General features: G+C 40.1%; 2 protein-coding genes across 2 annotated transcripts in view; one reads left to right on the forward strand and one right to left on the reverse strand.

The window, feature by feature from the left end:
- The window catches only part of LOC139749829 (uncharacterized), a 57,278-nt gene extending 44,901 nt beyond the window's left edge, over positions 1–12,377 (forward strand). The window contains exons 4-5 of the mRNA XM_071664125.1: positions 4,912–5,148; positions 10,110–12,377. Coding sequence (XP_071520226.1) covers positions 4,912–5,148; positions 10,110–10,168 — 296 coding nt within the window. The 3' untranslated portion in view covers positions 10,169–12,377. The remainder of the gene's footprint in view (positions 1–4,911; positions 5,149–10,109) is intronic.
- Positions 12,378–16,429: 4,052 nt separating this feature from the next.
- On the reverse strand, positions 16,430–39,744 carry LOC139749702 (uncharacterized). Its single transcript, XM_071663857.1, has 6 exons — positions 39,674–39,744; positions 38,943–39,031; positions 38,663–38,773; positions 33,947–34,039; positions 30,292–30,425; positions 16,430–16,621 (listed from the first exon to the last, which is right to left on the reverse strand). The coding sequence occupies exons 1-6, from the start codon at positions 39,742–39,744 to the stop codon at positions 16,580–16,582; spliced, it is 540 nt and encodes a 179-aa protein (XP_071519958.1). The 3' UTR covers positions 16,430–16,579.
- Between the last annotated feature and the right edge of the window lie 32,345 nt (positions 39,745–72,089).

Consider the following 72,089-nt stretch of genomic DNA (forward strand, 5'->3'; position numbering starts at 1 on the left):
CTGATGATACACTGCTGGTGGCTGATTCATGTGAGAAACTGCAGAAGCTGGTGACTGAGTTTGTTAAAGTGTGTGAAAGAAGAAAGTTAAGAGTAAATGTGAATAAGAGCAAGGTTATTAGGTACAGTAGGGTTGAGGGTCAAGTCAATTGGGAGGTAAGTTTGAATGGAGAAAAACTGGAGGAAGTAAAGTGTTTTAGATATCTGGGAGTGGATCTGGCAGCAGATGGAACCATGGAAGCGGAAGTGAATCATAGGGTGGGGCAGGGGGCGAAAATTCTGGGAGCCTTGAAGAATGTGTGGAAGTCGAGAACATTATCTCGGAAAGCAAAAATGGGTATGTTTGAAGGAATAGTGGTTCCAACAATGTTGTATGGTTGCGAGGTGTGGGCTATGGATAGAGTTGTGCGCAGGAGGGTGGATGTGCTGGAAATGAGATGTTTGAGGACAATGTGTGGTGTGAGGTGGTTTGATCGAGTAAGAGAGATGTGTGGAAATAAAAAGAGCGTGGTTGAGAGAGCAGAAGAGGGTGTTTTGAAATGGTTTGGGCACATGGAGAGAATGAGTGAGGAAAGATCAACCAAGAGGATATATGTGTCGGAGGTGGAGGGAACAAGGAGAAGTGGGAGACCAAATTGGAGGTGGAAAGTTGGAGTGAAAAAGATTTTGTGTGATCAGGGCCTGAGCATGCAGGAGGGTGAAAGGAGGGCAAGGAATAGAGTGAATTGGATCGATGTGGTATACCGGGATTGACGTGCTGTCAGTGGATTGAATCAGGGCATGTGAAGCGTCTGGGGTAAACCATGGAAAGTTGTGCAGGGCCTGGATGTGAAAAGGGAGCTGTGGTTTTGGGCATTATTGCATGACAGCCAGAGACTGAGTGTGAACGAATGGGGCCTTTGTTGTCTTTTCCTAGTGCTACCTCGCACACATGAGGGGGGAGGGGGATGGTATTCCATGTGTGGCAAGGTGGCGATGGGAATGAATAAAGGCAGACAGTATGAATTGTGTGCATGGGTATATATGTTTGTGTCTGTGTGTGTATATATATGTGTACATTGAGATGTATAGGTATGTATATTTGTGTGTGTGGACGTGTATGTATATACATTGTGTATGGGGGTGGGTTGGGCCATTTCTTTCGTCTGTTTCCTTGCGCTACCTCGCAAACGCGGGAGACAGCGACAAAACAAAATAAATAAATAATGAGAAAATAGGAAGGCATATGTGAGTTATCTATAGTGTATGATATAAGAATATGCCAGTAAAAGAGCATATTCCTAGATGTATCTTTCCCTTCTTTGCAAGAGCCCAGAATGCATGATTTCATTCATGCACTTTTATATTGATACCAGTTTTAAGAAATTTGGTTTGGGTTTCACTCATCTTCTATAAGTTCTTGAGTGGCTCAGTGGGTCAGCATGCATCAGGACAGTGGAGCACACTGGCTTATCCCAGAACTCATGACCATGGCCCAGGAGTAACATTTTTTGCCCTGGCGCAAGTTTTGATTCTGGGTCCCTTAATTATCCCCTTGCCTTTAAACCCCCCCTTCCCCATGATACCTACTTTTTTCTTCCAGTCAGGATATTCCAGTTGCTTGTCTTTGTTTTCACACTCTGTTTGCAGTGTGAACTTTGCTTAATATCTACTATACTGCCAAGGGTTACAGCAAGCTGAAGAAGGTTTTTCTTGTAATTAAACCTTCTGCATTTTGATGCCACAGTTACTCTTACCACTCTCTTCTCTCCAACAATCTTGCTTCCTTTTTGGAAACCTCTACAAATCATCACCTTTGCCTCCATAATATAGTGATCAGACATCCCATCTCAGCACATTAACATCCAAAGGTCTCTCTTTTGCATGCCTATCAATTAACACATAATCCAATAATGCTCTTTGACCATCTTTCCTACTCACATACATATACTTATGTATATCTCTCTTTAAACCAGGTATTCCCAATCGCCAGTCTTTTTCAGCACACAAATCCACAAGCTCTTCACCATTTTCATTCACAACTCTGAATACTCCATGTACACCAATGATACCCTCAACTGTCACATTACTCACCTTTGCATTTGAATCACCCATCACTAACACCCAGTCTCGTGCACAAAGCTGCTGATACACTCACTCAGCTGCTCCCAAAACAATTGGCTCTAATGATCTTTCTTCTCACAACCAGGTGCTTAAGCACCAATTATCATCCATCTCTCTCCATCCACTTTCAGTTTTACCCACATCAATCTAGAATTTACTTTCTTACACTATCACACACTCCCACAACTTCCTTAGCTCTTGTTCTCTCACCAACTTGTCTTAACTCGTAGGACATTTTCAAACCATTCTTCCCCTTCACCCTTGAGCTTTGTTTCACTCAGAGCCAGAACATCTAGGTTTCCCTCCTTAAATGTACTACTTATCTCTCCTTACTTCTCATTTTGGATACATCCACACACTTACAGACTGTCTTCAAGGAGGATGAGCACTCCATTTGACTCCTGTTTCCCTTTTTAGAAGTTGAAATACAAGGAGGGGAGGGTTTCCAGCCCCCCTTAGTTGCCTTCTATGACACACAGGTAATATGTGGGAAGTATTTTTTCTCTCCTATCCCCAGGGATAGCAGTGATGGCATGTGCAAAAGATGCATATGGCATGAGAAAGGTGGGAGGTGGGCAGATTAGAGAGTAGCAAGTGGTGGAATGAGGAAGTAAAGTTGCTAGTGAAAGAGAAAAGAGAGGTGTTTGGACAATACTTTTAAGGAAGGAGTGCAAATGACTGGGAGACATGTTAAAGAAAGTGGCAGGAGGTCAAGAGGAAGGTGTAAGGATTGAAAACGAGGGCAAATGAGAGTTGGGGTGAGAAGTATCATTAAACTTTAGGGAGAATAAAAAGATGTTTTGGAAGGAGGTAAATAATGTGCTAAAGACAAGGAAACAAATGAGAACATTGGTGAAGGGGAAAGTGATAACAGGTAGTGATGAAGTGAGGAGATGGAGTGAGTATTTTGAAGGTTTGTAGAATATGTTTGATGATAGAGTGGCAAATGTAGGGTGTTGTGGTTGGGATGGTGTGCAAAGTCAGAGAGTCAGGGAGAATGGTTTGTTTGAGAGAGAAAAGGTGGCGAAAGCCTTATGGAAGGTGAAATCTGGCTAGGTGGTGGGTTTGGATGGTATTGCAGTTGACTGTGTTCTTGATTTAATGATTGTATAAGAAATTGTATTATTTCTTATTGTGAACTTTATTCTACCTTTGATAACACAACATGTATGGGGAATGAGCTGGCAAGACGGTTTCATAGGGGTTCCCTTAGGGATCAGTTTCTGTTCAGCATTTTCTGTGGTCTTGTAATGGCCAGGTCCCAAGGTTGCCAGACAAAAGAAGTTCAAAATGTGTATCTTTTCCCAAATTTCAATCCATTCCCACTTAGATTTCAAAACACCTCAGTTAATCATTTCAGTATTGTACTCATGTTGGGCATAACTGTATCCTCTTTTCTATCATAAAAATAGCACATAACATTGCAGAATACATTTCCCTAAAGCTGCTTATTGTAGATTATGTATGAAGACAGCCACAAGAGGAGTGCAGAGGATAAAGAAAGGTGTTGATATATGGCATTCTTCATGCAGTTGGAATCACACTACCGCCTGAGCTTTGCTTCTCGCTGGCAGCAGTCACTAGAAAGTTAGGTCATAGGAGTATGTATACCATAAATTTGTAGGGGTCATAGGAAGGGCCATTGCTATGTTACCTGAGCCCTGCCTGTCATTGGCGGTGGTGTCACTGTCGGGGTTGACTGTGGTTTTGGTACATTACATGTGACAGCCAATGCTAATGTGATATGGTAAGCATTGCCTCTGGTATTTCACTGCAAGGAACCCTTTTACATTCTAGGATTGTCACAAATTCTTTATACATCAAATTGGGGAATAGTAAGTCAGGAAACAGTAATAACATTTCAGACAACATTCTCACATCCTTACCCATGTTTTCTCCTCTTGGCTGATCAGTATCCATCAAAATGTCAAAGAGGATCTCTCTCCTGCTGCTAGTTGGTTGAGCGAGATGTGGTTCATGTAGTTTAGTGCTTTACAACCAAGATTCAGTGACAGGTATGAAATGAGTGTTTAACTTTACTGCTGAGATTCAGTGACAGGTATGAAATGAGTGTTTAACTTTAAATTTAAAGGATTAAGATTGGTATAAGGAATGGGTTATGCAAGAAGCAAGACCTTCCACTTATCTCAGTGGTTCTTTGAGATGTGAGGGTTGACAACCATGCTAATCCTTGAACAGTATCGTTTTATAGTGAATACTGAGCCATGAACAATTGCTTTGTGATGCGTGTTAGTCCATGAGGAGCATTACTTTGTGACAGGTGTTGATCCATGAACATTAACTCTCACATTTCATGGTTCACCACCAAGTACTTTTGTGTGAACAAAATGTTTCAAAGTATTCTGTTACTTGGTGGAAACAATAGCTTCTTAATTTTTGGTTATAGCCAACCAAAAATGCAAGATTTTTCCTTATCAGGGATTTAGAAAAGTTAGAAATGGATATGTAGAGCAAAGCTGATTTGATACACAAATCCAACAGGCATTGATCATCCCATTTCTCCCCTCATCTCATCTTCCTGAAATGGCACTCTCTCCATTATGTCCTCACATTGGCATGTAGATTTCAGAGTTTTCACACCTTTCTACCTGTTGACATATATCCTATATTTTACATAATGTATTTTGCTTTGTGTCCTGCATTTTATTGTCATTTTCAACATACCATGAAAAATGTATAATTTCTTAGTATTCACACTGCCTCCTCACCATATGTTTCACCTTTGTTTTATTTTCTTATTTATTAATGCCTAATCTCAGTACGATTATATATTATTTTATTTCTACAGCTTCAGAAGCTCTCAATGTTGACCATCCATTTTTGAAGACCCGTTCATTGGCCTTGGCTACCAAGTCATCTAAGGCAAAGGCTATGCGCATTACTGATGCCCTTCTACCTTATAAGCCACGCCCTGCTACCTCCGCATCCCTAGCTCGTAGATTGGTGTCTGGAGCACTTGGGTTGAAGGTGAACATCTCGCAGGAGGTTCGTGAAGCAGAGAAACAGAAACTTAAGGATGCCAAAGGTAAGACACATTTTTGTATACTTAGGGGTAATCTTTTGACATATATAAAGTTTCCGTGTATAATTGTATTACATAGCTTTCTTTTAGAAAGTTGGATGATTGTGCAAAGGTGTGTTACCATGATATTTTAGGTACATCGTACTTCCATTCATGGAAAGTGGGATATTAAAAAAATAAGTACAGCATCTGCTTGAAAAAGATAAACCCCTTCTGCCCTTCCCCAGAGTTTTGCTACCATTGTAGGCATGGCTGTCTTAAGGCATGGGCTAATGGGTTACAGTTTCACACTAAGCAAGGAAGTGCCAGTGGGGTCTGGTTGTGGATAGGGGACTGTGGTTACCGTGCATTATACGTGACAGCAAGAGTGGATGTGAGCGAAAGAGAACATTTTCTTGTTTGTTTCAGATGCTACCTTGCTGATGTAGGAAATGATGAACAAGTATGAAAAAATATGATTTTATTCAGTATTGTCAAATGTACCAAAAAAGTGGTCATGTTCCTTATGTGACACGCATACACATCAAGTGAAGGTACTTTGTACCAACCTAGGATTAGCATATTTTCAAATGATCATTGAGAATGAAAGGGTTTCTAGGCTGGCTGTAGTCCCTACACCTTGTAGAGGTTAATCCAGCTCAGGTTGTAGGTGTTTATGTTTACTGTGTGCTTGGTAAGCTCAGCTCTAAGAAATTTGCTGCTTGTGTATTTTTGACTTATTAATATAACCATAAAAGATTTAGTGCATCTTTTGCTGTATGTTTCATTATTGAATAGAACAAAAGTATCTTGCTGACCTCTCACTCTTTCAAAGGGTAATCTAACGTGACAGTGACATCTCTGCACACTTCATTGTGGTTAATGCCCCCATGACCCTTGTTTTCACATGAGTTGTGAGTGCAAAGTTTACCACAGCACTTTGGTGCTCCTGTATTAATTCTTTGTCAATAATTGATTTACAGAGTTTGGATTAAGTACAGCTTTTCAGATAAAACTTTTATTTATAGTCCAGATTATTTTATGTTAAAAGAAGCTAGCAAAATTTGCAAGTACTTGCCATAATGTTGACTTGATTCAGACCCTCAGAAATATGGTTAATTTTACCTCCCCCCCCAAATTTAGTTGATCCCTTTAAATTAACTTTCTGGGATTCTTCTTTCAGTGATTTTGGCAAAATTTATCATAGTGCTTGATGTCTCCAATGCCTGTGACAAGGTGTGGTACAAGTCTTTGCCTTTTAAACTCTTCCCTCTGGCTTTCTGTTTCTCTCTGTTCCCTGCCACTTATTTTCATCTCTAGCCTTTCCATTGCAATAGTCATTGATACTGTGACTTCCTCCTATCCTGTCAACAGTTGGGTTCGTCAGGGTTCTATCTTATCGCTACTCACTTTCATATCTCAGTAAATGATCTTTCCTCACTTTTAACCCTATTTATTGTATGCTGATAATTCCACTTCATCTCGCATTCATTCCCCACTTTTTCCTCAGTTGAGGTGCAGCTTCTTAGATTAGGGAGGCAGTAAACTAGTCGTTTGATAGTGCTGAAATGGAGTTTCTCCCAATGTCTCAAAGAATTATTTGCTTCTCTCTGTTCAGCTTCAGAACCTCACAATTTAGCCCTGTTATAACATTATGATGGGTATAACCATATATCTTCCACTCTGTGCCCACATTATCAACTTCACAGTTTGCTTCCCAAAACCTTTGGGGTTGCTGTATTGGTGCCATAATTATTTCTGAGCAACTGCTTCATACTGCAGGGATTTCATTCTCTCTAGTCTGGAATGCTGCTCAAATATCTGGAGTGACTTTTCATCCCTCTCTCACTTAAGCCTTAAATTACACTGTAAGCACCCCAAATTTAGAGGTATCCAGTATGGTGAGTTATCAAGAAATTAAAAAATATTCTAGTCTTATCACTTGATAAGTTAGGAAAAAATCAAGTAAGCTTACCTTCTTTGGTGCTGCACGAACATGTAAAGTTCAGACACTCACTATGATATACCAGCTGTGTTATTACTGATGACAGAACAGAAGACACTCGCTATGATATACCAGCGCTGTTATCACTGATGACATAATAGAATATATCATATATTGACCAGCATGCCTAGTTTACTTAATTCACTCACATATTAGTGTATGTTTCATTGTCTTAACGTACTTCACACTTTTGGAGACTTTGTAACATGATACCTGGTGAATGATAGATAATGGTTAGGGTTTCTGCACATAGCTTATTTGTGTAATTTTCAGATATATCAATTATTCATTACATATTCTTTATATGATTTTCAGTTATATACATGAGTTGGTTTTGCAGTTTTATATTCTTTTCATGATGACCTAAGCCATCTAGTGCAGCTATGCTTGCCATCACCTTTCTTGTACTTATTTCCTCCATATCACTTTTACATTATGATAAAAATCACATTCAACATCTATATGTTTCACTCTTATTATTGCTTCAGAGAAATCAATAAATTTGGCAGGTCAAGCATGGTAAGTTGCTGATCAGAGTGAATATGTTTAGGAGGGACAAGCTGTTAGCACATGATCAGGGAAGTGCTTATTACAGTTCATTAATTCCCATTATATATTATTTGTGATATGTTTAGGTATTCACTTTGTATGTATGTACTTGCTTGATAAACAGTGCTTGTTTTGTTTATTGCCATAGCAACATTTTCACTCATTACCAAGTTTAATTTTCTTGCTTGCAAATCTGTCTCAGAAATTTCAAAGTGCAAGGTTCTCACCAGATGTATTCTTCTCATACAGGGATGGTTTATTTTAGTTATGATATTTAGGGTAAAACATCACCAGATATATATATATATCCCTGGGGATAGGGGAGAAAGAATACTTCCCATGTATTCCCTGCATGTCGTAGAATGCGACTAAAAGGGAAAGGAGCAGGGGCTGGAAATCCTTCCCTTTCGTTTTCAATTTTCCAAAAGAAGGAAGTGAGAAGGGGGCTAAGTGAGGATATTGCCTCAAAAGCTCAGTCCTGTGTTCTAAATGCTACCTCGCTAATGCGGGAAATGGTGAATAGTATGAAATATATATATATATATATATATATATATATATATTTTTCATACTAGTCACCATTTCCCGCAATAGCGAGGTAGCGTTAAGAACAGAGGACTGGGTCTTTGAGGGAATATCCTCACCTGGCCCCCTTCTCTGTTTCTTCTTTTCGAAAATTAGAAAAAAAAAACGAGAGGGGAGGATTTCCAGCCCCCCACTCCCATATATATATATATATATATATGTTGAAATTAGTTTGGAATGTTTTGGATCAAGTACTTATTGAAGTAATGTTTTTTTTTTTTAGAGTTCAGGTAGTGAACATTTTCAAGGATTCTAAAGGTTCAGCAAACAGTAAAGTCTGGAAAAGCAAGCTAATTTTATTATTTAGATGTCACTAATTCACAGCATCCATTTTGAAGAGAAAATACTGAAAAAAATTATTAGTCAACTCCTTTCCCTATTGTACTCAAGTTTATTCTTGCCAAGCATTTATTTTAAGAGAAAGTAAATTTTTATTGGTTTTCAGCAAAATATTTTATTTTGTCTTTATATTAAAAAAAATGGATATAAAAAGATATATCTTTTAGAGCACTTCAGTGCTGATATTCTGTCCACAAGCGTACAATCTTTCCTTGTCACAAATAACACTTTGCAACTCTAGATTTTCTTGCAGTGAGCACTTTGCACTAGCCCTGACCTTTGGGAAAATGGTAGGAGCAGTAGGTAGGAACATTGGACAGGAGTTTCAGGTAGAATTAGTATGTAGGAGCATTAGGTAGAATTAGTAAGTTGTAACATTAGGCTGGAATATTAGAAAGTAGTAGTAGAAAACTCTGCGCTGGAGTTACCCTCTTCCAGTGGCCTGTTAAGAGTGCACTAAACGCTAAGAAGCAGCTCTGGAGTTCAACAGTTATGGAGATATGTAATGGTTACCTCCTTGAGGGAGTTTCTAAAGGGAATGGGCATCAGAAATATAGTTAGATAACACTTCAGTGAAAAATTTGTAAGGAAAGGAGTTACTCTCTATAGTACTAAGATATACAGAAGTACAGTATTGTGATAAAACACTCTTCGAACAGTTAGAGTGGAGTATGTAGATAGGCAGATAGCTGATGTGGGAGTAACAGCTTCTTTGTCGATGATCCTGAGGCAGTGAGGAGCACAAGACATTATCTGCTGATGGGAAGCATAGGACAATTTTCATCTCTTACAGTACAGTATAGTATTGATTTTCTGTTGAAACACTTGATTCAGTGCAGTATATTAATAGCTGGATGAATGCATACCTGATTGGAGTTCCTTTCTGTTTAGAATTTTAATACTTTCTCCCATATCATAAGTCATAGATGGTGGGTGTACCAATACCATATCAGCACACTTTTTTCACCAAAGCTCATTTATCAAACCTCTGTATAATTGCTACTTTTTTGAAGACAGTAAGTGTAACTTGGTTACGTTTGGGAGGACTGAACTTGTCATGAGGGAGTTGTCTCATCTTGAAATATATAATGAGGGCTTTAAATAAAATAACTTGTCCGAATAGGAACGTTCACAGGCAAAATTAATGTTCAACCAAACAAAGATGCTGACCCCTTGAATATACTGTTTGGTTCTAAGGCTTTTGAATTTTGTATTATCTGAATGATATGTTGTTTGTTCATAGAGGATACTATATCAATTCTTTCAGTTATTACTCTTGTTCCATACCATTATGAATGGAATTGGACTTATGACACATTAGAATATAAATGTGTGACCAGTGATTTTGCTGAGGATTAAGAAAGTAATGATGAACAGGAGTAACTGGTCACGAAAAAATGTTTTGTGTGCCTAAACATATTTTGTATGGTATCTTTTGGGAATCCACAGTTAGTTGAAAAGTATCTTTGATGGTGTAGGCTTTACTTACTAACGTCTTATGTTTCAGCTCGAAAGAAGTTGGAAGCTAAGCAGAGAGTGGATGCTTGGGAAGGAACTTTGACGTGACATAGTGGATATACTGCTCTGACCTCCTGATTCATTGTGTTATAGGATGTTGCCAGTATTTTAATGTGAAAATAATTGGAGGATGATACTGAGGTTTTCCCGCCTCTTTAATGATATAATAACTCGTGGGGTTACAGTCATAGCAAATTATGAGATTTGCTTGGCACTGATGTCCTGAATTTTAGTAGGAACAACAGAAATGCATTTATCACTAAAATGAAGTGGAATATAACTACTGATAGTTGGTTTATGACTCGAGTTAATTATTAAACTGGAATGTCTAGAAAATGAAAAACTAGAAATGTATTATTTCAAAGTGTTACATTACTTGTTTAACTATAGTACATATAAGATGCTTGAAATTGATACCTTTTAGCCAAAGTAATGATTAAGAAGTTAATATTTAAAGGGACTTTTCAGGATTATAACTAGCTTTCGTCCAAACCCTCAGTGAATTGAGGAAAAATATAGCAAATAAAATCGTATATTTAAAGCCAATGTACTGTATTGTGGGAGAAAGCTTTTATAACATATTTTGTCAATAATCCTATTGAATATGAAGAAATCCATGTTTGGATGTCGGTAGGATTGTTCAAAATCAGAAGAAAAGTCCATGACTGCATGTCAGTTGGAGTATATTTACCTTATTAAGACTGGGGTGGTAAAAAAACAGAAGGGTTGTTGTATGGGACCTAAATGTGCTTGAGTCCTGGAAAATATATTATGAATCACATAGCTCACTGGGATCATCTTGGGAGCTTGATATATCAGCTAGTGGGAGATATGTTGATGGGCACCAAACTACCTCAGAAGCCTGAGGCGGACTTGAACCGCTGAGTGTGTACCTGCTACCTCAGTGCTCCACTAATGAGGACAATACTGCTCCCCTTTTGTAATTACTAAGATGTATAGAGTTAAGTGCCTGAGGTATTACTTCCAACAACCCTACATCTCAGGTCTGTTGTTTCATCTTTTTATTTTATTTGAAGGCAAACCAAGAAGTAATTGTACATATATGTATATGTATATATCTGTTATGGCATTTACTGTTTTTAATATTTGTATAAAGTGATAAGACATGTAAATAGGTTGCCAATATTGAGTAGAGTTTAATGCTTGACCAAACAGTGTGTATGTTTGAATCTATGTGAATTGACAGTTCGAGTACTACTTTTTAAATATGAAGTAGTTATTTTGATAATGAATTCTTGGCTATCATTATTTGTTTGAAGTTCATGACAAATCATGTATTTTGGTATACATTTTATTCATATGTAAATTTTAATGCTTTTTAAGTGAATTGGAATTATCCCTGAATATGAATACACGTAAGTACTTTCTAGTACTTTACTTTACATTTACCATATGTCTGTTGTCATCCTAAATTTTTACTTTAATGTATTTGTCATAACAGTTATCTTCATTAACTTTGAGAAATGACCTATTGACGGTACTTAGTCATTATTTATAATTTATTTATACATACGTATATATACATATATATCCTATCCCAAAAATGAGTGTTCACAAGAAACACCGATAGTCATATATACATACTTTGGGGCATTATAAAGTTCTAGTTCGAGATAGACTTGGTTGATAAATTGATTAGAAGTATACAGTACCACAGACTTTGTGGGATTTTTCCTGGTTCATATGAAGAACCAAGTCAAAGCAATGATACTGTGGATCAGGACCTGCAATCAGTTTGTGTAAAGAAATGAATAACTTTTTATGTTCTGCAGATGTGATACCTTCTTCAGCATTTGGATATGATACATGATGTAGTATTCATATGAGCAGGGGGATAGTGGAGCCATAGTGCAATATTATGTGAGGTTTTGACCCATGTATTATCTTGTATAGTAAGTGCTTGGCCATAAAGGGAGACAATTTTGTATGAGAGACTTGATAGTTTAACAAGCTGTTGCTGCTTGAAGGGTATTTTTGCAAATCGAGAGTTTTTAATGTAACAGTCGTGTAGAATTTTTATATATGAAATTAAGATAGTTTGAGAGCAGCCATATTTTACTTTGGCAATTTTTAGCCATTAATAAAGATATTAATCTTTATCTTAAAAGATAATTTTTTTTTTTACCCATATTGTTGTCAGTCAGTAATGTGAACGATGTTAATTTACTAGTATATATTTTTGTACATCTTTCACATACTCTTCTCCCTGAACTTTGTTAATAAATATGTGATTCCTTTTTGTCTCATGATTTACCTTGTACACTGACCTGTGACCTTTTAACCATGAGGTTAGGGAAGAAAAGATTACCTTTTAAGAGAGATTTCGAATAGAAAGCCTCTCTTCCAGTAGTAAAACTCTCAATAGTAGAACCCCAACATACCTTCCTCTTGACCTCCAGACACTTCTGTACATCAGCCAATCTTTTACACTCCTTCCCTGTAAATACTCTTTCATTAGTAACTTTACTTAGACATGCTCTGTGGAAGGTATTAAGAGTATATGGTGTGGAAGGCAGGTTGCTAGAAGCAGTGAAAAGTTTTTATCGAGGATGTAAGGCATGTGTACGAATAGGAAGAGAGCAAACTGACTGGTTCCCAGTCAATGTCGATTTGTGGCAGGGATGCGTGATATCTCCATGGTTGTTTCATGAGTTTTGGATAGAGGGACAAGTATGCTGTCTGGTGTGGATGAGAGAGCTTGGGAAATGAGTCAGTTGTTGTTCGCTGATGATACAGCGCTGGTGGCCGATTCGGGTGAGAAACTGCAGAAGTTGGTGACTGGGTTTGGTAAAGTGTGTGAAAGCTGAGAGTAAATGTGAATAAGAGCAAGGTTATTAGGTACAGTAGGGTTGAGGGCAAGTCATTTGGGAGGTAAGTTTGAATGGAGAAAACTGGAGGAAGTGAAGTGTTTTAGATACCTGGGAGTGGATTTGGCAGCGGATGGAAGCGGAGGTGAGTTACAGGGTGGGGGCAAAGGTTCTGGGAGCGTTGAATAATGTGTGGAAGGCGAGAACATTATCTCAGAAAGAAAAAAATGGGTGTTTGAAAGAATATTGGTTCCAACAATGTTATATGGTTGCAAGGTGTGGGCTATAGATAGGGTTGTGTGAAGGAGGGTGTATGTGTTGGAAATGAGATGTTTGAGGACAATATATGGTGTGAGGTGGTTTGGGTGTGAGGTGGTTTGATCAAGTAAGCAATATAAGGGTAAGAGAGATGTGTGGTAAAAAAAATAGTGTGGTTGAGAGAGCAGAAGAGGGTGTATTGAAATGGTTTGGTCACATGGAAAGATTTGACAAAGAGGATATAGGTTTGTGCGAAGGAGGGTGGATGTGTGGGAAATGAGATGTTTGAGGACAATTTGTGGTGTGAGGTGATTTGATCAAGTAAGCAAAGAAAGATGTGTGGTAATAATAAGAGTGTGGTTGAGAGAGCAGAAGATGGTGTACTGAAATGGTTTGGTCACATGGAGAGAATGCGTGAGGAAAAATTGACAAAGAGGATATATGTGTCAAAGGTGGAGGGAACACAGAGAAATGGGAAATTGAAGGTAAAAGGATGAAGTGAAAAGGATTTTGAGTGATTGGGGCCTGAAAACGCAAGAGGGTGTAAGGCATGCAAGGAAAAGAGTGAATTGGAACGATGTGGTACACTGGGGTTGACGTGCTGTCAATGGATTGAACCAGGGCATGTGAAGCGTCTCGGGTAAACCATGGAAAGTCTTGTGGGGCCTGGATGTGGAAAATGAGTTGTGGTTACGGTGCATCATACATGACAGCTAGAGACTGAGTGTGAATGAATGTGGCTTTTGTTGTCTTTTCCTAGCACTACCACGCATGCGTGCGGGGGGAGGGGGGTGTCATTTCATGTGTGGTGGGGTGGCAACAGGAATGAATAAAAGCAGCAAGTATGAATTATGTACATGTCTGTGTATGTATATATATATATATATATATATATATATATATATATATATATATATATATATATATATATGTATACATTGAAATATATAGGTATGTATATGTGCGTGTGTGGACGTGTATGTACATACATGTGTATGTGGGTGGAGTGGGCCATTCTTTCATCTGTTTCCTTGTGCTAACTTGCTAACGTGGGAGACAGCGACAAAGTATAATAAATAAAAAAATTATTTATTTATTGTGCTTTGTCACTGTCTCCTGCGTTAGCAAGGCAGTGCAAGGAAACAGACAAAAAAATGGCCCAACCCACCCACAAACACATGTATATACATACACATCCACACGCGCAATTATACATACCTATACATCTCAATGTATACATATATATATATACACACACAGACATATACATATACACATGTACATAATTCATACCGTCTGCCTTTATTCATTCCCATCGCCACCCCACCACACATGAAATAACAACCCCTCCCCCCACATGTGCACGAAGTAGCGCTAGGAAAAGACAACAAAGGCCACATTCGTTCACACTCAGTCTCTAGCTGTCATGTAATAATGAACTGAAACCACAGCTCCCTTTCCACATCCAGGCCCCACAGAACTTTCCATGGTTTACCCCAGACGCTTCACATGCCCTGGTTCAATCCATTGACAGCAAGTCGACCCCGGTATACCATATCGTTCCAATTCACTCTATTCCTTGCACGCCTTTCACCCTCCTGCATGTTTAGGTCCCGATCACTCAAAATTTTTTTCTCTCCATCTTTGCACCTCCAATTTGGCCTCCCGCTTCTCATTCCCTCCACCTCTGACACATATATCCTCTTGGTCAATTTTTCCTCACTCATTCTCTCCATGTGACCAAACCATTTCAAAACACCCTCTTCTGCTCTCTCACAACCACACACTTTTTAATACCACACATCTCTCTTACTCTATTATAACTTACTCGATCAAACCACCTCACACCACTTACTGTCCTTAAACATCTCATTTCCAGCACATCCACCCTCCTCCGCACAACTCTATCTATAGTCCACGCCTCGCAACCATATAACATTGTTGGAACCACTATTCCTTCAAACATACCCATTTTTGCTTTCCGAGATAATGTTCTCGACTTCCACACATTCTACAACGCTCCCAGAATTTTCCTCCCCTCCCCCACCCATTCACTTCCGCTTTTATGGTTCCATCCGCTGCCAAATCCACTCCCAGATATCTATAACACTTTACTTCCTCCAGTTTTTCTCCTTTCAAACTTACCTCCCACTTGACTTGTCCCTCAACCCTACTGAACCTAATAACCTTGCTTATTCATATTTACTCTCAGCTTTCTCCTTTCTCACAGTCAAATTCAGTCACCAGCTTCTGCAGTTTCTCACACGAATCAGCCACCAGCGCTGTATCATCAGCGAACAACAACTGACTCACTTCCCAAGCTCTCTCATCCACAACAGACTACATAATTGCCCCTCTTTCCAAAACTCTTGCATTCACCTCCCTAACAACCCCATCCATAAACAAATTAAACAACCATGGAGACATCACACACCCCTGCCGCAAACCTACATTCACTGAGAACCAATCACTTTCCTCTCTTCCTACACGTACACATGCCTTACATCCTCAATAAAAACTTTTCACTGCTTCTAACGTCTTGCCTCCCATACCATATATTCTTAATACCTTCCACAAAGCATCTCTATCAACTCTATCATATGCCTTCTCCAGATCCATAAATGCTACATACAAATCCATTTGCTTTTCTAAGTATTTCTCACATACATTCTTCAAAGCAAACACCTGATCCACACATCCTCTACCACTTCTGAAACCACACTGCTCTTCCCCAATCTGATGCTTTGTACATGTCTTCGCCCTCTCAATCAATACCCCCCCCCATATAATTTCCCAGGAATACTCGACAAACTTATACCTCTGTAATTTGAGCACTCACTCTTATCCCCTTTGCCTATGTACAATGGCACTATGCACGCATTCCGCCAATCCTCAGGCACCTCACCATGAGTCATACATACATTAAATAACCTTACCAACCAATTAACAATACAGTCAGCCCCCTTTTTAATAAATTCCATTGCAATAACATCCAAACTCGCTGCCTTGCCGCCTTTCATCTTCCACAAAGCTTTTACTACTACTATTTAATACATTATTCTTAAAGAGCTGTAAAGAATTTTGCACGATATGATGAGAGTTTACACAAACATCTTGCACAGGCCCATGACATCCTAGTTTTGACACTGGAGATTCTGTGAGGACTACTTGCATGGAATGGCAACTTAAGGATTGTTTTTTTAATATGGCATTAAAACAATGCTTGGTTTCACAACTTTATCATATTAAGTATACAGAATCTCCTAGTCATTTATATGCATCAAAAATATAAGACAGCATACATAACATCAATTCTTTGCAGTCCTTTATGAGGAGTTATGACTTACGAAATGCTCCTGGATAACCCGATTTATCATTTCTTTTCTTTATTCTCTGAAGGTTTCTCCTTCAGCAACTGTAAAAAATAAAGTATCATTAGAACCAGTACTAGCTACAACTGAAACAAATTCCTTAAAATTTACTTACTGGTTTACAAAAATGTTTTTAATAAAATATACGTGTAGGAAGAGAGGAGAGTGATTGGTTCTCAGTGAATGTAGGTTTGCGGCAGGGGTGTGTGATGTCTCCATGGTTGTTTAATTTGTTTATGGATGGGGTTGTTAGGGAGGTAAATGCAAGAGTTTTGGAAAGAGGTGCAAGTATGAAGTCTGTTGTGGATGAGAGAGCTTGGGAAGTGAGTCAGTTGTTGTTCGCTGATGATACAGCGCTGGTGGCTGATTCATGTGAGAAACTGCAGAAGCTGGTGACTGAGTTTCGGTAAAGTGTGTGGAAGAAGAAAGTTAAGAGTAAATGTGAATAAGAGCAAGGTTATTAGGTACAGTAGGGTTGAGGGTCAAGTCAATTGGGAGGTGAGTTTGAATGGAGAAAAACTGGAGGAAGTGAAGTGTTTTAGATATCTGGGAGTGGATCTGGCAGCGGATGGAACCATGGAAGCGGAAGTGGATCATAGGGTGGGGGAGGGGGCGAAAATTCTGGGAGCCTTGAAGAATGTGTGGAAGTCGAGAACATTATCTCGGAAAGCAAAAATGGGTATGTTTGAAGGAATAGTGGTTCCAACAATGTTGTATGGTTGCGAGGCGTGGGCTATGGATAGAGGTGTGCGCAGGAGGATGGATGTGCTGGAAATGAGATGTTTGAGGACAATGTGTGGTGTGAGGTGGTTTGATCGAGTGAGTAACGTAAGGGTAAGAGAGATGTGTGGAAATAAAAAGAGCGTGGTTGAGAGAGCAGAAGAGGGTGTTTTGAAGTGGTTTGGGCACATGGAGAGAATGAGTGAGGAAAGATTGACCAAGAGGATATATGTGTCGGAGGTGGAGGGAACGAGGAGAAGAGGGAGACCAAATTGGAGGTGGAAAGATGGAGTGAAAAAGATTTTGTGTGATCGGGGCCTGAACATGCAGGAGGGTGAAAGGAGGGCAAGGAATAGAGTGAATTGGAACGATGTGGTGTACCGGGGTTGACGTGCTGTCAGTGGATTGAATCAAGGCATGTGAAGCGTCTGGGGTAAACCATGGAAAGCTGTGTAGGTATGTATATTTGCGTGTGTGGACGTATGTATATACATGTGTATGGGGGGGGGGCCATTTCTTTCATCTGTTTCCTTGCGCTACCTCGCAAACGCGGGAGACAGCGACAAAGTATAATAAAAAATATACAATAAAATATAACATACAATAAACACCAGGTATAATAAGTCAGTGAACCATTTTTAATAACATTAAATAAAGGTACAAGTCAAAGTATGAAGGTCCTAGTATTACTAATCATCTAATATGTAATTCCACATTTGGTCATTCATGCAAAAATTCTGACATCGTGGCTAACATTTTCAGCCTGTTTCATAGAACTGAAAGTTTAACAACGACTAAGTAAAATGGAAACCATAGATGCTGGGACAAAGGACACCATAAAGGAACAAATGCTTATACACAAATATGAACACAAAGTGATTATATTGTATTAATATACTTTGTCACTGTCTCCTGCGTTAGCGAGGTAGCACAAAGAAACAGACAAAAGAATGGCCTGACCCACCCAAACCCAACCACATACACATGTATATACATATACGCCCACACACAGCACATATACATATATATACTCACACTGACATACATTTACCACATGTACACAATTCATAGTCTGCCCTGATTCATTCCCGTCACCACCCCGCCACACATGAAATGAAAACCCTCTCCCCCGCATGTGTGCAAGGTAGAGCTAGGAAAAGACAACAAAGGCCACATTCATTCACACTCAGTCTCTAGCTGGCACGTATAATGCACCAAAACCACAATGATATATGTATATAATACAAGAGTGCTTCAAAAGCCTTATAGAAGATGGATTGAGAATTTCTACTAATGCCTGGCACTTTGAATTTGGCCCCAAACTCAGGGTATGATCATACTTTTCAAGGCTATACATGTTTTTTCTTTTTTTAAAGTTATTTTTGTTAATGTTCCCATCTAATTATAAAAAACATGGATGGGAGGGTTTTGAGTCCTTCTCTCCTGCCCCCTTTGGTTACCTTCTACAACAATACATAGAAACTACTCTTACTCGCCTATCCCCTGGGATTATTACCCCCTTAATTTTTACTACACAGAGGGAATAAAAGGCACAGTTAGACAGTGAATTTGAGCAAATGAGGCCATTTCTTCATCTGTTCCAAGCATTGCATCTAAATCATAAATGGAAAACAAATTCTTCAAGCAGACTAAAATGGCAAAAGCAATTAAAGACCCCAATCGCTGCCATCAAAGCATAACTTACAATTTAAGATTTGAAGACTGTTGCTGTATAGTCCTACTTTACTAGTAAACAAACAACTTGAGATATACCTTTCTTGGTATAAAAGACAAATTCAAAAGAAAATTGAAAGGCAAATATCTATTTCACCTAGAAGTGCATGTCAGTACGAGTGCAGGGCATGCTTTAACCTATTCACTTAAATTGATCCTTTTTGAAATACATTAGACCTGCCCATTGTCATATATAATAAGTTACAAGGCCTGTTTAAAGTATTCATGTTATATCAAACTATGCATCATGATACTTCAAATACATTTCTTATTCTGGGAAAACTGATTGTCTTAGTTCACAATAGAAAATTTTTCACTTCATGCCTAAACAATCCAAATACAGCATCATCTTGTCATGGAAGAAAAAAAAAAAAAAATTCACCCATTTTCATTAAAAAGCTTTCCTGGGTGTGAATCACTGAATTCATAAAAGTTTTAATGTTAAAAGCAAGTATAATTTAACACGTGTCCCTTGAACAAGGTCAAGCTACAGGAATATTCAGTCTTTGAAAACGTGAGCAAGAACACTTTTCCCATGACCTTCAATATTAGTTAATTCAATGAATGAGGATGATAATCAAAACCCATAAAAATAGTTAAAAGCTCTAAACTGCACTTTCTTTTTAGGAATCCAAAAATTTACACTGAACCATTAACATAGGAAAATAAGAAGTCAGACTGAAAAACTAAAAACACCAGTATTATTATATTATCAACATTTATATTATTATAATATACTTTGTCGCCGTCTCCCGCGTTAGCAAGGTAGCGCAAGGAAACAGACGAAAGAATGGCCCAACCCACTCACATACACGTACACACACGCACATATACATACCTATACATCTCAACGTATACATATATATACACACACATATATACAAATGTACATAATTCATACTGTATGCCCTTATTCATTCCTGCCGCCACCCTGCCACACAAGAAATAAAAACCCCCTCCCCCTGCATGTGTGCGAGGTAGTGCTAGGAAAAGACAACAAAGGCCACATTCGTTCACACTCAGTCTCTAGCTGTCATGTATAATGCACCGAACCACAGCTCCCTTTCCACATCCAGGCCCCACAAAACTTTCCATGGTTTACTCCAGATGCTTCATATGCCCTGGTTCAATCCATTGACAGCACGTCGACCCTGGTATACCACATCGTTCCAATTTAATCTATTCCTTGCACACCTTTCACCCTCCTGCATGTTCAGGCCTCGATCACTAACATCTTTTTCACTCCATCCTTCCACCAGTACAATTTGATCTCCCACTTCTCGTTCCCTCCACCTCTGACACATATATCCTCTTTGTCAATCTTTCCTTGCTTATTCTCTCCATGTGACCAAAACATTTCAAAACACCCTCTTCTGCTCTCTCAACCACACTCTTTTTATTACCACACATCTCTCTTACTCTTTCACTACTTGCTCGATCAAACCACCTCATACCACATTTTGTCCTCAAACATCTCATTTCCAGCAAATCCACCTTTCTCCACACAACTCTATCTATAACCCATGCCTTGCAACCATGTAACACTGTTGGAACCACTAATTCTTCAAACATACCCATTTTTGCTTTCCAAGATGATGTTCTCGACTCCCACACATTTTTCAACACTCCCAGAACTTTTGCCCCCTCCCCCACACTATGATTCACTTCCGCTTTTATGGTTCCATCCGCTGCCAAACCCACTCCCAGATATCTAAAACACTTCACTTCCTCCAGTTTTTCTCCATTCAAACTTACCTCCATATTGAATTGTCCCTCAACCCTACTGTACCTAATAACCTTGCTCTTATTCACATTTACTCTTAACTTTCTTCTTTCACACACTTTACCAAACACAGTCACCAGCTTCTGCAGTTTCTCACACGAATCAGCCACCAGCTCTGTATCATCAGCAAACAACTGACTCACTTCCCAAGCTCTCTTATCCACAACAGACTGCGTACTTGCCCCTCTTTCCAAAACTCTTGCATTCACCTCCCTAACAACCCCACCCATAAACAAATTAAACAACCATGGAGACATCACGCACCCCTGCCGCAAACCAACATTCACTGAGAACCAATCACTTTCCTCTCTTCCTACACGTACACATGCCTTACATCCTCAATAAAAACTTTTCACTGCTTCTAACAACTTACCTCCAACACCATATATTCTTAATACCTTCCACAGGGCATCTCTATCAACTCTATCATACGCCTTCTCCAGATCCATAAATGCTACATACAAATCCATTTGCTTTTCTAAGTATTTCTCATATACATTTTCCAAAGCAAACACCTGATCCACACATCCTCTACCACTTATGAAGCCACACTGCTCTTCCCCAATCTGATGCTCTGTACATGCTTTCACCCTCTCAATCAATACCCTTCCATATAATTTTCCAGGAATACTCAACAAACTTATACCTCTGTAATTTGTGCACTCACTTTTATCCCCTTTGCCTTTGTACAATGGCACTATGCAAGCATTCCGCCAGTCCTCAAGCACCTCACCATGAGTCATACATACATTAAATAACCTTACCAACCAGTCAACAATACAGTCACCCTCCTTTTTTTTAATAAATTCCACTGCATTACCATCCAAACCCGCTGCCTTGGCAGCTTTCATCTTCCGAAAGGCTTTTACTACCCCTTCTCTGTTAACCAAATCAATCTCCCTAACCCTCTCACTTTGCACACTACTTCAACTAAAACACCCTATATCTGCCACTCTTATCATCAAACACATTCAACAAACGTTCAAAATACTCACTCCATCTCCTTCTCACATCACCACTACTTGTTATCACCTTCCCATTAGGCCCCTTCACTGATGTTCCCATTTGTTCCCTTGTCTTATGCACTTTATTTACCTCCTTCCAGAACATCTTTTTATTCTCCCTGAAATTTAATGATACTCTCTCACCCCAACTCTCATTTGCCCTCTTTTTTGCCGCTTGCACCTTTCTCTTGACCTCTTGCCTCTTTCTTTTATACATCGCCCAGTCATTTGCATTATTTCCCTGCAAAAATCTACCAAATGCCTCTCTCTTCTCTTTCGCTAATAATCTAACTTCTTCATCCCATCACTCACTACCCTTTCTAATCTGCCCACCTCCCACAAGCATCTTTTGCACACGCCATCACTGCTTCCCTAAATTCATCCCATTCCTCCCCCACTCCCCTTACGTCCTTTGTTCTCACCTTTTTCCATTCTTTACTCAGCCTCTCCTGGTACTTCCTCACACAAGTCTCCTTCCCAAGCTCACTTATTCTCACCACTCTCTTCACTCCAACATTCTCTCTTCTTTTCTGAAAACCTCTACAAATCTTCACCTTCGCCCCCACAAGATAATGATCAGACATCCCTCCAGTTGCATCTCTCAGCACATTAACATCCAAAAGTCTCTCTTTCACGTGCCTATCAATTAACACGTAATCCAATAATGCTCTCTGGCCATCTCTCCTACTTACATATGTATACTTATGTATATCTCTCTTTTTAGACCAGGTATTCCCAATCACCAGTCCTTTTTCAGCACATAAATCTACAAGCTCTTCACCATTTCCATTTACAACACTGAACACCCCATGTACACCAATTATTCCCTCAACTGCCACATTACTCACCTTTGCATTCCAATCACCCATCATTATAACCCGGTCTCCTGCATCAAAACTACTAACACACTCAGCTGCTCCCAAAACACTTGCCTCTCATGATCTTTCTTCTCATGCCCAGGTGCATATGCACCAATAAGCACCCATCTCTCTCCATCCACTTTCAGGTTTACCCATATTAATCTAGAGTTTACTTTCTTACACTCTATCACCTACTCCCACCACTCCTGTTTCACAAATAGTGCTACTCCTTCCCTTGCTCTTGTCCTTTCACTAACCCCTGACTTTACTCCCAAGACATTCCCAAACCACTCTTCCCCTTTACCCTGAAGCTTCATTTCACTCAGAGCCAAAACATCCAGGTTCCTTTCCTCAAACATACTACCTATCTCTCCTTTTTTCTCATCTTGGTTACATCCACACACATTTACACACCCCAATCTGAGCCTTCGAGGAGGATGAGCACTCCCCGCGTGACTCCTTCTTCTGTTTCCCCATTTAGAAAGTTAAAATACAAGGAGGGGAGGGTTTCTAGCCCCTGCTCCCGTCCCCTTTAGTCGCCTTCTACGACACGTGAGGAATGTGTGGGAAGTATTCTTTCTCCCCTATCCCCAGGGATATAACCCCAAAACCCCTTCTCCTAGGTCTCCTTAAGTTTCATGGCTGTGCTAGAATCAGTAGAAGTGGGAAGGATGGACTCATTTTGTGTAAGGTATTCAACAAGAATGTATCGTGATGATGCAACCTCATCTTACATAACCATATGCAGGAAAAGTATGCTAATGACTTAAACTATGGAAAAATTAATGGTTCCTCTTCAAAAAATTATACCATGAAGGGTTGCTTAGTCCTAATCTCTGTGCTGCAACTTAATTCCCTGCAACTGAAATACACACAAAGGACTCAAATATGCATGTATCCCAAAGGCTATATACAGAGAGTGTATGTGGTCAAAGAATTGCCTTTAAAACCAGAAGAATGGATTGAACGTTTTAAGACTGGAGGTTATAACTTTATGACAATGGCCTTAATGCTCCTGGGAGTCATTAGGACTAAAGTTCTACCAATCAACCATCCACACTTAACCTGTAAGTCTGGAGGGTTCGCAAAAAAATGTCAAAACTTCTCAAACTGCAATTCTATATGATTATGACTAAATACAGCCTTTGATTTACAAGAGGGTTATGTTCCTGAAAAAAGCATTCTCAAATCAAAATTTTCTAAACTGAAACCCATTTCTCTACTGACTTCCATTTTAAAATGGGAGATAAGTTCCCATTGGTGAAAAATTCTCCACAATGTTATAAGTCAAACCTATCTCTGTATATGGTATGGAAAGTCTCTGGCAGTTGACTGCAAGTGTATTGTATACGGGTTGGGTCATTTGAAATTCCCAGGCACTGTAAACATTAGTGTAGTGAGTAAGGAAACAATTACTGGCAAGTAAAACAATGTTTCCATATCCTTTGCCCTTATTTTTCCACTCGGATGGTCAGTAATCATCAAAGTACAGAGAACATAATTTTTGCACTAACCTGGTAGCAAAGACATATGCAAATAATGTATAAAGGTGTGTTAGAGAGAAAGCTTAGATGTAAATGTGCTGAGGTGCAGATGGTGGGATGTATGACTGCTTCTTGACAGAGGTGAGGGTGAAAGTTTGTAGAAGCTTCAGGAAAAGAGGAAATAATATGGGCGGAAAAAATGAGTAAATAATATGGGTGGAAAAAGTGAGTAAGCTTGGAAAAGAGGTTTGTGTGAGGACATAACTAAGAGAGACAGGGTGGGGAATGGCAAAAGATAAATTAAACGAGGGGAGTACATGAGGAATGGTAGGAATGGTAGGTTATTAGGCAAATTATGATTTCACGTGTGGCATGCAGAAGGTGGGACATGGGTGTTTGAGAAAGGGAAGTTTGTGGAGGAATGAGTAAGTTAAGGCATGGATGGAACACAGCTGAATGGGAGATGCACAAGAGGAAGTGGCAGGAGATCAACAGGAAGGTGACAGGGCTGAAAAATTGAGGTGAGAGAGTATTGACAAGCTTCAGGAAAATAAAAATGTTTTGGAAGGAGGTAAACAGTGTGGAGAACATGAGAATAAATGGAAGCATCAGAAATGTTAAAAGGTAAAGAAAAGATGAAGAGGAGGTGGAGTGAGTATTCTGAAGGACCTAAATGTATTGGAAGATAGGCTGGGAGATGTATAGTGTTTGGGATGTGAAGTTATGGCAAGTGGTTTGGTGAAGAATGGCAGTGAAAGACGTGCTTTATTTCTAGTGCAGCAAAGTGGCTGGATTGGATGGGATTACAGTTGAATTTATCAAGAAATGATGTGACAGTGTTGTTGATTATTTTGTTGACAAGAATTTTCAATTATATGTTGTTCAAGGTTAGGTTTCTCACTAGGCAGAAGACAGCAAAAGAGCACGATAAAAATAGAGTATATTTTTCATATCAATTTGCCATTGCCTGTGTTAGCAAAGTAGGAACATTTGTTCACACCCATTCCCTAGCAATCATGTATAATGGACCAAAACCACAGTCCTCCTGTCCACAACCAGGCCCTACCTACAAAAGCTTTCTGTGGTGTCTCCTAGCTGCTTCAAATAACCTGGCTCAGTCCTCTTGACAGCATATTGACCCCAATTTACTCTACCCCGTGTATGCCTTTCACCACCATGCATGTTCAGGCACTAAGTACTCAAAACCTTTGCTTCACTCCATCCTTCCATGTCCAATTTGGTCTCCCCCTTCTTATTGTTCACTACACTTCTGACAAGTATATCCTTTCTGTCAACCTCTCCTCCCATTTTCTCCACAGGTCTGAACCATGTCAGCACACCCTCCTCAGCTTTCTCCACAATGCACTTATTTTTTATATTTATCTTTTTTTTTTATCATACTTAATCGCTGTTCCCCGTGTCAGCGATGTAGCGCGAGGAAACAGATGAAGCATGGCCCAACCACTCATATACACATATATGTACGTAAACGCCCACACATATACGTACATATACATTCCAACGTATACATATATACACATGTACATATTCATACATGCTGCCTTCATCTATTCCCATCGCCATCCCACCACAGGAAATAGCACCCCCCCACTCCGGCAAGGAAGTGCCAGGATAAGACAAAAAGGCCACATTTGCTCACACTGTCTCTAGCTGTCATGTATAATGTACTGAAACCTCAGCTCTCTTTCCACATCCAGGCCCCACAAAACTTTCCATGGTTTACCCCAGACGCTTCACATGCCCTGGTTCAATCCATTGACAGCACATCGACCCCAGTATAACACATCGTCCCAATTCACTCTATTCCTTGCACTCCTTTCACCCTCCTGTGTGTTCAGGCCCCGATCGCTCAAAATCGTTTTCACTCCATCCTTCCACCTCCAGTTTGGTCTTCCGCTACTCCTTCTTCCCTCCACCTCTGACACATATATCCTCTTTGTCAATCTTTCCTCAATCACCTCTGACACATATATCCTCTTTGTCAATCTTTCCTCACTCATACTCTCCATGTGTCCAAACCATTTCAACACACCCTCTTCTGCTCTCTCAACCACATTCTTTTTATTACCACACATCTCTCTTACCTTTCCATTACTTACTCAATCAAACCACCTCACACCATATTTTGTCCTCAAAAATTTCATTTTGAACACATCCACCCTTCTCTGCACTACCCTATCTATAGCCCATGCTTCACAACCATATAACATTGTTGGAACTGCTATTCCTTCAAACATACCCATTTTTGCTCTTTGAGATAACATTCTCACCTTCCACACATTCTTGAATGCTCCCAGAGCCTTCACCCTCTCCCCCACCCTGTGACTCACTTCTGCTTACATGGTTCCATCTGCTGCTAAGTCCACTTCGAGATATCAAAACACTTCACTTCCTCCAGTTTTTCTCCATTCAAACTTACATCACAATTAACTTGCCCCTCAACCCTACTGAACCTTGCTCTTATTCACATTTACTATCAACTTTCTTCTTTCACACACTACCAAACTCAGTCACCAAACTCTGCAGTTTCTCATCCGAATCAGCCACTAGCACTGTATCATCAGTGAACAACAACCAACTCACTTCCCAATCCCTTTCATCTGCAACATGCTGCATACTTGCCCCTCTCTCCAAAACTCTTGCATTCACCTCCCTAACCACCCCATCAATAAACAAATCAAACAGCCATGGAGACATCACGCACCCCTGCTGCAATCCGACATTCACTGGGAACCAATCACTTTCCTCTCTTCCTACTCGTACACATCCCTTACATCTTTGGTAAAAACTTTTCACTGCTAATAGTGAGTCACCTCCCACACCATATACTCTTAAAACCTTCCACAAAGCATCTCTATTAACCCTATAATATGTCTTCTCCAGATCCATAAATGCTACATACAAATCCATCTGTTTTTCTAAGTATTTCTGTCTCCCATGTTAGCGAGGTAGAGCAAGGAAACAGACGAAAGAATGGCCCAACCCACCCACATACACATGTATATACAAACATGTCCACACACGCACATATAGAATTTAGATTATGAAATAAATGACAACAAACTCTTGATCCAAGATTAGAGGCATGCAAATTTTGAAAACGTTAGACAAAATTTGTAGTACCAATTGAACAAAGTAGAACACAGTAGAGGAAATGTCGACTATTTCTTAAAGAAACACTACTTGAGAGTGAAAATAAACATTCCATGAATTACAAAGAGAACTTGCAATATTTCAAAACGATCATGGATGAATAGAACAGGACTAATTTGCTAAAAGAAGAAAATATACAAGAAATTCAAATCAGAGGGAACTGATGAAAATCACCAGGAATTAACATACAAAAGAGTACACGAGAAAGGAAAAAAAAAATTCCTTGAAAGTTAAGAATAATCCTATGGATTTCTCCCAATATATAAAACAAAGGAAGACAGTAAAGGAAGGAACTGGACCATTCTGAAACAAACATGTCACAATAACTACTGACGACATGGAAATGGCTACCATACTAAACTATTCCTTTAACTTCATACCCACAACAGAAGAAACATCTCGAATACTGCAACCAATGAAAATGTTTCAAGGATCTGAAGGTTAGAAAAATAGAGCTCTGAAGTATTTCAATATCTGGACCAATTAAATCCTAACAAATCCAATGGCCCAGATAACTCAGCTCCAAGATTTTTAATACATCACGAGACAGCTGATATACCCCATAACAAAAATATTCAACAAATCTCTATCGGATGGTCATGTGTCAACTGACTGGAAGCTACGAAATGTTACTCCTATGTATATATATAAAAAAGGAGAAAAAAAGTGTGCCTTGAACTACAGCCCAATTAGCCTTATGTCAGTTAGGTAAAACAATGAAAAAAATTATAGATGATAAAACAGTCACATTTCTAAAAAGAACACAAAATCATATCAGACTACCAACCAAGTTTCCACAACAGAAGATCCTGGGTAATGAAAGTGCTAGATATTTTTAATGTCATCAGAACTGGGACAAAAAATTATCATCTATAGTAGTATATTCAGATTTCCAAAAGGCTTTCGATAAAGTACTTCACAAGAGACTTTTACATAAGCTCAAAGCACACAAAACTGGTGAAGAACTCTGTACATGTTTCAGAGACTGCCATACCGGAAAAAAGCAGCATGTAGTATTAAATGGTGAAGCCTCAGATTGGCTACTTGTAACGAGTGGTGTGCCACAGTCCTAGGCCCAATTCTTTTCATAATATACATTAATAACCTAGAACTCAATTTCATATCTAAGATCTCCAAATCTGCTGATGATATTAAACTAGGAGGTAGAGCTGTAAACAGGCAGGACTGTAAAAAAAAATCTTACTTAATAGCAGAGTGGTCAGAAAGACAGCAAATGAAGTTTAATGCTGACAAGTGTAAAGTTATGCACTTTGGAGACAAGAGGACATGTTACAACTACAAACTATTTAGAAACTCTCAAACTGTAAATGAAGAAAAGGACCTAGGAGTTGTCATGAGCAACAATCTGGAGTACACTAAACAGTGATAAGCAGCAAGTAAAAAAGTCAACCAAATGTTAGGTTTCATAGCCAGGAATATAGATTACAAGACACCAGATTCTCACACTTTACAATTCTCTAATAAGACCACTTCTTGAATATGCAGTCCAGTTTTGGTCCCCAAACTTTAAAAAAGATGAGGAAAAATTAGAGCAAGTACAAAGATGTGCAACAAAATTGATCCCATCCCTTAGAAATCTGGCATACGAACAGAGGCAAACGATTGGACCTCTTCTCCCTTAAAAAACAAAAACTTCAGAGCGACTATATCCGTGTTCAAAATTCTGAACAAGTTCGACAAAGTAAATCACAAACATCATTTCAAAATACAAGAAAATACAGTTACCAGGACAAATGGAATAAAATTTAAAGCTAAAAGATGTAGTATGGAATGGACAGGAATCAAAAACACTTAACTTCCTCCAATTTCTCTCCATTTACACTCAACATCCTAAAAAACCTGTCTCTGCACTGATAAACCTAATAACCATTTTTTTTCTTATTTACTCTCTACTCTCCTCTTTCACACACTCCCAAACTCAGGCCCTACATCTGTATTTCTCACCTTAATCTGCCACCAGCATTGTAACATCAACAAACAACAACTGACTCACTTTACTCAGTATGAGTATTATAAGTATTCTAACCAATCTTTGATGTTTTGCTAAGATGCAAGAAAAAATTCTGCTCTCCTCAGTACCTATACAACCACCAAGAAATGGGGTTTGTTATAATTTCAATCGACCTTTTATGAAAAAAGTCCAGCATCCAAAATACTTTTCAAAAGGAAAGTAAAGGCCAAAAACCATAAATGACTCATCTGTCAGTGTCACAATACACAAAGTTCCTCCTCAACCATTATTGTTCCACATCTCAGGCAAGGAATCACCATGGGCTTCTCTGTGACTCATATGAGATCAGTTCCTGCCTTGATCTGAATTCCCAGTTGACATACCCATCGATGTCTAACAATTTAACAATACTGCAGGAAAAAATCACACATCACAGTCACTCATAAGCATCAGAGTGTTAATGCATCATCATGGAGGGAAGCCAGATTTACATGCCAGCTATTGCAGTCAATTCTATGAAAAAAAAAATCACATCAGTGATTATACTTTTGATGAAAACAATTCTTTCATCTGTTCAGGTAAATAAAGTTGTGATGAAGGACATAAGGAATCTGATACATAAAAAATACATACATGTAAAAGATATGAATAGGATGTGAAAAACCATAAAGCTTATGGTGTGTTTAGGCGTAAGGACAATCACGTCATACTTGGAAAACGCCTATAATCATCCATGCCACCAAGCAGAGCCCTCCCCAATCCAATTTAACACCCTTCCACACTGATAAAGAAGAAAGTATCCTACTCTTTGGGGTATTTTCTTTAATAGCATAAGATATAAATAATCTGCAAGGGACTTTTTTCCACCCCTCTTTTGGTACCCTGGTTGAGCATCACCTCAGATGTAAAGCTTAGATTAATAGTTAATAATGATAAAAGTGATTACTACAATAAAGTAATATTACCCACATACGTGCACATACCTTAAATGATGTAATGTCCTTGGTTGCTCTCATTTTTATCTCTTGCTCAATGTGGGCATTAATAGCCCTTTGCAATTGTTTTTGTACTACCATGGTTTCTTGTGCCTTGGCCTTCTTGGGTGCAATTGTTCGAGCTGAAATGTAAATGTATTGCTGAGTGGATAGTTTCCTTGTGGTGCTGACTTTAATGATACAATTCATATTTCTAAACATGACACAATCTATAGTATACCACATTTCTCTCTCTGTTTTTGTAGGCTTTATGTTTTCATAAAATTCAGAAAGTAAGAATCACTCTTCAATTTACTAAAATAAGAACTACCTCGTCTAATGATAAAAGATGTTGAAAGTCAAGTAATTAGTAATATTTCACCTTTTCCCCAGTTTACATGTTAAGAAATTTGTTAAGAAAAGCAGTCTGAACATCAAACAGTAATACACAGGAGGAAAGCCATACTATACGCATCAATTGGCTTCTTCAGATGTTCCTGCACTGCAAAATTTGTATCAAATTCCCAATTGCATACAGATACATCCAGTTACATCAAACGTAGCCATATAAACAGGAAAACTTTTTCATGTGATCTTTCACAAAGGTTCATGAGCATTTTCTAATATTTTTTTCTAATGGCTTGTATCATTATATTCCCATAAATGTTGATGAATTTTTTTGGGGAAAGTTGTGCCAATCACTTGTGTAAATCTTTCCTTGTCTAACACCATTCAGTAACTCCATTCCTGTAAACATGATATGAATCACGTGCATGCGGTACAGAGCTCTTGTGGAAATCAATTTTGATCTTGGATCCACAACATTAACCCAGAAGGCTGGCAAGGCCACCCAAATTTCCTAAATGAGACCAGTTACCCCTGACGAGATTTAAAGTTTTCTGTTGTACATGTGTCACATACTTGGGGCCCAAGTCCTACACATACATATATGTACTCATATATCCCCTCTTAATTCCAAATCTACCAACAAAGCCATGAGATACATATCAAAATCCATATGCCACCAGCAGTAATTAATCACCTTTAGAAATTTCATAACTGTCTATAATCATATAACATTATGGTGGAAGATTCCTAATTTGTATGCATGTCTGGTAACTGTAAGAGTGATACCTATGTCTACAGCAGCTACATACACGAGGGATTCTGTCGGATTTTCACCGAGTTCACCTCTAGAATGTTTCGATGAATGGTGACATCCAGTAAAGTGAGGCAACTTTTCTTGTTTTGTTACAGGTCCATAACATTTTTGAATCAGTTCAAATATCAAACACAACTCTATAAGCTATGTTCAAGTGCCAAATGGAGGTTTGTTTGCAGCTGTCCAAAAAAGATGGTCATTCATGAAATGTACCTGCATTATGCATGAGTTCATTTACAGACTACTTCAGGACACTAGCCGTTTCTCCTAGGAAATAAACCAGGACTAAAGTGGTACCAATGGATTGCATACATAATCAAAAATTGATAAAGATTGCTTTACCCTTAAAAACTTTCTAATTCAAAGCTCTGTTCGTTTTATGGGGACCGAATATTGTGGAAGTAATTGGTTATAACAAATTTCACACTATCAATTCACTAAAGTGTAATGAATCCTGGGGTTCAACTTTCCTCAAAACCTATAAACTAAAACACACGAACCCTTTCCGATTATATTACGAAAATGAGCAAAACAGCACATAACGTTAAACTCATTACTTGCAGCATGTTGGCAAAATAAGCACCATTACACGCGGGCCTTACCTCCTTTTTTCATCTTTATCGGAACATGTCTCTTTCCCTTTTTAAGATTCGCTGGTACTTGAGGTCCCTTTCTGATCTTGGAACTTCCTTGGGCCATAATGGTTCACAAATATTAATACTGTTCGACTTTACAATAACACTAGCAACGTGCCTTATGCTCAAGAAGACTGTGTACTCACACCAGCGAACATGTACGTCTCGCGGCGAACATTTATGTGGCGCATAAAACTCTCAGCGAATGAATTCGGTCCCGTAAGAAAATAATTTCTTCAGGTATTGTTTTACTTTCATATAAAACTATCCACAGTAATGATTAAGAAAACTAAATATTGTATGTACTACTAAGATTAATTGAAGCGATGGAAATATAGCATTATAAAGTGAAAGATGCTATTAAGTGAACCATAGTATAAAATTTCTTATATAAAGCGATGACTTCTATACAAAAATGATCCACTACATACATGTGTTCGTGGCAGAGGTGAATACAACATAAAAGTGAGCACTACGACGAGGTAATTGCAATATAAAGACGACTACTGAACTGAGGTGACTGCTGTGTGGAAGAAACCATCTTATAACGATAAATGATACACAAAAGGCGAAGCAGATTGCGCAAACTAACGCTTCTCCCAGAACTCATACTGGCTTTGAGGTGTTCGGCGTGGTTCGTGTTCTTCCAGAACAACACAGAGTAAAACAGTTTGTTGATAATATACAAAATCAAATTTTCTTTTTAAAAAATAATAATTTCATTCTGTAAAGTAAGACCTATCGACTTACACTCAGTATTTTTTTTTTCGATTATGTTTGTTCAAATGATATAGTGGTATTTCTGAAAAACTGAAGGGTACTCCATAAAAAATAAATCATCAATATGCAGTCACTAACAGAGGCTTTGGCAGAGGTATGTTCTAGTGTGACTGCCCAGGTCAGTACCAAATGCTCAAGGCGAACAGTTTACGATCGATGTGATGAAGGATGTGGGAATAATATAGCTAATACGTCAGCTGACCTTTGCTCCCCATCATCCAGCCCGAAATGGTATACTGGAGAAGTAATGGGACATCAAACTCCATGATGCAGAAATGTGTAAAAAGGAGCGACTGAAATACTAAAGTAAGACTTGAATGAAAAGCAGTTCAAATTACCCGAAATTTGGAAGTGTTTACGCTGTTAAATGTAAGACATGTAAGGGCCAGACAGGGGAGAAAAAAAGGTGAAAGATGATTTCTGGCAAAGACAAATCAGTAGGCCGAGGGGTAACCACAGTTATGCTACTGTTGTAAGATTCCCAAAAAAATTATCACCCACAAGATTCTAGATGAAAGGGACTGAAACAATGAGAGATAAGCATTAAGGAAGTCCAATGTAGTTTTTGAAGCGCTCTACGAAGTTACGAGATTTATATATACGTATATTACAATTCCTACACTTCCTACATATGACAATATACATGTAAGAGATTTTAAGGAAACCTATTTCCCTGAGAAAAACACCAGAAATTGGACATGAGGACTGGAGATTTGTGCGAATGACCACCAGTGTGAAACAATATGAACTACGGATGATAAAATTTGAGAAATACCCAGTGGTCTAGCCTTACACTGGAAGGCTTTTCATTATAAAACACCAATTGCTAACGACATTTCATGGCTTTTGCCACACCAAATGCTTTCCTGATTTCATAATTCGATGGAAATAACTGTAAAGTGCGGCTTCCATAATTGTTAGAAAAAAGTCTCTCATTCACATTAACCAACCGTACTGAGACAACACAAGCCATACTGATCATTTCGAATTTCATCGAACCCAACTGGGAAGATTTTTATCTTCTTTTATTTCCATGTGTGTCTGAGCCCCCCCATAAGGAACTAGGGCAGATTTAATATTACATTACCTGTTTGCGAGCTATGTTCTGACTTCTTCCTATCTTCATCTCGGCTGTGGTCGTTGCTTACTGGTTTGGTGATTGCTGTCCCAATGCTTGTATCTGTGGAAGGTCACAAATGGTCATCACGTGTGTTAAAATGGGGGAAAAATATTATATGACATTTTTTGCTCAGGGCTGCAGGCTTGATTCAAATGTAAAGAAGAAAAAAAAATGTATGAAAGACCCTCCACGGTTAGCGGCGGCACTGGAGCACATTTTGTCCCCCCATAACCTTAATGGGGGAAAGAAAATAGTAAGAGGAACATAACATAAGCTGGCCACAGGTAAAGACGAATATACAACAGTGAATTAAATCACAGTAGAGCAGCAGTGCTCGGTCGTCGTGAGAGATCAAACTGATATTTCCCCAAGCAGTACATCTTATCATAACAGCCTATGCAACGTAGTTTGTATACGTTAATCAGGGATTACCAAGTTTTTGAATCTATTGACCTCATCATAGGCTTACTGAGCCTTCATCCATCCTCAGCAAAGAGATTAAACGATCAATACACTCGTTTAATATCTACGTTGTGAGATTCTAAAATTTCAAACCATTCATGTCTAATTACGTCTAAACTAAGGAAAAATAATATAGAATATACCATCTTATGAAATATCACAGCCCATAAAGTGATTAATTCACGTAATATTTCTAGGTCACGTGGAAATAAATGAACAATTTGGGTTTGATAAACGTACTTCCGGAACACATTGCCAGGCCTGGCCTGGCCTGATCTGGTCTGGTCTAACCTGGCCGTGAGACGTGGGGCCAACGCCGGAATGATAAAAGCTAAATATGCGATGAAATACAATTAACGATCAATACAAACGTGAAGACGCAGATCATAAAACGCGACGAAAAGAGGCAGAAGTGACAGAGAAAAAAAAGTTGAAATGCATTCAGGCGATGAGCAGTATAAAGGCCAAGATGGAGCAGGTGAGGAAAAAAGTAGAAAAGTAGTGGATGAACAAAAGTCGTCTGAGGGGATATAGGCTCCTTCAACTTCGGACTTCCCAGGTTCCCCCCCGACTTTCAGAGATGAAAATACCTTGCCCATCTCGTGGACTGCCGTCACCTGCACACACCACACAGGGAGGAGGCTGGGTTTTACAGGATTTAAGGAAGGGGAAAGAGCGTCACATACACACACGCGCAGCTGGATGAGTTCTGAGAGACGAGCTGACCTGGGAAGATGCCGGACCTCACCAGGTGATGACATGACTTTCTGTCGTCAATGTTTTTCCATCCCCATCCCCTTACAAAGTCTTATGCTGGGGATGGTACCCATCCATATTCTAGTCCTAAGTGATGATTACCAGTGCCTTAATTTTTCAAACAAGAGTATACATCATATATTTTTTGCAGTTAATGATTGCACTAACCGCTGTGTTCGGTCGCGATCCCAAACCCCCTATATAGATCCAGCTAGGCTGTAAGCTACTAGGTCCATCTTTTACGGAATTATTTGCTCAATTATCTATCAGACTTTTAGCTACCATCCATCATTTTAAAGAGAGAATCTATGGGAGTCTATGTTTTATTCATTCTGAATAAAATGCTAGGCTTTAAGCTGTTAGGTCCTACCTTTTACAAAGAATGCTCTCTTATTAGACCCGTAGCTATACATCATCACTTAGTCTAAAGAAACGAACCTATGGAAGTCACTGTTCTATGAATTCTGAATCAATCGGAGTTTTCTGCAATGCTTAAGCTTACCCATAAAGCCGATATGAATATATGAAAATTGAAGAGGGAAGAGCAATGAAGAACATGAAGTGCAGAGATTCATGTCTCGTTCAGAGTTTTCTTAGCCTATTGAGCACAACAACAGGACCCGTGAGCACGATGGTATAACCTTAGGGTAGAATTACCCTGGCCATCAAACCAGGGATCGTACCACAGTGCTCAAGGGTCGTCCTGTCGGGCTTGAATGGGATAAACAGACACAAAATGACCGACACTCTTTTTCCTTATCAGATTAGCGTTTTCAGGACCCTTCAAAATAAAAAGAGCCACGCGTTCCTTTAAGTTCCGTGCACTAAGACGCTAGACCTCATATGGCAAGCATCTACTTCTTAAACATTCATAAACACTTACATACATGTTGTATACATCCTCCAACCGAAGAATCTCTACTATTTTACTACGTCTATTTAGTTATAACCGTAAATCGTTAAATACTGTGATGCAATCTAACTTGGGAAACAGTGTGGGGTTATTCTAAGAAATTTCTAGTAATCTTTAAACTTCTCACAACCACTCTATATAAATCAATATTCATTTTTACTAAAACAAATCTTGAAGTTAACATGAGCACTTAAAGAATATGGTCATATGAGAAGGATATCATTCCAGATTTAGATCTAATAAATCACAACACCGAGATTTCAAAAATCGAGCGAGCAGTCAACAAAGAGCTTCGGATTTAGGAACCATACATCCAGCTTCTTACCAGAGACCGTAGGAGCAAGTTATATGATCATAGCTATGATGCAAATATAATCATACTTATGAACTTATGATGCATATACTTATGATGCATGTACACATAGGCAAACAGTTAATATGTAGACATAACCGCGTAGCACTTTCGAAGTACGACTGTACATCTTAATGAATCGGTTCACTTTTTCTGACTGGTTAAGCATTACCTCCCACTCTATGTGTGGTTCATATAGAGAGAAGAGTAACACTCGTCTTTACGTGGGCACCACCCATCTCTTGAAACAAAGACGTATCTCATCACAGGACCTGTCGTACGTTCATCCACAGATGGGGTTCTGTAGCATATATATATATATATATATATATATATATATATATATATATATATATATATATATATATATATATATATATTACTTTTGTCGCTGTCTCCCGCGTTAACGAGGTAGCGCAAGGAAACAGACGAAAGAATGGCCCCCCAACCCACCCACGTACACATGTATATACATACACGTCCACACACGCAAATATACATACCTATACATCTCAAAGTATACATGTATATATACACACAGACATATACATATATACACTTGTACATAATTCATAGTCTGCCTTTATTCATTCCCATCGCCATCCCGCCACACATGAAATAACCCCCCCCCCCCCTCTCGCATGTGTGCGAGGTAGCACTAGGAAAAGACAACAAAGGCCACATTCGTTCACACTCAGTCTCTAGCTGTCATGTATATATATATAAGTATATGCTTCATATGTGTAATTGCGAAGGACAAGCCGAAAGATTTCTTACAATAACTTTTAATGATAGCGTAATTTTCTTCTTATATTACTACTTTCGTACAGACGGTTTCTAATCTCAAACGAAGCAAACTATTTCATTAACTGGGGAAAAAATACACACTCTAATCGAGCTGCTATGACTGCAGTCGGCAAATACACATAATTTCACCTGATATTCAATTAGTGAAATGGTACTAGAGGCTTTATCCTGCATGGGGAAGTCAACTAGAAAAAAAAAAAGTGAATCTCGACACCTTTCATTTGCAGTCTCAAATGGTCCTCGACCTGCGGGTGAAAGGCGTCATCAAACGCTGTCAACGAACACTCCGCCCAGCGAATGCCGCTGCGCCAGCTCGCTCGCAGAACAAGTACCCCCGGTTGACATCGCCTTTCAAGGCTCTGTACACTTGGTGCTGGTTCTTTGATCATGTGGACCAGGCAGTAACCCCGGGATCCGAACCTGAACCTGCGGATCTGACATTGTGAAAGACATGGCATCAATCAGGTGGTTTGAGTGCACACACACACGCACTGCCAGCTGGCGCATGGTGTTGCCTTATGCGCTCAGTACCCGTGTTTTCATCTGTAGCCAAGAGATTTCTTTCAATTTCTACGGGCACCGTATGTTCTTAATGCCCCAAAGGCGAAAGGAAAAACAGAGAAAATACGAAATGACAGGGAAAACACTTTGTCTTCTATACCGCATAACCAAAAGTGTTGTGGGCTGGGTTTGTCTTTTAAATCAAGGTTCCTACAGCAGGAGCTACAGGTCACTAAATAATCTGAGCAGCAGTGTATGATGCTGAGTGGGAGTCAGGCTAGGGCTGCAGGAGCAAAATAATATCCGTGGGTGCCACTATGCACATCACTGGGTGCCACTATACACATCCTTGGGTGCCATTATACACATCCTTGGGTGCCACTATACACATCCTTGGGTGCTACTATACACAGTCTTGGGTGCCACTATACACATCATTGGAACAAACTATCGTAAACATCCTTGGGTGCTATTATAAACATCCTTGGCTCAAACCATTATAAACATGCTTGGGTGCCACTATAAACATCCTTGGGGGCACCATTAACATCCTTGGATCAAACCATTACAAACATATTTGGGACCACTATAAACATCCTAGGATCAAACCATTGTAAACATCCTGGGAGCCTACTGTAAACTCCCTTGAATGCCACTGTAAAACATCCTTGAACACTCACTATAAACATCCTTGGGTCAAAGCATCTCAAAAAATCCATACACCAAGCCACTGTATACAAAAACACGAGTGTAAACACAGCAGTATGGTCGAAGCGTTCCAAATGAATCAAAGGCAACTACCTTCCCTTATCATAATTGTTGGACCTAATGGTGTCGCATCATCCTCTTAGCTTCCTTATAACTACATAACTTGAGCAGCCTGAATTCCTACCATCCGAGGCACCTTGAGGGTGACGCAGACGAAGGTGAGGGATCACTTCACTGGCCGGGAGGCAACTTAGACACTGTCTCGTCCACGGGGCTCCGTCGCCATCGACATTCCCTGGTGTACGATAACAGTCCTTTGAGTGCGATTACTTATTCCTCCTATGAGTACGACGATGTATTCCTCATGGAGTATCACGACTTATTAACTTAAGCAGAACGACTCATCCCTTGAGTACGACGACGTAAGACCTCGAAGGAGAGTGAAAAAGAAAAAAAAATAGCACCTTGAAGACGACGATTTAAGACATTTGAGTACAACGACTCAAAATCTTGGGTACGACGACTTAAGATCCTTGAGTACGACTCATCCCTTCTGAGAACGATCCAAGATCAGGATTCCGAAAGTAAACCATGAAAAGGTCTGCGGGGCCTGGATGTGGATAGGGAGCTATGGTTTCGGTGCATTACACTTGACAGCTAGAGAAAAGCTGTGAGCGGATGACGCCTTTCTTCGTCTATCCCTGGCGCTACCTCGCTAGAGCAGGAAACGACGAACATCATGAAAGAAAGAAAGCATGAATTACCAACAGTTTTTATGGTTTTACACTTACGCTAACCTTGTTCCCAATCAGCCTGTTTATACATTTAACCTCTCTATACTACAATCAAGGGTCGGCCTTGATGTGGTCTATCCATGCCTGGCGCCTCCAACTTAAAAAAAAAAAAAAATCGACTATATACAGAGGTCTGTCTGTACCTACACAGACTGGAACCTGTTGTCTGTAGCATGAAGAGGACCTAAACCTTTTAGGTTAATGTGTGAGCCGAGGGGCACACATCCCACGTAGCAACAGAAAATGTTGAACGTAAAATATGTCCGAGAGAAACCATGAACCTTTCCTCAATATGTACGTCACCCGAGGCCCACCACTGGTTTGACCGCTGTCCACCATTCCCTCCTCCTTCCCAGGGGGAAATCTACCCGGGAAATGTATTCTGCTTGGACGCAGTTTGCCTTGCAAAGTCAAGGAACACGCTCTCCCCGCGAATTCCTGGACCAGAGCGTTCCACGGGATGCGAGACCATGGACACCACTCGCAGAGAGAACAGCGAACTGGATTAGATTCTCACACACACACAGCCTGCAGCCATCTTGTCACACACACACACACACACACACACACACACATATATATATATATATATATATATATATATATATATATATATATATATATATATATATATATATATATATATATATATATATATTCCGGGGAGCGGGGGGCTGGAAATCCTCACCTCCCGTTTTACTTTTTCCAATAGAAGGAACAGAGAAGGGGACCAAATGAGGATGTTCCCTCTGAGGCTCAGTCCTCTGTTCTTAACGCTACCTCGCTAACGCGGGATATAGCGAATATGTATGAAAAAAATAAAAAATACATATTACTATGAGTCCAAGGGGAAATGAAACACGATAAGTTCCCAAGTGCACGTCTCTTCCTTATATATCAACTGTTATATTTCTTCCTTGTATCTCCCCCTGATGATGTGACGATTACACGAAAGTGCACTTGGGAACTCATCGGGCTTCATTTCCCCTTGAATTAGAAGGAATTGACTTGACCACGCGCTCAATTAGCCCGTGGGGTCCAACGCGGCGTAATGGGTGTTGGGGATGACGGTAGCCTTGGCCCTCGAGTTATAATGACCTGACCTCAGAAATTCATGTCATGATGAGCGGCAGACGTAATGACCCAGTACCCAACACCCACCTCCCGTGCGCTGAAGTTTTGGAAAATTAAGAAATAATATCACATTTTGACCACGACAATGAATACAAGATTTCTTCCGATTACAAATACAACTAGTCTGGTTACAACATTTTATACAGAACTGTTTTTGTAAACTGTTGGTGTTGAAGTAAGGTATTTTGGGGGTGCATTGGCAGCGGGGAGGGGTACCTTTTCTCAGCGCTGCCAGGTGTATGAGAAAGCTACTACCTTTTTTTGCTGCTTCTAGTGTACCAGTATAATGATCTATACAATCATTAGAGTTAGCGGTAATATATATTAATACACTTTGCACAAACAGTGAAGTGTTTCCGAAAAATCCCAACATTACCTACGTTTTCTCTTACTGAAAGGATAGAGGAAGAAAATGTACTGCTTTCTCGACAATTTTAGGGAGAACTAATTCATATGAGAGACACCCTTGTCTGTTGTATAGCACCACATGGTACGAAAAATTGGCCAATACTAACACTGACGCTTAGTTTGAGATATCCCCACATCCGCTCTCTGGCTTTTATGTGTAATGTACCGAAACGAGGCCCTACAGCTTCAAATGCCTTAGTTCAGCCCAGCAACAGCATGTCGCACCATATACAACACATTGATTCAATTAATTTTACCCTGTGCACGCCTCTCACCCTCCTGAATGTTCAGTCCCCGATACCCTTAAGCTTTCTTCACTCCATCCTTTCACTCTTCCTTCCACCGTATTCCTTCCACTTCTGACACGTGGACATTTAGTTTCTCTTCGTATATCCACGTCGCTTGTACAAACCATCTCAGCACATCCTAGTTCACTCTTTCCATTACATTGCGCTATCATACCTTTCTCTTAAACTGTCGTTCGATTCCACGTTCAACCCGCCACACATCGTCCTCAGGCCTTCCATTTATAACACGCTCTTCATTTGCGCTGAAGGTTTAAGTCCATGAATTCTCCTTCCAGACTTCATAAATGCACCTGGAACCTAAGTTTCCTATTTCACAATGTTTCTCACTGACCCACTCCAGCCCCCATGGTAGCATCCGGTGCCACGTCCATTCTCTAGTCCCTAAAGTACTCCACTTCCTACAGGTCCTCCCCATTCAAACTTACTATCGCACAATCTACTCCCATCCCCCCTATTACGCATTTTACCTCACGTATTTACTCTCAATTTTGTCGTTTCATACACTCTCCAGTCGTTTCATACTCTCTCCAGAACAAAATTATCAGCTTTTGGAGTTCTCCTTCGAGTCTGTCAACAATGTGAGGTTAAATGGAAACACCAACCGATTCACCTCCCAACCCCTAGCACACCATGGCTTTTGAGCGAAGGGCGGGCCATCCTCGCTCAAAAACCGTTGCATTTCCCTACATCACCACTCTATTCAAAAACAGATTAAACAGACATGGTGACATTACACATCTTCCACGCACACCCACCTTCACCGGGTACCACTCACCAGCTTCTCTTCCTACACGCATCCATACCATACTGTTTTTGGTAAAAACTCTCGCCTGCATCTAATAATCTTCCGTAATGCCTCTCTATCAATGAACTTTTCACATTTATTTGTATTTATCTACAATTACCCAAGAAGCAATTTCTATGAGAGTCCTGGTTTTATCCAGGACCTCTTTTAAAAAGCTGCTACAGCCCAAGGTTAACTAAAAATATAATTCCATCCTCCGACCTATGAAACAAACACACAAGTTCCAAGGTGAAAATAATATCTTGGCGACCGAAACACTGGCAGAATTGATGGCTTTTCGGAGAGCTACCGAGTGTTGCCTGAAGAAACCTTCCCAAATTCAGCTGTAGCAATCACCATCAGAAAAAGGTGCTAATCCAGTTCGGAATACCGTGGCAGCAGATCTAATCAAAGCAACATCAATGATTGAGCGTAACACCTGCTTACACCTGTGTTTTGTTTCCCGTAACATCTTTTTATACTCGACGGAACGACCATGAGTATGCTTAACCTGACATTTGACTTTGACCCTTAAGGATCAGCAGGTCAAGAACCAGGCCATCATAGGTCGAACTTTTCGGTGTTGTTGCTAAGGATCAACAGTTGACAAAGAGGCAGGTAGGCCAAGTCGATGGTGTGTGTGTGTGTGTGTGTGTGTTAGGCTACGAAACTGTCACCATCTTCGAATTGTTCAAATACAAACGCTCTATTGTGCTCGATTTGACTTTTAAGATTCACATTGTTCTCCTTTTTTTCCTTTTTCTCTCACTTGCAGTTTTAACCTTGAGCACTTCGTGCAGACTGACAGCACCAAAATTCAACTGGAGTGGAACTATTCACCTTCCCCGCGCATCGAGACGACATGACTCACTGGGTCGGCCCCAGGGCAGGCGCGCCGTGCAACCGCCGAGAGAGTTAACATTTCATTTCTTTTTCTCTCCCCCGCTAATATTCCTAAACCTGTCTTTGACACGACCAAACCAAACTATTCCGTCATCCATCATCATAATGTAAATAATGAACAGGTAATGAAAGATCGCGTGTTGGCCAGGACATACCAAAACATGCGAGCATTAACGAGACGTGTTATTTTCTGGCGACGGATGGGAGCCGTGTTGATGCCCAGTAACAAAATTTCGAGAGGTACAACATGAAGGCTCTTATATGTTTGTTGACAGGCTTTACCTACGACTATATACATATATATATATATATATATATATATATATATATATATATATATATATATATATATATATAGTGCATATGAACGCGCACTACCATATAAAATGCTAACCACTAATAGATAAAGGTGATCATAGCCTAACTGTAATGCTCCCGCCATCTACACAGGGGGCCCGGGTTCGATCCTGGCTGAAGATGGTTAGTATCATATATATATATATATATATTGTGGATAATGCACAGGGTAATGCTTTATTCTTATGATTAACAGACTGCTCAAGTTCATGAAAATCGTTACAGGACAAACCCCTGAACAAGGGCAATAGAAAATGTTTGTGGCCCTGCGGTAGGATCGCTCGCTCTATGTTGTTACCTCTGCTCGCAAGATGACCATGACTACTTATTTCACAGAAGCTTTTAAAAACGTTAAAGATTGTTTAGATGAACGAAAGTTTACCTAGGATATTGGAGGCTACATCTAAGCGTAATAGTTAAGTAGCTTAAAGGATTCAAAGAGCATTGAAATCCATTGCCGAAAACACTTCTATCTGATCTTGAATGTGGCAGGCCATTGCAGCTGGTGATGAGGACATATGCATATGCACCTTTTAAGCTATCAAAATCATCAAACTCACACCGGAATGTAACAAGAGGTCTTCCCTACCTCTAGTCATTCAATAAACTGATCCTATTCACCTCTACAGAACTTTACTGTGGCTATCAAAATCTATAAACCTTCCGGAGGTGTTAACTTTCGCATTCCAAAATCGCCACTACAAATTCCTGCAAGATGAGCGTTACAGTGACATGCCACACGCGTCTCTCTCAAGGTATCAACAGAGATCTACCACTGGCTCACGGTCGAGGCTAAGATAAACTCTGCAAGTTTACTTTGCACACACACACACAGTGTGGTATTCCCTCACACAAGGTCACAAAGAAGTTCCACTTGCTTTGGGATAAACATGACACTGAATCTAGACTTTTGTCTAGACATATTTTCTTCAGAATATTGATAAAAAACTGGTAAAATGTCAGCGTTACGCTAGACAAGAAGTGTTGAATCATAATGTGACATGGGGTTGCCCTCGCCAGTGGGTTGGCTTCGTCAGTGGGGTACCCTAACCAGTTGGCAGACCTAACCTGTCTGGTCACCTCGCCAGTGGGATGCTTATGCGTACGTATAACCCATCACTTTGATAATGTCAGTCATCTGATCGTCATTATTTTTTTTTTTTTACCAACCCCTAGGGAGGATGAACAGCTGGGTTGACTGTGGACTAACTGCCGTAACCAGAATTCGAATCAATCCACATATTATATATTATACTTTCACATATAGAAATAAAAAGCTTACACCTGCCTCACACTTCAATAACCTATAATCACAGATTCTCCTATATTCCCCCAAGAAAAGAAAAAAAAGATTAGAATATACACATCGAAGTAACACGAGAGGCACTAAACTACCACCCTCTCAACTCAGTCTTCAACACCACCCCACCAGACACACATCCGTGTGGAAACCACATTCCCCCAGACATGTAAGAGTTACGCTTTCCCGCAGACGATATGGACGTCATCCGTCCCCACTATACCGCAAACATCGATTCAGTATATCTCAAGACCCTCCATGCCCACGATGCAACTACGTCAGTGAAGACATTACACACACACACACACACACACCTCACTACACTTTATGAACTATGAGTTCGTCCGGTGAACTTGGCCGGTTTCCTGAGCGCTGCAGGAGTTCAAAAGAGTGTATACATATATAACAGGCATATATGTTTAGTTTTCTGAGCGCTGCAGGAACCCAACAGAGTGTATACATATAAAAATGGCATATATGTTTAGAAAACTAGTGTAACTCGACCCACTGTTAACCTTGGTTTATAAAACTGCTGAAACTTGAATTATAAAACAGTGGTATGAATAAATCAAGTCTATCCTACAGCCTCCGCAAATACCTGTAAATTTGAGTGATTTCTTTCCCACAGTCAAACATGATACACAAAAATCTACAGATCCTTATGATTATTCCACCAACTCACAGGTCTGGAGCATTGCAGTACATGTCTGTAACCTCAAAGTTTTGAATCTAATGTCTGCACGGTCAGGTATGTAATGTAACAAAGGAAGCAGCTTTCACCAGACCACACGAGGATTGACCGTTATGAGACACCACCACCTTCCCTCGGACACAGAAGCTGTGCAAGTTTCCCTACTTCGTCTTTCCTTCTCCTTATAACTTTCCCCAACTTTAAGAATCGGGAACACTAGATATCTCAAAATTAAATTCTAATCTGATTTCTTTTCTTCAGTATATATTCTTCACCAATATCTTTTACCTTTCCAACCAGCGTGGTCTTGCCAGGAACACGCTTCGCCCCATGGCACCTCAGCCAGTCTAGAAAAAAAAAATCCCGTTACAGATCATATAGTCCTGCCTCTATCTATCTACCTATCTACCTGTCTGTCTCTCCTATGTACCGCAAGTTCGTACCCCAGGCAGATGCCGCCCCCACACCACCTCATGCAGATCTCCCTTCCACCCCACCTCGAGACCGCTACTCCATTGTGCTCTACGGAAATAGGGTCTGAAAGACGCGGGCCTCGAGACGTTCACACCATAACCCTGCATTACTGTGGCCAGTGCGTCACATCTCATACAACACGTCACAATGCGTCACATCTCATACAACACGTCACAGTGCGTCACATCTCATACAACGTGGTAAGAGCACGAGAGACTCTATGCTTAAATGTGGTCCCCTACGACTCTGGAGGCCGTGGCTTCCGACGGCGGAGGCAGAATAGAAGTACAGACGCGACGGGGAAGGGAATTATGATCTCCCAGGCACCCCACACCCAACCGCCACCCCACGCTGGCCGCGGGGAGGGAACCCTCCTGGCTCGGGCGGGGGAAAATGTTAAGGTACGTATTTTCCCTGCCCACAGGCCACCGGCCTCCTGACGGAATAGAATTCAAGTGTCCTAAAACGGCGGAGTGTCGTCCTCCTCCCCCAGGAAGGCTGGGACAGCAATAGGCTGGATCACACACCACTGCTTTGGGGAGACGACTCCAGCACAGAGAGGTTCGTCTCTTCCAATAAAGTCCAGGTCTTACGATGGATATATATATATATATATATATATATATATATATATATATATATATATATATATATATATATATATATACATATATCAAATATTCCTTATATACATTTCCAATGTTTCCTGTGGGTGATATCTTGTCATTGCTTCCATTACTCCACAAGCCTTACAAATCGCGCCACCTCACACAAATCACTCTGTTCCTGGCGCTATCTAGCCAACGCGGGAAACGGCAATTAAGGGTTAGAGTGAGAGTGTATGAGTGTGTTTGGACATAAGGAGAGGAAGATGTTTATCTCCCAATCACCTAGAGAGGATGACCACCAACATTACCAACACCACAAGTCAGATCACCAACTACGTTATCGTCTTGAGAATACCATACAAATAGAACAAATTCATATTTTACCTTCCGCCTCCATAATACATATTCCTGCTTCACTGGCAGTCTCTGTGATCGAGTCCCAGACCTGTTCCAAAATTCTGCACCATAAGCTTTTCATGTCTGTGATATATATGGATGTTTACAACTCGATTAAAGAAGATTCATCCAGAGTTATCTTTATAGCAATCTACGGCTGTCTCAGTTAAGAAAGTGGGAATTCAATGTATAATCAACTTTAAAATTGTATCAAATATAATTCCAGTTCTGTATCAAACCTATCATGTTCTTTTAAAAAAATCTTTTCCCAGAACGCCTTTTACCCACTACCCGTATACCATGGGGCAGTTGAACCACAAATTCGTATAATGACTCCCAACATCTTCCATTAGTTTCAAACGAATTCTAATCACTTTCGAAAATAATTACTAAAATTTGTAATATAATTATAAAAATGATATCCATTTGACAAAAACAAAAAACTATTAAAAACAAATGGTTATCTAAAATAATAATAACTGATAATAATAATAATAATAATAATAATAATAATGATAAAGTACCATCACAGTCGTTTCTGTTTCCCGCCAAAAACTACCTAGCAGCCATTGTCTGGCTTCAGAATAAGTGTGTCATCCCGGAAAACAATTTTTTCTTTCGATAAGCAAAAAATAAAATAGGTTGACACCATAAGGGTTTACACTTAGTTAATTCATGTGATTAGTTTTGACCCCTATGGTTCGAATCTATTTATCACATACTTGTCTTCATTAAACTGCTAGTTCTAGGGAAGTCTTAATGGCCTTCTTTAGAAATCTAGTGTGTGTGTGTGTGTGTGTGTGTGTGTGTGTGTGCGCGACGAATATTTATCATTATTATTTGCCTGTCACAAGAGAATTTCACATCAATCCTTAACCTTGAACTGCGTCTTCACTCTTTTGCGTAGACACGCAAACACATCCCAACCAAAGCCATAATTAATCATTCACAGTTTACAATGTCTACCCTGAAGCACCCTACAACGGTAACTGTATCTATATAACAACCTGCCTATATCAATCGACGTCTTTATCAACATCCCTCTATCTCTCCAGCCATCTCTACCTATACCTCTGTCTCTCCTCTGTGCGCATTTACATATGTATGATTTTGCTACTCGACTCTTGTACTTCTTTCCCGTGAAGAACCAGCGTCTTTGTTTACCTGGCCGGGCCGCAGCCAGCGAGCGTCTGCCTCCCGTGCAACGGTTGGCGTGTTTACCCTCGGCGAACCGAAGAGTTAGTCTTTCTTTCGTGTCAAGGATTCTTCAGAATCATCCTGTGAATCTTGCTCTCGTCTTGTATTGATTTTGTTAACAAAAGGTACAAGTCGTGGTAACTCTCTTGTTTGTGATGTTTTTTGGTATGTTCTGTAAGACTTCCTTTCGTTTCGTTTTCCGTAAACTCTTTCACAACGAAGGATTCGTTTACGAACGTATATTCTAACACCAAGTAGGGTTATACTGGGATACAAGGCTTTGGGATGGAGTAGAAAACCTGCCTTTACAAACAGATAGGTTATGAATGTTTGGAAAGACTCGGTGAGGAGGGGACAGATTGTTCCAAAGCTTAGCGGTATAAGGAAAGAAATAGACATGACATAGGCATAATGCAAGTTCTCAACAGCTGTTGTTGAATTTATTTCCTGTTATAAAAAGAATTGTTAGTTAATCTTAAGGCTGACTATTCTTACATTACATCAATATAATTTTCAGTAATCATTCCCTTGAGTGAAAATACTTTAGTATGCCAAACGTAACTGGTCGCTTGCTAAAATCAAAGGCCCAGTTAAGACTTCGTTGTCTTAAGTCTAACTAAATGTCTAGGATCCCCGGGGGAAAGATGTCTCGCACTACAGTCTTTTTTATAAGTAAGAGAAACGAACGAGTCACCAAATTACAAACAAGTAAAGGGAGCGCAGTCTTACGTGCCACAACGGTGTGCCACTTGAGCACGACGGTACGATTCTTGAGCACGACGGTACGATCTATAAGCACGACGGGAAGGCCCTATATTAATGACAGTCTGGTCTATGACCTAACCCTTATGAGTCAGGTCAAAATGGTGTCATTACACTTAAGGGGTCGTACCCTTCGTGCTCAAGTGTCGTCCTCTCATGCTCAAGTGTCGTTCTCGAGGGATTCAAATCTCGAATATACTTCGTGTTAATGAGGTCATTCAATTAACATCGCTTCCTTTCGCAGTTCTGGTCGCACGAGAATCGCCTTTTCTTCGGCAAGCTATTGTGAATCATAACTATTACGGGGCTCTCTTTTGTTCTTTTAAAATGATAGCGTGAAGTGGTGCCTCAACCCACTCCAGGAACTCTGTCGTTTTGCCCTTTGTCTCCCCACTGGACGGAGAGATCAAGTCAAGAGGAACAATTAGCCAGCCGGGGAAAAAGACGTCATCGCTGAGAGATCGTCTGCACCCGCCCTCAGTAAGGGGTTAACAATGGCCTTCCATTGAGTCCATCTTCTTGAAGGTCTTTTTTTTTTTCCTTTTTTTTTCACCGCCATCTTCATGGCCGTCTCTCCCAGAGTCACCTGTATTCTATAAGAGGCGAGAATTCTTTTCCCCACTTTTGCTATTACCTTTCATGGGATGTCTCCCTCGCCTCCTTAATCTGCTTACCTCGCCTGATGTGGGCGGCCTTGCGTGGGAACATTCACCATGCGGGGCTAAAACAGAACGTAATGGCGGGAATATTATTTTCTCTTTTTCCCATCCCAAGTGCAACTCTTTCCTCGTTTTTTCCCCCCTCTCGATGATATGAAGACATTATGACAACCAGTGGTCTCGGTATGTATGACGAGTGTCAATGTGTGTGGATGGGCGGTTACGTGTGAGCTAGTGGCATGTGTCGCTGGCTGGGGTGTGGGTTGCATCAAGTGAGCCTGGTGGCATGCGTCACTCGCCTGAGGTCCGTACTACGCGTAGGCTTTTTTTGTGGTGGCATGTCTCTCGCGCCTGTGGCTGGAGATGGCTACATGTGAGAGGTCGTGGCATGTGTCACGAACAGATGTCGTCGATGCTCATGTGGTACTGAATTTAGGACAGGTGTTACACGAGTGGTTTTGGAGCTGAATCTAACGATTTTGATTCAGGCTGGTAGAACGAACTATACCTTCCATTCCTGGAAAAAAAAAAGAAAGACCCCGTTGATCCTGGGTAGTAAACCAAGGACTCGTTTGGGAAAGAATGTCTTGTCAAAGCAGGAGGGAGGGGGATCAAAATGAAAAAAAAAAAACTCGTCTTAACTTTATCGTTAATCCTAAGGGATCAACGATAAAGTTAACCGTTCCGATAAAACGGGAGCACAGTATTTATCATATGGAGTTGTTCTCTAATGCTGCATATGCTCTCAAACAAAATATATTCGTACGTGACTGTAGGGTACCTGGTAACAGTTCCTTTGAATCGTATCTAGCGCAAGCCAACGGCTGTTAAGGACTCGTTTTTTAACGATGTGTGAGCTACAGGCAGAGCAACGAGAAAATTAAATCTCCCGTTTTTGCCACAGTAAACCTTACAGCTTATCTACAGGCACCTTTAACAGTCTCATCCGTTACTCACAAAGACTCAGGGTCGTTGTCACACGCTCTCAAAAGAAAGCTACACTTGCTGCAGAGTCGACTGCCATTACGCATTTTTCCCCTTGCATGACAGCCTGAAATTTTACTTCAGTGTATCATTCACTCGCAACCATCAATACATCACAAAACACCGTTCCCCAAACCACAGTCTGTTTATATCCTTATATCCAAGATATTTACACCCTTTACCACCTATCCTCTTTACCAAGCAATTGGCATTCCTATGCTTCATCTTCCACTTAGCTCGTTACGTACAAACAAATCATCCTTGTCGCAAACAGTAGGAGGGTAACATTTCCAAGCTTCATACTTCACAGAGTCGACCACCACATTCCTGCACCAACCAACCCTTCCAATCCGCTTGTAACACCTCCCAGGGGTGACTTCCAAAGTCCATATTTCTGTTTCCCCATATTGCTGTCAGTGCGGTATCGCAGCTCCCAGTCCCCCAAGCTCCACATTAAAGATATATCGTCTTAGCCGCTTTAGAATTCATTTGCCATTTTCTAGCAGTGTCTCACACCTTTAAGATTGAGACCAGACAGAACCACTCGTGTACAAGCGGCAACGTTATTATTATTATTATTATCATTACTATCATTATTATTATTATTATCATATCTATCTATCTATCTATCTATCTATCTATCTATCTATCTATCTATATATATATATATATATATATATATATATATATATATATTATATGGGAGGGTATTGATTGAGAGGGTGAAGGCATGTACAGAGCATCAGATTGGGGAAGAGCAGTGTGGTTTCAGAAGTGGTAGAGGATGTGTGGATCAGGTGTTTGCTTTGAAGAATGTATGTGAGAAATACTTAGAAAAGCAAATGGATTTGTATGTAGCATTTATGGATCTGGAGAAGGCATATGATAGAGTTGATAGAGATGCTCTGTGGAAGGTATTAAGAATATATGGTGTGGGAGGCAAGTTGTTAGAAGCAGTGAAAAGTTTTTATCGAGGATGTAAGGAATGTGTACGTGTAGGAAGAGAGGAAAGTGATTGGTTCTCAGTGAATGTAGGTTTGCGGCAGGGGTGTGTGATGTCTCCATGGTTGTTTAATTTGTTTATGGATGGGGTTGTTAGGGAGGTAAATGCAAGAGTCTTGGAAAGAGGGGCAAGTATGAAGTCTGTTGGGGATGAGAGAGCTTGGGAAGTGAGTCAGTTGTTGTTCGCTGATGATACAGCGCTGGTGGCGGATTCATGTGAGAAACTGCAGAAGCTGGTGACGGAGTTTGGTAAAGTGTGTGGAAGAAGAAAGTTAAGAGTAAATGTGAATAAGAGCAAGGTTATTAGGTACAGTAGGGTTGAGGGTCAAGTCAATTGGGAGGTGAGTTTGAATGGAGAAAAACTGGAGGAAGTGAAGTGTTTTAGATATCTGGGAGTGGATCTGTCAGCGGATGGAACCATGGAAGCGGAAGTGGATCATAGGGTGGGGGAGGGGGCGAAAATTTTGGGAGCCTTGAAAACTGTGTGGAAGTCGAGAACATTATCCCGGAAAGCAAAAATGGGTATGTTTGAAGGAATAGTGGTTCCAACAATGTTGTATGGTTGCGAGGCGTGGGCTATGGATAGAGTTGTGCGCAGGAGGATGGATGTGCTGGAAATGAGATGTTTGAGGACAATGTGTGGTGTGAGGTGGTTTGATCGAGTAAGTAACGTAAGGGTAAGAGAGATGTGTGGAAATAAAAAGAGCGTGGTTGAGAGAGCAGAAGAGGGTGTTTTGAAGTGGTTTGGGCACATGGAGAGAATGAGTGAGGAAAGATTGACCAAGAGGATATATGTGTCGGAGGTGGAGGGAACGAGGAGAAGAGGGAGACCAAATTGGAGGTGGAAAGATGGAGTGAAAAGGATTTTGTGTGATCGGGGCCTGAACATGCAGGAGGGTGAAAGGAGGGCAAGAAATAGAGTGAATTGGAGCGATGTGGTATACAGGGGTTGACGTGCTGTCAGCGGATTGAATCAAGGCATGTGAAGCGTCCGGGGTAAACCATGGAAAGCTGTGTAGGTATGTATATTTGCGTGTGTGGACGTGTATGTACATGTGTATGGGGGGGGGTTGGGCCATTTCTTTCGTCTGTTTCCTTGCGCTACCTCGCAAACGCGGGAGACAGCGACGAGGTATAAAAAAAAAAATATATATATATATATACATATATATATATATATATATATATATATATATATATATATATATATATATATATATATATATACACACGTTATCGGAAGAGAAGTAATCGCATACCAATCAAGCCTAGCAGCTCACACCTTTGAAACGGAGACCGCTGCATGCACGTTAGCTCGACCAAATTGGCGTCATTCTCGTAACAAAACGAAGCTCCCCTAATGTGCGAACACTTAACTGTGGACACCATGAAACCAGGCAACACAAGTATAAAAGGAGAATATAGTAAAAATAATCATGATAAGTAAACACTCAAATATGTTAAGAACGATTACAGCGAACACCGACAAGGGAACTAAGGATACGAGAAAAATTTTTTTGTAACACCCTGCCGTATAAAAACTCATTATAATTTCAACATAACTCTGCAGTCGTGCAAACAGCCCGAGTTATACGTAGATTAAGTGCACTCTGTGATGAAGAGTTTTTTAGAATTACATGACCCCTTTCCAAACGCGGACGCTTGTAACAAGAGCGCAGTGCTCTAGCCTAGCTTCGCTAACAAAACCCTACCGTACTTCATCTCCGCCTTATAAATAACTCTTCAGATTTCTCAGAGACCCGTGATTAATTAATTAATCTCCTCCACAGCTGGTGAGGGTGAGGGCGAATAGCATTTCTACCGGGAATTCTTTTTTTTTTTCCTTTGATGAATAAACTCTGCACATACTACCAAATTCTTTTTCTTTATACATTAAAGAAAATAAAAACGGATGTGAAAGCGGACTTAACTTCAATCATAGGAATTCTTTCATGATACTGAATACGACTGAGATTTTGCCCAGCTTGATGATAAAATCGTTGTGTGTCAGTGGCCATACATAGGTATCCCTCCCCACAAGCCAGCCGGTTAGGCACCATACAAAAAAAAATCTGACTGAATACGACTGAGATTTTGCCCAGCTAGATGATAAAATCGTTGTGTGTCAGTGGCCATACATAGGTATCCCTCCCCACAAGCCAGCCGGTTAGGCACCATACAAAAAAAATCTGACGACTCACCACCACCAGGCCATGGGATCTAAAGAGGAAATCCGTGGTGGAATGTCGCTGATTCATGATAAGTCAGATACTAACAGGCGATGTGAACACGCCTGCAATACTTCAACGAGAGTATAAATGCTATCTAGCCATCATCTTATGAAAGCAGCGTTCAGCACACGCAAAACAGTTTCACAATGGCTAACTGAAGATCGTCATTGATTCCTATATGAGCGTTTTAGGAGGAAAATTACACGCGTGTTGCCTCTTCTCTTGTTCGTGGTGTCAATAAATGAATATATAGTTTCCTTGGATGTTGTTTAAATGCAAGGTATGGGCCATAAATGATAATAATAATAATAATAATAATAATAATAATAATAATAATAATAATAATAATAATAAAGTACGGAAGAGGGTGGATGTCTTGCATATCATATGCTTGTGGAAACTATGCGGTGTGGGGAGGGTCGATGAGCAAGTAATGATAAGAGAGAGGTGTGGTAATAAGGAAGAGTACGGCTGAGCGAGCTGAAGAGGGTGTGCTGGAATGGTTTAGATATATGCTGCAGATGAGCGAGGATATGTTGACAAAGAGGATCTACATGTCAGACTTTGGAGGGAACGAGGAGAAGGGGAGGCTGAGCTGGATATGAACGATAGAGAGAAAAAAATGTGAGACGTGCACGAGACAGGATTCGAGTGATGGGATATACAGGAGGTGAACTAGGACATAAGAAGCGTACAGGGGAAACCACAGAAAGGTCTGTGGGGCTTCGCTGTGGGTAAGGAGCTCTGGTTTCGATGCATTATAAGTGAAAGCTTGAAACTGATGCGAATGACCGAGGCCATTCTTAGCCTGTTCCTGGCGCGACCTCGCTCCGCGGGAAACTGCGACCACGTAAGATATATGCATATACACACGCGCACACTTATATCCCAATCTGTTATTATCGATCTACGCCTGCGCGAGCTTACACCGCAAGTAAAGTCTACGTCAGTGAGAGTTATGAAATTTTATAGAGGAACTTTTTACTTTAGTATAATCTTCCTGCTACTGACTGTAGCACAGCCCTGGGACTGCAGGAGCCTTGCAAAATGGATCCTGGGGCTATACAATAATAACAGAATAACATCCCAGCCTAAGCCATTTATCTACCAGCTCCGAGGGGAGGATGAAAAACTAGACTGGCTGCCACTGCCTGGGATATTGCAAAAGGGAATGTTACATCTACTTGCCCTTCCATCTAAAAATGTATTGCACCTTTGAATAAAGAAAATCCATCCATTCCTGACTATAAAATCTTATCCACTCAACATGTGTCCTACTTGGCGTCGAATTATGATAATGATAGAAAATGTGGCAAAGCCACAAATGTTTCCTCAAAGTTTGATGGCGTACTTTGTTCAAATTGCAATCTAGATTTTTTTTCTTTCATATGGTATGATCTTAATAATATTTACCTAGGAAAATTTTTGCAATGTTGTGATAGTACAGCACAGTAGTAGAATCTGGTATTCAGGTGAGAGAGATTCATCTAGTCTATGATAAAAAGATTTTATGATTTTCTAAATTAAGTGGACCGTACTGCCTCTTACGATCCCTATTGCCAGTGATAAACACTGAAAATGGGAAAGCACAATGTCATGTCTTCAGTGATATATTCATTTATTCATCTATTATACTTTGTCGTTGTCTCCTGCGTTAGCTAGGTAGCACAAGGAAACAGACGAAAGAATGGCCCAACCCACCCACACACACATTGTATATACATACACGTCCACACACGCACATATACATACCTATACATCTCAATGTATACATATATATATATACATACACAGACAAATACACATATATACATGAACATAATTCATAGTCTGCCCTTATCAATTCCCATCGCCACCCCGCCACACATGAAATGACAACCCCCCTCCCCCCCCGCATGTGCGCGAGGTAGCACTATGAAAAGACAACAAAGGCCACATTCGTTCACTCAGTCTTTAGCTGTCATTTATATTGCACCGAAACCACAGCTTCCTTTCCACATCCAGGCCCCACAGAACTTTCCATGGTTTACCCCAGACGCTTCACATGCCCTGGTTCAATCCATTTACAGCACGTCGCTTCAGTGATACATATATATATATATATATATATATATATATATATATATATATATATATATATATATATATATATATATATAATTACTAGAACATGAATTATTAGACTACTGTAAGCCAAACTGGAGAAAAAGTCTGCATTGCAGACTTTGACTTGGAAGCAGCTCAAATCTTTTCCATATTCGTTGCAATACTTTACGTAAAGTACTTTTTATAACGTTTGGCTTCTTTCGAAAGAGTAACAATGGAAGTAACTAAAACATTTACTTACACAGCTAATCACACTAATGATGTCTTCAAACGCAAATCACCAATTATAAAACCTATTGGATAACGAATATTTCTCCCTGATAGCAAAAGTGCCATTTGGCATCTAACCAATACCCTGTGTTCTCGAAATATTCCAACGGCAGAATGCATACGGCGAGAACATGCGGGAAAAAACCGAAGCTTATTCACACAATATATGGCGCAGTAATCAATGGCACTCGATACCTGCTGAATTTAACAACAAATGCTTACAAATACCAGTGGCTCCCGTGTGATAATATCAGTAAACATTCAGGTTTGAGGTAGTGGTCCGCCGCAACCTTTCCTAGTCAGTCAATAGTTACTTTAGTGTGACGTTATCTTTACGTGCTATGAGGACGTGGAAAGGCGCACTGGGACATACTACCCTGAGAAATTCAGCTAAAGTCACGATTTTAAGCGACGGAATTCATCTACCTTAATGTGTTCACTGTAATGGTAATCTATACCCGCAGTCATAACTACTGGTTAGATTTTCATTTATCAGACGTTATGTTGGGAAAGTTTGAAAACAAAATACAAGGAATATACTTCCTAAATCTGAAAATGCAACTGGGTGAACATGGTATGGCAAGAGTAAGCGCCTGTGAACACAGTTGTCAATAGATATCTCCGGTATGGACTTCGGGCTTGTTTACAAACCTTTCCCAGCCAATTTAAACGGGAAATATCAACACGAGCTTTTGCCTTCAAATGTTACCGTCACTAGAAGCTGAGATATGAGAGAGAGAGAGAGAGAGAGAGAGAGAGAGAGAGAGAGAGAGAGAGAGAGAGAGAGAGAGAGGGGGGGGGAGAAAAGCGAGACACCAGAGAGAGAAAAAAGCTAGAGAGAGAGAGAGAGAGAGAGAGAGAGAGAGAGAGAGAGAGAGAGAGAGAGAGAGAGAGAGAGAGAGACTTCTATAATCAACGCATTCCAATAAAAGAATGGAGAGAGAGAGAGAGAGAGAGAGAGAGAGAGAGAGAGAGAGAGAGAGAGAGAGAGAGAGAGAGAGAGAAGCAGCAGCAGCAGCAGCAAACTGTACGGGTCCGCAGTGACAGCCTGTCATGTGGGACTAAAATATATTGTGCCGGGCACAGGCTGGTGCGTCTCTCAGGAATTCTCGACATTTTTCTGTTGTCTCTCTCTTTAAAAATACTTCGTTACTGGTGATACGTTTATGCTTCTGTCTATCATTTAATTGTGTACGACACAGTGTTAGCTTTCACAGTATCAATTACTGGGAAGATGGGTTTATTTTGTGCCTGATTCATTCATGCTTCTTTCTAGGATAAATCAATTGTAGCTCCTAATTATCTTTATACTTGGGATGTCTCGAAGCGTAGCAAAGATTCTGGCTTTAGAGTCCTTTACTTGTTGATGTGTTGCAACAACGTACAAGAGAGGAACATGGAACAAAAAACACCCATGGTAGGAGCACACAACAAAACTTGACAAAGGCCTGGACGACCAGCAACAAAGATGTCTTCGTCGCCCGAAGCACGCCTTCAGGATTTTACGTGTCGCGCTGAGACACACACGCTTCTACCTCCTCCTTACAATTTTGAATAAAACCGTCTCTTACCACTGTCTGTCGGGCTCCAATGTCTCACGTCACGTACAGCTACATTTAATCATCACAATCATTAATATAGAAAATAATGAATCGTTCACGATCAACGCAATGATATAAAAATAAGAAAAAGGACTATACACTGGAAAGCAGCGTAGCGAAAACAAGGTTTGTTCTAGAAAACGAGGTTTGTTCTTCTGTACACAATGTGCACATTTGCCGCGGACGGAGTCGTCCGACGACCCCGGGAATGACGCTCTCCACCGTAACTATCCCCCCGCACACCAGTGTTAGCTGGACGTGCACTGCTCCTCTCCCGTTCTTTATCGTTGGGGTAAAGGACGTGACGCGCCGGGGCCATGGCCGGGTATCGAACGGGCGAATCGCCCGCTCTGATACGAGTAAATGATTTTAAAAAAATTTGCCCCAGTAACTCATATTTCGTGAAATGGATCTTATTTTCTAATATACTAAAAATCACCACCGTTCAAATAAATTTTTTTCTAACCAGATGTTCTTGGAAAATAACAAGAAAACAGATAAGCCTTATAGTAGATGATCAGAATTGTCAAACGCGAGTTCACTTCATCACACACACTCATACACCAACCATTTATAGTTGTGCTGTATATACTGTCTAAAGCTAACCATCCTTAAAAGTTCCTAAGATTTTTTTCTACATCCTCGGCTCCCTTTTCTTTACCCATCTTGTTCTTGCAGCAAGTGGACACTGACCATCCCCCCGTGCGCGTGCGTCACCTACAGCATGACGTCCATTGGTGCTGGCGTCACATGTATTACAAGCAAAAGCACGGCCACTGGTGCTAGCTGGCGTCACATGTATTACTAGCGTAAGCACGGCCACTGGTGCTAGCTGGCGTCACATGTATTACTAGCGGAAGCACGGCCACTGGTGCTAGTTGGCGTCAAATGTATAACCAGCGGAAGTACGGCCACTGGTGCTAGCTTGCGTCACATGTATTAATAGCGGAAGCACGGTCACTGGTGCTAGCTGGCGTCACATGTATTACTAGCGGAAGCACGGCCACTGGTGCTAGCTGGCGTCACATGTGTCACCTGCGGGAGGACGACCTGTGGTGTCATATGCATCAAGAGGGGCAATACATGGAACCGAGCGGTATGACGTCACCTGCCTCACGAGCGGCAGCGCAACCAGCCACTGGTGCTGCAGTTAAACGTCACTGCTCGTGTGTGGCAAAGTGATTTCGGCTCTGAATCCTCAAACTCGCACATCTGCAGCTCTTTTGCAAGCAGACGCCTGCCTCAAATACATATGTATATGTATATTTATACATCCACATACATCTTGATATAAACGAGCGCATTTGGCACCGAAACTCTTGCTCATTTGGATTCAAAAGACCTTCATCACCCACCGTCTTTAAAAGTGCCTTAATATATTTTACTTAAAATACTTTTACAATCTTTTTTGAGGTCCTTTAAATACTAAAGATTTATAACATTCGGGCGACATGATCAATAGTTTAATATGGTATTTCGCTAGGCCCATAAGAGCTACATTAACACGATGAATGTCTGTCCGTACTACTTAGTCACCCCGTTAGTCAGTCATACCAGACAGAAATCATTTGCAATTATGGCACACATATGTTCGTTATACTTGAGCAAGTTAGTCAGAACCTAACGTTATAATCTTTAAAACTGTCAGAGCCCGAGAAACCACTTACATATCTGTAAGTAAGCGGGCATAAGGCGTGATTTACAGAGTCATCTGCCATGGTTGCCATATTGGCATTAGGACAGAATCTAGGTTGAGCTGTATTACCCTCGTAGTTTTTTTCTATACTGTAACCAACTCTTCTTAGCCGCACTCTTTAAGAACCAGCCAACACAACCCTCCCAAAATCTTCAGCCCCGCAAGCCCCTTCCATCTTCTCCATGATCCATGATCAAGAAAGATAAAAATCTCCTCCAGCCATCTGCTCCTGAGAGGGGCTGCCAGACGTACACCTCCAGGGTTCAAACTCGGGGATAAACGGGTTCGTTGTCATACACGCTCTCGCTCTTTCCCCTCTCTCACAATATATCGCATAATGTCCTCCAACGGCGAGGGCTCGAACTCATTTGTGTGCCAGTAAGGTACGATAACCACAAGTGTATTATGGACTATAAAGTGATTAGTGTCACCTGCTACTACACAAATGGTAAGGGTTCGAAGCCTTATTGTTAGAGGGCATTATGTGTTCTATGAAAGGGCGCGTTCATTTGCACGGTATTTGTACATATATATATATATATATATATATATATATATATATATATATATATATATATATATATATATGTGTGTGTGTGTGTGTGTGTGTGTGTGTCCGGACACCTACTGCTCGCACCAACACCGCGGGTGAAAAGTCACCATTTGGAAAAGTTGTCACTGTGAGGACAGTCTCATCTAAGAACTTCTCTCTACAGAGTCCACATTTCCCTGCTACTGCAAGTAACGCATCCTTAGGCAGGCTGCAGTAGTCACTGGAAAGGGGTCCTTGGCTCTTTCTTAGAGAGAGATCCTTGGGTGGATGTTCATGAGATGTAATGGGTAATTACTGGAAGCAAACATCAGCAGTCAGGTGCTCTGTCTCAGCTGTCCTTGTGTTTACTGTCTGCAGTTGTAGTGTTGCCAGATTACAATATGAATCATCACAGTGAAACCCTAAACCTATTGAATTTTTCTTGAAAAACTTGAAATATCCTCTCAGAACTTTGTATTCTTGCTTACTACAGTTCGTTCATATAATTTCACGATCAGGTACGCAGGTGAGGGAAGGATTGGAGTGGTTCCAACCCCTGCCCTCCCTGAACCACAGAACATAAGAAAAAAATAATCATATAAAAAAGAAAACGAAAAATAATACAAAAAATCAAATAGCGCGGACTAGCGCTTCCCTGTGTTACTCTAGATGGCACTGAGAATACCACAATATCAAACACCTTCCAAGTGCGTAATTTTCTTGCGAAATTCACCCCTTTCTCTCTCGCTGGTGCGGCAATTTTGTTTTGATTTAGATCCGACGGGTAGGTCGTTTACGAAACGGTTGGCAAATATTCAAACACGGCTAACGACTTGACTAACATTTTTTTTTTAATGAAATAGCCATACATTTTTCTTTCTCAGTTTTGTAGTTCTCTGACACATGCTAATTATATTTTTTTTTCCTCAAATGTCGAAAATGGCTCTAGTTCTCTACAAATCTTTGGTCCAATAGGTTTGGTTTTGTAACAGGAATAAGCGAGAAAAAATGGTAACGGGTTTGGCTTTCGTTAGTGGCCAGTTGTTATTTTTTTTAATAGGATGGGTTGTTGTGCTTCAGAGGATGGGCAAAAAGATTCAGACTGGGCCGAGGAGGGTTCAGGGAACCGTCCACATCTTTCCCATGAGGGGAAAAAGTGTGCATAGCGACTCAAGACTCAACCAGAAACTACAACAGTTTCAGTTAAGATTTCTGTTGCTATTGCTTAAATGGCATGAAGAAAATAACTAACTCTGGCCAGTTTAGATGGATGGAATAATAAGTGAAAGGAATCACTCTGGGCTCCTCAGGTATTAAAAAAAAACCCTACCTCTTACAATTGGAAAGTTTATAAGAGAAGACAAAAGAATTCCACAGCTTCACTGTTCGACGAAACTAAGGGAAGTAGTTGCCGCGGCTCCAGACCTGAAAGTTTTCGGAAGCAGTGGCCGGATCAATGCCTCATAGAACAGACAGGGCAGCTATATTTGGCCGGACGTAAAGACATGCTTAAGAACTAAGTGGTAACAGGAGGGTTAATGTGAGGCGGAAGGTTTTCGATTCCACTCTGGCTACGGCGGGAAATGGAGGAAGAGCCACCCTAAATATGACGAATAAGATCATTGTAAGTACGGAAGAGCTTCATTCAAAAAACATAAATTTGGCTCCTATAAAACATACCCACCCATCAAATACTTTCGCAATGATCATTATGTGTAGTTTTCAGGACAATGTAGATGATACTGTTAGGAAGATATGTTTGTTATTCATTACAAGGGTGAACTGTAATTTTGTAATTAATAAAAGGAAACGAGAGATTGAGATGACTGGTATAAACCGTGCCTCTGCACTATTTAATTTTATGGCTAGGTTACTGCCTCCCCAACTTGGATTCCAATGTTGCAGTTAACAGTGAATAAAGCTTCATCCAGTTCCAATACTTTAGCGTGAAATTTAATGGCAGGACAGTTTCATGTGACAAAATAATGAAGCCGTTAATTGATTTGTACCTTTACAGAGTAGCCTAGCAATGTGAGGAGGTGGCGGCGTTTGGCTTTTAGCTTTCCCCATCCGTAAAACGACTTTAGATCCTAAATCATGGCGGCAGACGTTCAGTGTTGGACTGCTACCATGTTCCGCTGGCTAATCTGGCCTACAGGAAGGAACAGGTCGCGCCCAATATTTGATCAGATATTGTGCGCAGGCGCGTGATGATTCATAGTCGCTTACTTAGTAACGGCGGCATCTTATGAAACAGAACATTCATATATCGCCTGTTTTTCACTAGCACGCCAAAGCCAACAAAAATGCCCATCTGTCGGCAAGAGCGAGACGCAAGATCAACAGGTTACCAGTCACGAGCGCTGATGACTCCTGCCAAATCAAGCAATCGTATTTATAATCCAGTCAGCCAATCAAGCCACCACGTTTATAATGTCGTCAGCCAATCAAGCGACAGCCTTCATAACCCAGTCAGCCAATAAAGTGACCGCACTCACAGAGTAATGCCTGTTGCCTATGTACACCTCAGGAGGGCCACTTGATAAAGCAAGAATATTACAGACGGCTTAATGCAATAACGATATAGCAGTGGTGTAGTGAATTATCCTTCAATGTATTTTCAGGAGAAGCGTGTCTGCAATGTTTCCTTTATAATTATGAACCTTTTGGCCTTCCAGTTTAAACGCTGTGGTTCTGCTTGTGAAATTAGTCAGCTGAAAACTATGGGAAAATCATAGACAAGGTACCTTCCCTGCTACTGAAATATACAGGATCAATTGACATTCTCCACCTGCACTTTCATAACCCCGGTTGCTAGATCGAAAAACTGAGCATCTAATCTGAAAACATACATTCGACCGACCAACAAAGAGCCTAGGGATTTCCGGCCTTTAAGTCACGCATTTGAGTTTGCTTTAATACCCTCTGATTTTAATGCTAAGATCTATGTCAAAATTCATAGGTTCCTAAGGAAGAACTTCATTTCACGGACTAATTGTGTAATAACTGTTTGAAGTTCGATCATGTCCCAAACCTATACTACTTTCAGAAAAAAAAAATTAAACCTAAATTTGAATAACTATTCCTTATAATCTATAGGCATTTTTTTAAGTTAACTTTTTGAACAGCTTTTTAATGATGTAAATCTCTCATAGAGTCTTTCATTTATATCCAGTGACAAATGATAAACCAATACTTTTAAGTAGCTCCGCGTTTCGTGAACTTCCCTACATTCTGAATCTTACAATTACAAATGTACCATGTCTTTATTTATGAATGCCTTTGCCAGGTACCAACCTTATCGACCATACCTTAAAGGAGGATGAACAGCTTAGTACACTTACGGACCGGCGGCCACGCCCAAAATTCGAACACTTGTGGGTTTGATTCCAAGCGGCCCGTGCGTGTGTTACAAAGTTACACCTGAAACTACCACAGAACGCTAAAGACATCTACGCTCTGATTACTGTTTAACTGCAGCCTTTGTAACCAATCCGTATAACTAAATTGAACAGACACTTTCACGAAGAAAATAATAAACTCAGTCACTCAGAGTAAGGTTACCTCTTCTGCTGTGTACAAGGCATCCCACGTAAACACTCACACGGACCCATGGACATCAATCCAACTAATTCCAAAAAATAAAACCACAATAACCTCTACCTACCCGTATGGTGGTGAAGTATGCATCCTGAACCGACGCCAGCGTCCCCCAAATGTTACGACGCATTTCGGTAATGCGAAACTAATGAGAAAAGTAATAATTCTACCTAATCGCAGGAATCCCATTATCGAATCCTATGATTAGAAATCAAGAGCGTATTCCAAATATGCTTCTACTCATGAAAGAACCTCATCATGACGTTACAATTACAAATATCCCGTGATTAAAGATAAACGGGGTTTCAGGGACAAATTACTGAAAGTAAGATTTAAGAAACAATTATACGACATCCTAGTCCAGTAAAGTATACACCCTAACAATACCCTTTTTTGGAAAGATTTTTTTTTGTGATGAGCGATGGTATACGTCCTAATCTAATGAGCTTTACCTAACCTAAAAATCTATCCTTCGATATGAGTGTTCCTTGCCGGGATTTCTTAAAAAAGAAAATCCTACAATTGCGTGTAATAAATTTCGTATCTCTTTTGAGGCGTAAACCGTAAACAATATCGAAAAAGCCAGTGTCTCGGAGCAAATCACTAAAAAAAAAAAAAAGTTACAATTAGAGGTATTTAGATTACAAAAATATTGTCTATCGGTGCAGCATCAGCTATACTTTCGCCACTGCCTTACAAAAAAAAAATATTTTTTTGCTTCGAGTTTAGAACTCGTCCACACAGATCACATGCACATTCAAACACACACATACACATACAGTGAAGCAAGCTAGCAAATTACAACACAAATTTCGTTTTGCAATTGCGCGAAGTAAAGCAGATGCAACAAGGCAAATTCAATGTTGCATCCCACGTTAAACCATGGAGGAGATTGAATCCAAAAGTAAACGCATCAGTTGCACTCGACACGTAAAAGTCAAACATGACAAAATGTTAAATGTATCACACTTTAGCTAGATCCTGTACATGAAAACGAATACTAGTTGGTATATTTCAGTCTCTCGAATTGAGTAAAATATACATGACCCTCAGATTCTTCAACAATAAATGTCTTGAAACACATTTGATATCAAAGGAAAGACTACGCTTAATCCACTACCATACTTTCTACCTCCGGAGGCTCTTCCCTTGATATGAAATTATCCCGCCCAACATCAGTCATTGCTAACACAATGAGGTTTGAAGTGATGAAAGTCTTCCCAACTACGATTTTTTTTATGAGTAATGAACCATTTATTGAGATCGTACACTCCTGAAAATTACTTCTCACTTAAATCTGGTAAACTCAATCACCCCTGGCAACTGATAATGGGCCCATAAAAAAAAATATTCAAGTTATAACATTATACTTAAAACGGGTAATTCAGTGATCGCGTAAGTGGCATTACCGAACATAAACAAATAACGAGCCTGACAAAATGACAGAAACTGAGCAGCGATTATCGTCGATGTGCTACCGTAGTCCTTCTATTTAATAGGTACCAACTGCTGAGGGACGACTACTCGTGAACCAGCAAACTACCAGCAAACAATGCTGTTTACGTTCTGTCTTATTTATTGTCAAGCTCGATGGTTTCGTTCACCATCAGTGTTGCCATATATCAGGTCCAACAACACATTACAATTCCACGATAATTCTGACTCGTTTTACCTTAATACTGAAGGATATCACTGAACTGTCTGTACCTGGGTGGATAACTGAACAGGACAGAGGAGTTTTGTAACGCTTCCGTGGCTTCAGTCACGTCTGTTATTCATATATACTCATATGTTCATACAATGTAATACTTCTAACAGTCCAGGAGACACTACACCTAGGTGTGTCAGTGGACACCATATTGGGGGCGGTTGCACGAAGCAGGATTTCGCAATAACGTTAAGTCAGGCTTAAAAAATTATAACCGTTTTCTAAAATGACTGTATTATCAAGTGGAGATCTAATGACGTCATTACGATGAATAGATTAACTCAAACTTTTCCAAGAACTCCTTTTTCATCAATAGAGTGAGACACCGATGCTGTATTACAACAAATATCAAATAGCTGAAACATGTTAGATAAGCAAACAAGTTACAAATAAAATTCATTATAAGTACACATAATTACATGCGAAAATATTCACTATATACTCATCGATAATCATAAATATCACAGCTATGCCCCGTCATTGTCTATTACATCTTGTAATATGTATGGAATAGCTGCTACGTGGTTATGTTTGATGTATGCGTTGTTTCGGACCTCAGCCTAGTCTGATTCAGTTGATGGCTTGCTCCCGGCCAGGTGGCCACGAGCTCGCCATGTCACCCAACACGTTTAAGGGGGTTAAGGGCACAACCCTTACTAGGTCAGTTCAGCAGTATGTTTCGCTGCTCCACGAATCACCCTCAAACAACAATTCTGGTTGTGCAGTTGGAGAGAGTCGTGCCGCAAATGGATATAAAACTTAAACCCAGAATTCTCTTACATCCATACGCTTTCATCACTAACCTACTAATATTCGAGATAGGTCTTAAACCCTGCTGTCTTACGGGTGTCTCTTAACTAAACGAAATTGTGTGCCTTTATTAGGAAAAAAAAAAAAAACGGAAAAAGTCTGAGGTACCCAATAAAAGAATCCTTGCTTTAAAATAAAAAAAAGAACTAATTCTCTAAATGTGGCCACAACATAGAATCAAAAGAGTGTAAATACTTCGAAATTACTCGTGTAATAGTATATAATATTCTCTCAGGCAAATACAACGTACCTCCATAAATATATAAGCTAGGATATGGCCAGGCAACTGCACGTCCTCTACATACAATATACCTCCTGAAATACAATCTGCGCGTCCTCCACGATCCCTACGCACCGATCTGTGTTAAACCCTCCTCCGAGAATCACAATCAGCTCTCGTAGGTGCAGGTGCATCCATCCCCCGTACATTCTCCACCACGTACCCACCACCCTTAACACTTCGATAAAATTTCGGCAGGCATAGAATAGTGCTGTCCTGACGCCAACACCAACGACCCTGGTCGTGGGCTGTAAGAACGCAAACGTCTCTTCTCGTCAAAGATCAACACTGGCCCAGTATATACGCCAGGTGGTCGTTCATACGCCGCAGAGCAGAAAAAAAAATAATAAAAACGGAGCCTTAACTAACGATATCGTTCCTAGAGTCTCTCTTTTACGGCAGGAGGAGTATACGGTAGTGATGACCTGCTCCATGGAACAAGTCTCCCTTAACGGTGTCCACCTACACACCCAGATGTAATCTCTCTCCTGGATGACGATTGCGTTGATAATATGATTATTTTCACTGATAATACTCCCTTTTCCTCCAGGGTAGTCTATATTGGTGCAAATTTATATTAAACTCGAACTTTGTCTTCCTGTAAACCTGTGTCAATAATAGAACTGAATTAAACTGAGCCCGATTCATTGTCATAGTTTCTCTACGAATTTCGGTAAATACTGGATAAGTGCCGGTGGACCATTAGAGCATTCAAAATATTTTTTTTTTCTAGCTTAGAAATCGCTGTTGTTTTTAGTGATAATAATCATTCACGGGAAACTCGTAAAAAAAAATTTAATCCAACCGAAAGTAACTAACCAAACCAACCTAACCTCACTGTCCTAACCTAACCAACTCACTTGGTGTGGCGGTGGTCAACATAAGGCGAACTGCTGGTCTTGTGGTCCCACGGATGGGCGTGGGCGAATAAGCACCGGGCAGAGTACTTCCTACAGTGACACTTGAGGTTACCAGGCCTCAGAATCCATATTTTTTTTTTTTTTTATGTCCTTCCACATACAATGACGCTGATTGGACGAACAAATCACCCGTGTCTTCTTCCAGTTGATCTCTGACCATCGGATGGGCAGGACGCACCAATCTCATTACCTGAACCCTGTGGAAGAATGGGATATAATTCGTAGATGATGCATTTTCTTAAAAAAAAAAAAAGCATAAAAAGCTCTTTTAGGAGAAGTAAATCTGATATGTCTGTTCACTCACCGGCCTTTATTCAATTTCAGCCTGTATTCTCACATAGACTCTTCAAAGCACAAATCACTCGCCATGGCTCTCTCACCGTGTGTACGCCTCCCCGATCAAAACGCCCATCTGCCACACTCATTTAACGCACTGGTTCCTCCTAACCTTTCTCAACCCAGTGCCTATACTTTCAAGAAACAATGATGACTGATGTCCCTCTTCAAAGATATTCAAATATATTTTACATTAAGAATGCCTACTGTCAAAAACATATAGATCCCCTAAAATAGGCTATCAACCTTTTAACCATTATCTCCCCTTTGGCTAAAATTTTTGAAAAGCCGGCGAACGCACAGACATTTCAGATTTACTTTTAAATCAGTTCTTTTTCAGGTTGAACCAAGTGGCCATGACTATATTTTTTGGGGGGAAAATGCATCCTTTCCGAATTGTAGCCCATTCGTACATGAGGGTCAGGTAAAAAGGGTGTTGTACTTTCCCCGTCCGAAATGTTCGTGTGTGTGTTCTGACAGGCCAATGCATTTGAAATAGAAAAAAAAATATCACGTCATTAACGGCCTTTTTTGTCTTGACAAACGACCATCCATTTTTCATTGTTACGCCAAGTACTTGGCTGTTTAGCTTAAGTACACTCTATATGAAGTGCTTTGCCGGGTTCGTCCACACCCAAGCCAACCACCGCTCCTTGAAGCAGGTCCCCTGGTGTTACCCTCCGCTACACTAGGTGGGTAATCTAGGTTACATTACGCCGGTGTGGTTAGATATTTAGGTTTTGCCATAGCTAAAACTAAAAAAAGAAAAAAAGGCTTCGATATCTTTATTGGGAGGATATTGTTGGATCTAATGGTCTGCCGGCGGTTATTAAGAATCTCCCCCACCCCTATCGAATTATTTGCACCATAGTTGTACAAGAATAGGCAACAGGGTCTCATTTACTTAAAATGGAAACATTGACCTTAGCGTAATACTAGGGTAGCAGTTTCTGACGTCGATGGTTGAATTTGGCGTTCCCAAGATACCGAAGCCAAGCTCTGAACTTGTTGGTTTCTTATCTAAGACGATAATAATCTATCTCCATTCGGTTATCATTATAAATGGGCTCCCATCATCGTAAGCAAGCTGTATAATTTCAGTTTTCTTTAAACATTCCAAGACTGCACTATACGTTTGAAAGTAAAGTCTCAAGTTTAGCGTGCATCCACAAACGTTCAGTGTTTGTTACTGTGGATACATATCTTGGTTTCCCTGGATAGAAGAAGTGTTAGTTGTGTATGACTATATCGTCGATTTATTGCTTCCAAATGTCTATCACGTAATACATGAGAAACAAACAAAAAATAAAACCACGAAAGCCTAGCCTCCCTAGCAGCCCAGATTTATCATGTCACTGAAATTAAAACCGTGTATAATTTATGCAAAACATAGTTCCACTGAATTTTGACACCCAAAAATTCAGGATGGCCCCCGACAATGTGTGGAGTGATTTAAATTACAATGAAAACATGTAGTGGCAAGTTAAATCAGAAAACATTTTCCCCGCTGTACATTTCTATACGCCTCTCACCCACACTCTCTTAAGAGCTGTTTATATCTATGCATATGGGATATTTCATGTAAATTTCTAATGAAAATGGCAATATTCTACGTTTCTTAGCACAACGATAGGGGCGAATATCGTTGTCTGAATACCCACTCTGTATTTGCCAATCATTATCATTCTCTATATCAGATACAAGCTGTATTCATACTAGAGTTTTTCCATGAAACTTTCAAATTCGACGTATTTGATGTCCACAAAGTGCAATTTCAGGTCTATGAACTGAAACTCCTGCTCTGAATTCCCTCGCATGACATGAAAGCTTGACGGCTCATTTGTTTCACGGTAAAAAAAAAAAAAAAATACAACTTTTAAGCAAATACATGAGTGGAAACTTTTTTTTTTGGTGAACTATTGGCCAAACCTTTTCCCACACTTTGGGACACTAGAACCTAACCAACGGGAGACCCCCCTACTGAGAGAGAACCACAGAAAAGCATCATAATTTACCTTCATCTTGTAGGTATTATACACACTGGCCCAAGCGTCCACGTTCACACACGTAGGGTATACAATCTCTCGTATGCTCCACTAGTTTGCCTGGTGATGCAGAAGTTGCAGAAACGTTTTAGGATCAATGTTGACTGGACACAGAGCACATGCTGCACGAGCGCTGTCTACTCAAACGACATCTATGAGCAAATGACTGAAGTTTGTAATTCCTGGGTGTGCGCATGCGCTAATGATGCCTTGTTCCAATAGGTTTCTTTTTTTCATACATTTAATGTACAATACGCATTGAATCAAAAGTAAACAGACGTTATAACACCTTGCTAAACTGCCAGTAAAGAGAAAAATCATAAAAGTATGGTGAAAATACGGCTTTCAAAAGCAGATTGAAAATATTGTACCGATCTTTCGGATACGTTATTATTTCATGGTAATGATTCGGGGTTGTCCTCAAAAGCCAGTACTCCCTGAGTTCAGATATTTACAATGGAATTTCACAATCCATTCCTTTTTTATTTCCCCAGCCTCCCAAAAAATAGGTTAAGAATTTCGATAACTTTTTTTTTTTTTTTTGCAAAGTGAATCAGTTCGTACACTCGTACATAAAGTGGCGTCAGGAATTTGTTGCAGTCGAGTTTAGGATTTTATGAATTCGGTCGACCTCGAGGCTTTTTAGGAGAGCCACTGTTGTTACTTTTACTCTGGAACTGACGCCCAGCAGCCTCACCTTGCGGCAATGGCTCGGTGATACATAGTTAACGTCGTAATATGGTGTGTACCTCAAGGGACGCTGGAGGAAACGATAATAATGAAGTCCAGAAGGAAAACGAAATAGCTGCTCGAAGTACTGTATCAATAAATATTCTAGAACAAGGATTCGCACGAGTTAATTAATGTTCATATTTTGAAACATACGAATGTGTTTTAATCATATCAGGATTTCCACAGCATGTATAATGAATGATGTCATTAAATTTTACAGCCAGAGTCCTACCAAGACATGTATGGTGATATCGCCGTAAGAGTGCGAGATGTCTTCCATAAACAGTTTGATTACCCTACAACCTGGCCAACGCACCTGGACCAACGCTGAACCAGTGAAGCTTAGAGGGAGTGACTATTCTTTCTTTCTCCTATGGTGACTATTGTTATCTCTCCTGTAAGAATAGCTCTCTCTCTCTCTCTCTCTCTCTCTCTCTCTCTCTCTCTCTCTCTCATGGCATTCGTTCTCTCACATATTCAGTGTCAGTTCTTTTATATTCTTATGAAATTATTAACCAAACCTTACTCAAGCTTGGCTTGGATTTGTATCGTTCGTGAATGCTGTGGCACTGGCGATGGTTGGATGCGTAACGTAAAAATGTAATTTTCAACAGTAATTTGAAGACTGCTGTATTACTGTATCTTAGCACGGACTGTACCCGTATCCTTTATTACTCAGCTTCATATACATACGTACCTCACAGTTACAACTCATTTCTCTCCACAAACTAGATCTATCGTGCCAACGGCTAGTGACCAAATGCTCCTACTGACCCTCAGCCAAAACACGAAAGTTCTTGTTTTGAAAATATTACGAGACCTTCCACATCCTACATTCTCTCTCTCACTGAATTTCACTGTTCATTACTCTATAAAACTTGTAGAGAAATCCTTACTTCTCACTTTGCTATTTCAATTTCCACTTGTCTCCAAATTTTCTCAATTCCAGTCTTGCACAAAAGAAAAATGTGTCCAAATCAGTCGGTCCATCCAGACTCTTAAGTCATAATAAGACTTCCTCTTTCGCGTCTAAGTTTTTAAGGAAAATACTTTGCAGTAATTTCATCCTCTCTTCAGTAGCCCAGACCCGACAGTTTGGGCACCATTCAAAGTTGCAAATATTTTCTTTTTACTTTCCAACTTTATATATATATATATATATATATATATATATATATATATATATATATATATATATATTGATTATACAAAGACATACCATATTCAGGTCTTGATCTCGCATCTTTTTTTTTACGTACCAATTTATCTTTCATTACTTCATGTGATCCTTCCCTAAAATATCCTAGTCCTAAAACGTATTTGCAGGTGTACTTTAGCGTTAAAAATTACTAACATCTAAAACATTTTTAGATGATTCGTAATCATTATAAGTTGTTTGTTCCACATTATTTCTCTCCTTCCCAATCTTAAATATTTCTGCTCAGTGTGTACCAAAGTTACTTCACAAAGTGATCTCTGCCTATCTTATGACAAGAGCCATACATACACTACGAGCATGTAGGGTCTTAGAATTACACCGATCAACTGTCAAATTTTCTCGACTGATCGTTGTCAACCGACGTTAACTTGTCCCATTGAGCAAGGCTAGCAGATGAAAGGCCTAAATCAACTCTGCAAGATTTCCTTTCCTTTTCAGTTCTTCATTAAATCACGTCCTCTTACCTTCATCACATCTCTCTCGTGATCATTTACCAGAAGTCCACACACTTTTCTCCGATTCTGATAGCATCTACTTAGCATTATATCAAAACTAATTGCCAATTTTACAAAAGAGCTCGTTCTTATTTCATACTATCAGAGAATTTCGTCCATTTCCTCACAAATATCCCAAACCACTTACCTTTCCTTCTCTACCCATTAGGCTACCGTCGAGACAAAAATCCAACACCATATAACCCAACCTCATCATCACCTGACCCAATGCTGGTTCGTATACAGTGTTCTCAACCTACATAGATGGTG

This window comes from Panulirus ornatus, chromosome 8 (genome assembly GCF_036320965.1).
Source record: "Panulirus ornatus isolate Po-2019 chromosome 8, ASM3632096v1, whole genome shotgun sequence".
Taxonomy (NCBI): Eukaryota; Metazoa; Arthropoda; class Malacostraca; order Decapoda; family Palinuridae; genus Panulirus; species Panulirus ornatus.

Bases quoted from the DNA above. Each gene is read 5' to 3' on its own strand.
- LOC139749702 (XM_071663857.1), bottom strand. From the start codon at position 39,744: ATGGTCTCGCATCCCGTGGAACGCTCTGGTCCAGGAATTCGCGGGGAG. The intron at 34,040-38,662 runs GTAGGAATTCAG...GACCTTCCACAG, and splicing joins CCCTCAAGGTGCCTCGGATG to ATACAAGCATTGGGACAGCA. The intron at 16,622-30,291 runs GTATGTGCACGT...TATTTTTTACAG, and splicing joins AGGACATTACATCATTTAAG to TTGCTGAAGGAGAAACCTTC.